Genomic DNA, 71,073 nt, shown 5'->3' with positions numbered 1-71,073 from the left:
GACGAGGCTGCGAAAAAACCCAAGGAGCAAATCCAGGTAAAATTTCTCAATCCCATATTTGTCCAGTTTCCGATGTTTTTGGACATCATAAAATGACTTTTTTTATCTTTCTTAATTAAGGTGGAGATCATAAATTTGAAGGAAGAAATTAGGAAAAAGAATGATCAAATAGCTTCATTGGAAAAGCAAATATCAGATTCCATCATTCCCCATGGCAAGGAGGACAAATTAGAAGAATCACTAGTAATTTTAGACTTTCTCAACTTCATCAATGCCATTGGTACTTGATTTAAACCCTTCTTTCTAATGCAATGGTTATTTCATACTGCAGCCCCTCAGTGAACTAATGGCACAGTTAAATGAGAAGTCTTTTGAACTTGAGGTATTGTACCTTGTACATCTTGACCATAATTTTTATTTTTGCAATATATCTGATATTCATGTGTTGAATACTAAGATAAAGTTCATATCTGAAGGCTTGTCACAAATTTTGGAATTGAATATCGCTTCCTTACTCTAGTGGCCCATGTGATAACTAGAATACATTGCCGATTGTGTCCTTGGGTTTTTGCAAGCTCTGTGCTCAATCTATCCTCAGTTCCTGGTTTGCCATCATGTAGATCATGAGGCCGGAGTGACTATGAGTTAAAATTCCTAATTAGATCGTTTCATTTTTCTTGTTTCCAGGTCAAATCTGCCGATAATCGAATAATCCAAGAGGAGCTGAACCAAAAGGTGCCATCTTGTTTCGTCTGTATTTGCAAGAATTTGTTTCATCATTTTGGTTAAATATATTAGAGTACTCATTGTTATCAGACTTTGGAATGTGAAGAATTGCGAGAAACAGTTGTATCCTTAAAACAACAGTTGTCCAGTGCTTTATATCAGGGGGGCTTGAGTTCATTGACAGATGATCAATGCTTTTCTGAAACTACTCGCATACAGCAGATGGGCAAAGAAAATGCAGCGAGAAAGGATTCAAATGATATGTTGCTTCTACAAGCTCAGGTTTAAATCACATCATAACTCCTTTCGTGATTGGTCTTTCATTGTTGAGTTAGTACGTTCTGTTTTGAGAGAAATTTCCTATTTTTCTGCTGAATATGCGAAATGAAAGGGGGGATTGACCACCTGCTGCCATGAAATAGTCCCCGTCATTTAGTAACTAGCGAAGATTGCCTATTGTATTGAGTAACAGCTAATGTTTGATCTATGTTTCTGCAATGCTGATCTTATGCTTTTGCCCCTCTTAGGTAAGTGAAATTGTAGAACTAAAGAAGAAACTGGCCGAGTTAACCGATTCAAAGAATGAACTAGAGCTGCAGAATAATAAACTTGCGGACGAGAGTTCATATGCAAAGGGATTAGCATCTGCTGCTGCTGTTGAATTGAAGGCACTAACAGAAGAGGTTACGAAGCTAATGAATCAAAACGAAAGATTAAATGCTGAGCTTGAAGTCCAAAAAAAGTTGCCAACCCAACGCCGAACTGCCATATTCACCAGCAGGAATGGTCGGAGAGATAGTTATGTCAAACCCCAAGGTGTTGTCTTAGCCTCTGATATCGAGAGAGAATTGGCCGTCCGCCGCAAAAGAGAGCAATCATATGAAGCTGCCTTGACCGAAAAGGTCGAAAGAGAATCCGAATTGCTGAAGAGTCTCGAAGAATCCAAACAGAAAGAAGCATACCTGGAGAATGAACTTGCAAACATGTGGATACTCACTGCAAAACTAAAAAAATCTCAAGGCCTTGACTGTGATGAACTAACTACAGAAAACCAGAAGCATGATGAATTTGATATTCAGAATAATCAATTATTTTAATAATTATTATGTGTTTGTAAATGGTAGGAGAAGATTTTTTGGACTTTTTTAATGCTTGCTAGTTGGTGTGTTTCTGGTACTCAATCGTGAGTGTAATTAAATTTCTAACTTGTATTTGCCTATGCTAAGCTCTAGACAAAGGTTGATTAAGCACGATGATGTCTTGAGGTGAAGTACCTTAACATCAGTGCTTACTTCTTCACAAGTTAATCGTTTGTAAACAGGACAGTAATGTTAAGGTCATGGCTTTATTTCGTGAGGATTCAATCTTCTATTTCAACTTTTACGCAAAGTTGATGTAAAGAAACTGGATTTCTATATATATTTGGCCCCAAACCAAGTAGGTGTTTCCGCTCTCGTTTTCGATCTGTTCACTACCATAAATTTCAATATGATTCTTGATTTCTTTCCCGTGCCTCACGTTGATCCCATTCCCAGTTTCAAAATCCGCGAGGAATACTGCGAAAGCCCCTGTCTTAAAAAAAGGCTGTTAAATATAATTTAAAAATTCACTCTTTTATTTTTTGAGAAATAAATTTTGCCCATTAGATTTAACGATGATTTGAAAACCAAGATAGTCTTGTTACGACATTTGCCATTTGTAAGGTGATAATTATTTTTTCTTAGCTGGGGACGTAATTGTTGGACAAATCGATCTCGAGTTACGTTCATAGTGCAATTTTGTGTCGGACAATCTTCAATACAAACTACAGTAGTTATAAAATTAATCCCGCTTTCAATTATTGTATTAAAGTCGCCACTTATAATTGGAAAAAAAAAATACAATTTTGATCTTATATATACTTTATTCATTTTATTTTTAGTCCTATATCTTTCATTTTATTTTATAGTTTTATTCATTTTTTTATGAAAAAGTGCACACATTATCATGTTATGTTGGAATCGTAAATGCATAATCGCATTATGCCACATTAACGCTACGTTTGAAAAAAAAAATTAAATTACAAAAATCACATAGATAAGAGATTTAGACTGAAATTCGATACTAAAATTACCGAGTGACAAATATACATTGCTAATATTGCAATTTTCCCAAAAACACATTTATGAAAATATTACACGACAGATACTGTAAAAATAAGTAGTTTGAGGATTGGTCATAATAATCCATCTGAAATATCTGCCATTCTTATTGCTTAAAAAGTACTAATTTTTTTTAAACATGACACGACCGAACCCTCAATAATAAATGAAAATATTTTGCACCATTTTAAATAAAACAACCAACTAGTATTTGAAAATACAAAAGAAATAGTCAAAACATGAAATCGACTCATTTTTTACCAAACCTAAAAAGCAATAAACGTGAAAAGTATCATCCTCTCAAAAACCACTCAAAAGCATAAAGAAATAGTCGTAAAAATCTTTAACGTAAATCGTAATCATAAATCATAAGTGCGAAAAAGTAGAAGCGCTGGTCCTCGGGTTATGTGCACCTTCAGTCCAGTCAGGTCACCCACCAAGACCTCCCTCAAACTCACATGCACCCATCACACCTAGTGAGTATAAAGACTCAACACACCATAATCTTGATAACAAGTAATACGTATAAAATCATATTTTACGTAAAAATAACATTTTCATGACATACAAAAAATAAACCTCAACATTTTTCCTTTACCTCATTCATAACATGTATCTTTTTATCATGATCATAAACATTTTCTTTTTTTATTAAATTCAGATCGTTAATTGTGACTTTCATTATCCTCAAAAAGTCGATGGATCCTTCTACATATAACCATAGTACTGGACGGCGGGGACATTATTGACAATCTCTCGTCAACTGAGCCTTGGCCTATCCTCATCGAATGGAAATACGTTCATCGGGCTCCCTCTGGGGCCTTCTCCCATAAATGGGCTCCCTCTGAAGCCTTTTCCTTCACGACATCCCCATTCTTATCCTCATATCCTCAATAGTCACAATTACTTCACTTCTTTCAACGTTTTACATTTTCATCACTTTATAAAAATCATGCATTTAATATCCTTTTTTCTTTAAAAGCAAGCATGCAACATAACCTTATTAGCTTTATCGTTTCATCGTATATTCCATAAATGAATCATAAAATTTTCATAAACTTTAAACATAAAAATTTTAGCATATAAAAATCCTTAAACATTTAAAATCATCATAAAAGCGTATAAAACAGACTTCAGAGCACTACCATGACGTTTACTAATTTTCGGGTGTGAAATGACCGTTTTACCCCTAGACGTAAAATTTCACATTTTTGACTTTTTCTTAATTTCCTTGACTCTAACATGTCCCAAATAATTATTTAAGCATAATTTAATTTTCCCATAATTTTATTTAGCTTAAATAATAGACTTTTTAATTAATCTTTAATTATTCGTCTTTAAGGCGTTTTAATCACGAATAATTTCAAAATTTAATATAAAATTCCTAAATTCAAACTTAGACTTTTTATATTATTTTAGCCCTCGTGAACCACGACTCGACCCCCGCCGTGTTTCGAATTATTAAGCAAATAGAAACCCTAACTTGACCTATGTTTGGAACCCCCGAGCCATCTTTAATTTTCCTCGAGCCCGGCTCGAACCACCATGAGCCAAACGCGAGCCAACCCTTGTCTAGACCCTACTGGACCCTAAGCACTCTTAGGAACCAACCCAAAGTTGAAAACCGAAGCCCCCAACCCGAACACATTCTGGTCGAGACTCCTTATTGCCGAGGAGTCCTTGTTTCGAGCTTAGGACCTAGCCCCTGAACCAGCCTCTCAAGCACTCACCTAGGACCCCAAGGAGTCGCCCTAGCCAGCCCGTTGTCCCCCAGACTGAGCCCTCATCCCTGCGCAAGCCCTGAACCTTGTACGTAAATTTCTTGGCTCTCGGGTGGGAGTCCTAGCAAGCTAGGACTCTTTCCCCAGCCCATGACTCGAGTCCTACTTGATCATAACCCAACATCATGGCAGCCCTTAACAAGTATAGGACAAGATTTCGGATCAAAATTCATGAATTTAATGCATGTATGTGCAATATTACGAAAATAATCATAAGAACTTCATGCTTTTCATGCACACGATATTTAAAACGATAATACGATTTGATAGATGAGAAAAGGAGATGTATGGCGTGCCTTTTGCGTTTTAAACGCACGATTATACGTTTACGACGAAGAACGACGACGAAGAGGCCTAGGCTTGACAAACCCCTGAAAGCTTTGAATTTTTCTCTCAACTTTGGTGTGTGTGTGTGCCCTGGATATTGAAGAGTTTTGGTTGTGTGCAATAATCAGAAAGTGGCGTGACTTTTTTTTTGTAGGGTTTGGGGTGAGTTTAACATATTATACAGTAATTAAATCCTTAATTAAACTTAGGCCTATTAAGCATATCAATTGGGCCCATTAGTGCTTAATTAGAATTTAATTAAAATATTAAAATAGTTTTGTAAAAAATAAGTTTGTGAATTTATTAGCCGGGTTGCCAAAAAGTTCGTATTTTTGTTGAAAAACTAACACCGATAAAATTTACGTCCCGGCACATAAAATCATCTCGAAACCCCTTATTTTCAAAAATATGAAAAACCGTCAATCATATTTTAAATAATTAAAAGCAATTATTTAATAAAAATATTTTACATTTTTCAGCGCTCGGTCTCCGTTCCTCGATCGCAACTCGAATAATCCTAAAACTAAATTTTTATGCATAATGACAATAAAATCATATTTAACATATAACCATGCATGTCACATAATCAATTAAGCAATTAAAATAAATTAATTAACCATTTTTCATATTTCTTAGATTTGCATGAGGTTGAACTACGTCGTCTTAATTTTGGACCTTACACCATCCCTCTTGTTAATCTAGAAAAAGATTTCCTTAATGGGATACACAGTACTTTCTGTTGCACGCCACTTTTTGATAGCATGTTGTAAATTTCCTGCTTAAAAAAACAGATTGACAATAAATATTTGTAATAATTTATTCTAAAGCTTTAGAGTCAAATCCGGCTTCTCTGATTCATTACCGAACTGAATGCCTTTCTCACATTCCTCTGCATGGATCCCAACACTGTCCACAAGACTAAGTTCCATTGGTGGCGCCAAGAAATTCATCACAACACAAGGACATGTTTTTATATTATTTTTATTACCATTTTCAACCTTAGATGGCAAAAGCAATGGTTTTGGAATATGCTGGCCTTTCTTGGGTTGAATATTAACGTTGGAAAGCTCGTGTTTCACCATTTTCGTTGCTGCATGCAGATTAAGATTACTGGGATTTGGAGAAGCATCGAGTATGATTTTCGGGGAATCGGGATTCAAAGCTTTCAGGGCTCGAACATACGCACGCTTTCTGTACCCAATTGGATCCCTCACGAACAGCCTCTTCTCTTCCAAACGCTCGTTCCTGTGTGCATTCTGGTGCCCTCCCATGGCTTGGGCGGATGCAAATTTCTTGAAGCAGAATGAACAAGTGAACTCCCACGATTTAACCATTTGCGTTAGCTTCATTATTTCTTCTATGTCACCACACACCAAACCATCGCCTTCTTTCCGTTTCTTCGCCATTTCGTTCGGCAGATGAGGGGCCATGCATATATTTATTTCCGATGTTTTTACATAGTGAGTGAGGTAGGAGAATAAGAACAAAAGAATTAAAAGAGGGTATTCATGAGGAAAACAAATGAAGAGGAGGTGGTTGCGAAGCAGGCAGGTGAAAATATATGGTTTTCCGTTTTATTTACAACAAAATTTTGGCTCGTTTCTTTAGATATAATATATGCTTGTATATATACATATAAAAAAATTTCTACAGTGTCATCAGATATGTTACTTTTTGATCATCTGGGGTTTCTTCCCTTTTCATCTTTTGATTTTCTCCCCCCCTTCCTCCGTAAGAAAAGCAGCAAAAGCAAAAGAGATTATTTCTTGTATCCTGTAATTTCATGGAATTAATGAGATGAGATTTTGTTCAATCTGCATGCGGTGTAGGCTTTTCTTTACCAGACACGTAATAAGTTGAGACGAATAAACCAGTTGGGTCAGATGGAAAAGGAAAAAAAAATCGAATATTATATGTAATTTTTCCATTTGAAATTCTTTTATATATATTGCTAATCAGTGTGAATTACATAAAATCAGCATTTGTAATCAGCAGAGCTAGATGCATACAATTTCACTCATACATTTTCTTGACTTATGGCAACCACTTTAATTTGATCATATTTCACAAAGAAGCTTTTGTAAATCGATCCCACCTCACAATAATTAAATAATGATTTTTTAAAAAAATTCATAAGATCTCTTAATTAATCAAGCTGCAAAATCTGTAATTTTGATGAGTCTTGATTTATGAATGAGGGAAATTTATTTTATTATTACATAATAATTTTTCCTTTTATTGTTTTTCTTTAGAAAAACCACATGATATTAGCTAGATTCGGAAAATCAGATTACGGGAAACTTGTTTGGGTTTGCATAATTGCATCTTTCTTAGATTCTAATAACTTCTATTATGGGTTCACTTTATGATCCCCTTAATATAAACCAAATTAAGAAAATTATATGTATATATCTCTTTGTGTGTGTATATATATAATGATATTGTGTCTAACTGCCTCGACCTTGTTGGGATCGACATCAACTCCATCTCGAGAAATAATGTGGCCTAAAGACACCATTCTCTCGAGCCAAAACTCGCATTTGTTGAACTTAGCAAACATCTTTCTGTCTTGCAATAATTGTAGGGCCGTTATCAAGTGATTACTGTGCTCTTCTCTGCTCCTCGAATAAATCAGAATATCATCTATAAAGACTATGATAAACTGATCCAGATATGGCTGAAATATGCTATTCATGAGATCCATGAAGATCGTTGGCACATTGGTCAACCCGAATGGCATCAGCATAAAATCGTAGTGCCCATATCGAGTCCTGAAAGTCGTCTTATGAACATCTGACTCTTTCACCTTCAGCTGATGGTATCCCGAACGAATATCTATATTCGATAAAATAGAAGCTCCCTGCAAATGATCAAACAAGTCTTCGATTCTAGGCAAGGATACTTATTCTTGATGGTGACTCTGTTAAGCTCTCTATAGTCAATGCAGAGTCGCATACTACCATCTTTCTTCTTTACAAATAATACCGGTGCGCCCAACCGAGAACAGCTCGTGCGAATAAAACCCTTTTCCAGCTACTCCTGAATCTGATTCTTCATCTCTTTCATCTCGGCTGGTGCGAGACGACAGGGTGCCTTAGAAATTGACACTGTACCCGACGTCAACTCAATAGAAAATTCTACTTCTCGATCTAGTGGAATGCCAGAAATGTCCTCGAGAATGACGTTATGAGAGTCTCTAACAACCTCAACATCCTCTAGCTTCTGACTGTCCGGAACAGATACTGAAATAACATGCTAGAAAAGCTTAGCAGTCTCGTCTTATAAGCTTCCTTGCACAGATGCAAGAGATAATGCTCGTCATTTGCTTGTTTCTTGCTGCCTTAAAGATAAAAGATTTATTGCTGGGTGATCGAATAGATACTGACCTCTGTCGGAAATTTATCGAATCTCCATTCAAATATAGCCAATCCATACCAAGAATGATGTCGAATTCAAGTATCGGGAGTACGATGAGATCTGTCTAAACCGCATTTTTCTGCAAATGAAGCTCCAGATTTCTCACAATGCTCGTGATTATCATCTGATCAACATAATGAATAGAAACTCTAAAGCCCAAATCAAATCCTCGGGTATAATATTCAGCCGCTTGACAAATGTCTCGGATATAAATGAGTGTGTGGCTCCTGAATCTAGCAACGCATAGGTGACTACACCTGAAATAAATATCCTTCTTGCGACAACAAATCCATTTGAGTCAAAAACTTAAAGAATTTTTTTAATCATTAATCACCCAAAATTCTCGAAAATTGCCACACTTAACCCTTAGTAAACCTCAAAATAACACAATCTGCAAACGAATAATTTTCAAAAATTTCATTTCAGTCCCTTAAAGTTTCGAAATTCTTACATTTTGCCCTTAAAGTTTCGAAATTTGCACCTTTGCCCCAATTTCTTTCTTTCGAATTTAATCAATTCAAGCCCTAACTTCTCTAAATTCCTTGTTTTGATCCTTGAAATTCCAGAAATACGAAAATAGCCCCTGGTTTTCTAGAATTCACAAAACAGCCCCTAAAATTCTCAAACTTCGCAATTTAGTCCCTGGATTTTCAGAAATTCCAGATTTCAACTTGGAACTTTCGGTCATCTCAATTTCAGTCCATGGACTTCTTAAAATTACAGATTAGCCCTTGAATTATCGTCCTTGTGCAATTAAACCCTTGAACTCTCGATTTTTGCACTTTAGCCCCTTATAGTTTTCGATTTATGTGATATACGTCCCATAATTCTTAAATTGGTTCAATTTATTCCTTTACATTCTCGAGGTTTTATATTTATGCCCAATTTCTATAATTCTCAATGTCATCCCTAAAATCCAACTAAAGTAGAGCATGCAATCTAGCTTCATGAAGTGATAATACATATCATGATGTGGCCTCGGAGCCTGCTGCTCAAAGAAACCTGCCATACCTTCCAGTACTCGAGTCACAACACCCCCATTGGGAGGTGGTTGCGTATTATCTCTACGGTCCTCATGAGTATCAGTATGTCTATCTGTACTTGGTGCTCATCTAGTGGGCATTATATCTGATCATAGTCCAAATTCTAAACGTAACCAACATGCAATTAAATCTAAGCTTTCAACCATTTGCCTTATAAATCATAAATACCGATTAATTTCAAAAAACATTTAAACATGTAACTTAAGCATATAAAACATATAAACATGCAGGTGACATCATTAAACTCATTTAAACTTACAAACTTGAGGCTTGACGACTAAGCTTTCTGGAACTGGAGGTGGCACACCAATTTACAAGAACGTTGCTCTGATACCAACTTAAACGTCTCTAACTCACTTTTCTTTCAAAATATACTAGAAAGTATTTTTATTTTTTACCCACCATGCTTCGACCAAATACACATATATATAAATATACTTTTTGCACCATTAAAATAAAATAACCATCAAATTTACTCAAAACTCAGTAACAACTATCATTTCTCAAAATTAGCATAAACGTCATAAATCCTCTAAAAAACCACTCTTATTTCCAAAAGTCTTCAAAGTATTTAAAGTACTGTAAAAGCATAACTGTGTGGAATAACTAGCAAGGTCCTTGGGTTAGTGCACCATCAGTCCAGCCAATTCAATCATCCAACCCTCCTGTCTTCACATAAATATCCTCATTTATATTATTCACACATAGTGAGTTTAATGACTCAGAAAGCCTTAACCGTTATAACAAGTAATATGTATACATCCATATGCAACCGTGAAATTACTTTTGGTAAAATAGCTTTAACATGAACATACATAATCTTAAACATTTTCGTTCTTCATATACTTTTTCTTTCAACATAAAATATACATATAAATTTCCTCTATGGTGCATTCCGTTAATTAATTGTGACCATCCTTTCATCATTCGGTCAATTGGTCAATCTCAGCTGTAACCATTGTACCAGACGTCGAGATAACAGTAACCACTTTTCCGTTATGTGTCTTCGCCAATAATTGGCGGAGACACCAGCAACCATTTTTCCGTTATGTGTCTTGGCCAATAATTGGCGGAGACACCAGCAACCACTTTCTCGTTATTGGGCCTTGGCCTATAGAAATTTGGTGTTGGGTTCCCACGGGGTTTGTCCCGTAAACGAGTTCCACTGGGGCTTTGTCCCCCGCGAATCCCCATTTTCTTATCGTCACAATCAAGTCACTTCATTCAAAACATTTTCATCACTTCCATCACTTTATAAAAATACATGCATAAATATCATTTTTTTTTAAAAAAGCATGCAACACGTCTTTTAGCATTTATCATTTTCCATCATAAAATTCCATAACTTTCAAAATAAATATTTTAATATTCATTATAGCATTCATGATACTACCATGACTTCTAACATTTTTCAGGTGTAAAATGATTGAAACCCCTGAAACCCTATTTTTCCCATTTTACCCTTGGACCTCAAAACTTCGACCCGAATCTCTCCAAACTTACCATAACACCTTAAACACACCCATAAACTTTTCTTAGACGTAAACTTAAGCCACTCGACTAAATTTTTAATTAGTTTTAAAACTCGACCCGATGACATGTTTTTAACCCGAATCAACCCGAATCTTAACCAAACTTCACTAAACTTTAATCATAGATTACTAACACCTAACCAACCCATTTTCGACCCAATTCAAGCCATTTAGAACCCTTGAAAATGCCTAAAAGCCGCTGAAATTTTTCTGCACCTCATGAACGAAACCCTGGCCCCTACAACCTCTCTCTCATTCGATCCTAGCCCCAATCCAACGAGACCAGACCCCAACCAGCCCTCCATGGACCAATACCGAACCCTTAGGATCATATTGGACCAACCCTAGCGAGCCATGCATGAGGACGTGCATTGTTCATCAAGTCTTGTGCGCAGATCATGGTTGCGCCTCATGATCGCGAATCTACATCCCCTACCATCAAACCAGCACGGCTCTGTCCCCCTCTAGGACCACCACATAGTGCTCCTAGGTCACCTGGATGCAGCCCACTCCATCACACACGCCTGCCCCCTTCAAGAACCAAAAACCGAACCCTAGTTTCCCTTAGAACCCCATTTTTGTTCAGCCCTTGCTTTCCAGCCTTGTGCAGCCCCATCTAGGACCCCTTAACAGCCCCTAAATCGAGCCCCTAACATCCCTAACCTGTCAGCCCCTTCCCTACCTCATGAACCATCAAAACATGGAAGAAAAATCAAGATTTTTCCATGTAAAATGCATAAAAACGAAAATAAATAAGAGGGTATCAGATTTTTCATGAAAACATGTATATTCACACATAATATGGTATGAACAATGATCAAAAAAGGAATAAGGCATTCTTTTGCGTGATTCACCCACGAAAATTCAAGTCTTGACGCGTAGGAACTTGTCTGAGAGATGGGGAAGCCTTTGCTTCATTTTTACCCTTCAAATTCGACATGTAGAAGCCTTAGACGTGTGGACGTGTGTGTTTGGATGCTAGGGAGAGAAACCCTATGACTCTTTGTGGTGTGCGTGAGTTGTGTAGGAAATTAGGGCTTGGAAATTCAAGTTTTAGGAATTTAATAATAAGTTAAACAATTGGGCCCAATAACCTTAGTAGAATAGGCCCATTAGAATGTAGAAAAATTATTTCGTTTAGGAAAGTTTTCGAAAATATTAATTGAACATCCAAAAAATCCTTGTTTTTGTCAAAAATCGATTACCGGTTTAAAATACGACTCGACATGTAAAAATATCTAAAAAATACACCATTTTCGAAAATTACACTTTAAATATACCATATATTAAATAATTAAAAATAATCATTTAATAAAAATATTTTTACTTTAAGATCCTCGGTCTCCGTTCCTCGATCGCGTCTCGAATAACCTTTGAAAACACTATTTTATGCATTTTAATAGAAATTCATATTTTAACATGTAAGCATGCCTACCACATTTAATTAATGTAATTAAAATAATTTAATTAGGTATTTTTCATTTTTACGAGATTTACATGTAGTTGGATTATGGTATCACATTTTAGACCTTGCGTTTCTATTTCAAAACTCTTCGTGTTTTCCCTTGTTCTTAGAAATTCTTAAACAGCTCCAATTTGTAGATCCTAAAGATTTATCTCGCAATCAACTTAAAGTTATCCAATCCCTGAAGAACGAGTCAATTGTCTCGGAGATTCTTGAGGCTTCTGGTCTCGGGAAGTCCATACTTGCGGTTCTGTTCTAAATCTTTATGTGGTTAAACAGTTTTTTGCTTCTACAAGGATGGAGGCATCATCTACACCAACGGTGGATCGACCTACATCATCTCCCAAAAATTCTTCAGAGATGCCCTGGAACTACCTACTACTGGTTTGACGAAAGTTTCAGATCTTCCAAGTGAGAACGCTGATATCTGGAGTATTGGGTTCTCTCTGACTGGAATCCCTATCTCTATTACAGCAGAGAAGCATGATCTGAAGGTGGAATTCCATTTTCTGGCCACCATCGTCGATGAAAAGATCACCCAGAAGAAGTTCCAATACATGGCGGTGATCACATCAAAGATCGATGTCAACTGGTCTGACATATTGTTTGAGAATCTTGGTCATTTTGAAGAGTTCACTCTAATTGTTGAAGATGACGTTTGACATTAGTGAAACGTTACATCCTAAGAAATGGTTCGATGTTGTGATCGTTGCGGAATTTTTGAAGAGGAATACAACCACTGCTGTTGATTTGCTGAAGATCAAGGTGGTGAAGGTGATGAACAAGAAGCTGAGAAGCAGAAGAAGGCACCGGCTAAGGAACCAGTGAAGAGAAAGATGGTCTATTCTGATAACTATGAAGAGAAAATAAGGAAAATGTCCATTTAAAACAAGTCTTCACCAAGTCCAAAACTCCGACCGCTACATCCAAATTGTCGGATGCTGCTGACCCATAGTAGTTGAAGTCAATAAGAAGAGCCCAAGAAGAAGAATCTCAAGTTGGTGTTTGAGGTGACTCAACCTGAGCCAGTCGCACAAGTCTAACCTAGTCGAACGGTGGATGGAATTCGCATTTTAAAAGAGCTGTTCCTTCAACTACCTCTGTTGTTCCCCCAATGGACCCCAAGGATAAGGGAAATGGGAAGATAAAACCTCCATCCAATACCCCTACAGTCGTTCAGACAGATGTCTCTCTGCTGCCTTGGGTGTTGAAGGTTGTGACCAAGAAAATGAATATGTTCAACAGATGGTTTGAATATCACAACTTTGTCATGTTCAAGATCATCCTGGAGAAGGATCTACTGGAGAAGTTGTACATTCTTGAAGGCTAGTTGCTGGACTGAGCAGAGAATGATGAAACTGAGTTAGCTCTCGCTCGGCAGTCCTTCATTAATTTCCAATTGTGGGAGAGTCTCCTGCTGCTGATAATTATTTAGAGGTAGAAATATTTTGATATCACAAGCCGCACATCTCCTGGTGATGCTGTAATCATCTCACAACTGGATTTTGATGTTCTGTCTATCGCCTCATAGATTCATAAAGGAGTTTGAGATGCCCAAATAACTGCTTGCCAAGACAATTGAAGTATATGCCAGTGAAGCCCTTGTCATGCTCAATGAAATGGGCGTGGAAGAGGATGAAGAAGAAGAGACTGGGAAAGAAGAGAAAGTAAAAAAAAAATGAAACGGTTGTCCCAGAAATCACTCGCATCAACCAGTCGCCTACCAACGGTGGCCTTCCTACTGTCTCTGGAGCTGAAAAACCAGTGGTTGAAGAACCTGTTCAACCACTGCAAACGATACAACTGTTGATCTTGCTACAATCGTTGAGGAAACCCAATCTGAGGTACTTTTATCTTCCTCAAATTTTACTAATCCCGAAACATGTTCTTCCACGGTTACTGAGATGGATGTACCACTACCTGAGGTCCTCTGACTTCAGTGGATGATATTGTGAAGTCTATGGTGGACTTTGAGCTCTTTTGTGATCGGTCCACTCAAATTGACTTTTATCAAGACACTAGTCCCAAGAGTACATCTTCTGAGACTATATTTGAAGAAGAACTTTTGAAGTCCCCACACTCTCAGAAGATAGCTGAACATGTAGAATCTCAGGTTCATTTTCCTCCACCGGTCGAGTCCGACATAACAAAAGATGACTCTCCCATTCTTCTCAATCGTGAAAGCACCTCTGTAGTTTATAAGATGGAGAATTTTGAGATGAGTACTGATAATGAAGATGATCGGTCGGAACCTTGTCACAATGAGGTTGACCCTTTGCACATAACTGATCAGATTCCGACCGATGCACACTTTGCGGAGGTCAATTTCCATCTTGAAAATGTTCGACACCTCATGGTTGACTTTGATGCTTGTCTGATGGCCTTCGATGTCAGTATCTATAATCTTCATCAAGCTATAATGCGAAATTTGTCTGAACTCAAATCGGATATCAAAATTTGTGTGAATGAGAAGATCAAGAAGATAATCTCGTCATTGAAAAGCTTCAGTTATGACCACAATCTTGTCTAATAATTTCATTCACATCATTGGGTCAAATTTTTTCATATTTATTAGTTGTGAAACACATATCAATATTATCGAACATGTTCTTATCAAGAATTTTGTGAAAAATATTATTAACCGCATTATCGAGGTTGGCCTTTTTATTTTCCTCAGCAATCCATTCGGACCAATGCTTTTCCACCATTTGATGTGCACCCCAGAGACAACTATAGAAGTGTAGCCTTTAGGATCTTCATTAGATCATATATGATATCATCATGGGCATCGAAATGTGTATGTACACAATTTTTCAGCCGTCAAATTCTTTTTTAGAGAACCTTTATTTTTTAAAAAAACGCCATTGAATATATGTAGTTCAAAGGTCGAGAAAACCCTCTTTGATACCATTTGTTATGATCGAAAAAAGTATATAAGAGAGTTGAATAAAATCTTTAAAATTTCTTGTAAACTCGAGTTGACTTTAGTAGTTGTTAATATTTGATTCTCGACCAGCTAGACAAATCTTGATCACTAAAAAGAGCGAAAAGGTCTGGCCGGTACTAGTGAGTTACAATATATTAATGTGGTTGATCTTTTAACAAGTTAAATAGATAGATGAACTAAGCAAACATATATTAAAATGAATAAAAACAAAACAAAATTTTCTACGTCTACCCTTCTCTCACTCAAGGAAAGAATTCACTTGAAGACTTCGTTTGTTAAACAATCGTGCAAGAACTCATTCAATTAGGACTTATCCAATATCTACACTGAAACTTCCAGTACCTTCTTCAACAGATACAAACAGAATCACTATCTATTGAACCCTAAGTTGAGACAGATAATAAACGCAACATTCTAAACAAATAGCTGGAGCAGCTTGAGTGAATGTGAAGTATCAGATTATCTTTAATGATCGGATAAAAAAATATGTGGTGCTTGTTTAAGAAGCTTGATGATTGAAAGATAAAAGTAATCGAGATCTTATTAAGGTAGATTGTGAATGTTTCAGTAGTCTTTTTAGTCTTGAATCATGCCTTTAAATAGTTGAAATTCTTTTAACGTAAACTTTGCTACAACGTTCAACTTGTACTGGTAGCCGACACAAAATCAATATGTCTTTCGTTTCATTTCCCTTCATAGTATGACACAATTAATGCTCATTGGCATGTATCCAAAAATGATAAATAACGACTTTAGAAAAGTTGATTCATTAGAGGAAAATATGCATTGATTGGTCTAAAGGTCTTCTGAAAAGTCTGGTTGGTATAAATACGGAATAGCTTGATGCACAAACATACCAGAGACCAAAATGCGGCTTGACCTTCATTGAGCAGTCCAACTTGAGTCTTGCAGCTTGAGCTTTCAGAGAATTATTCAGTCTGATGTAAAATATCTAGCTGAAAGAACGTGCATTCCAACAAATTTCGATCTATAAAATGTAAGGAAAACTATCCTAACCCATTGAATGCCTACAGCTGGTTGTCCTAGTCCGAGGTACTAAAAATTAGGTCACAATCTAAATAACTTATATAATTTATTTAAATTCAATATCTCAAATTTGAAACGAATTTTGAAACTTCAAAATTCAATTGTAATAAATCTCTCTCCCAACTCTTCTCATTCAACAAAAATATTTACTTTTAGTCAGCTAGAAACTCTCTTAAAATAAATTTGAATTGACAGATAAATCAAAATATTTATTTTTTAATTTTTTTAAATACAATTATTTGTCACATCCTTTTCTTATATATTAAAATCATTAATCCAAATTTCATTCCAACCTTGAGCCTACCGCGTTGAAAATCAGGCTGTCTCCCAATAATTTAACGACAAGATTACATCGTTGCATTTATTAGCTTATTTAATAAATAAATAAATAATAGCAAAAATTTGTGTGAAACGCTCTCACGGATCATATTTTGTAAGACAGATCTCTTATTTGAGTCATCCATGAAAAATTATTACTTTTTATGTTAAGAATATTACTTTTTATTGTGAATATCGATAAGATTTGACATATCTCACAGATAAAGATTTTGAGACTGTCTCACAAATAATCTACTAATAAATAATAATAATCATTTTCTTATGCTCATAAATTTTCACTGTAACAGTGACAATGTTGTGATTATTATTTGAAAATGTAAAAATTATTTAAATAATTTGTAATCGATTAAAGTTTACTACTTTTATATTAAACATATTACACATATTTAAAAGTGTTTCTTAGAATTTAATTGCTGATACAAGGACCTTTCTGAATACAGATGGAACTTAGCCTTTCAATATCCAAAACCTAATTGTCAATTACTTCATGTGTAAGGTTCTTGGATTGTCGACGAATATTACAACGCTTACATAAGCGACTGGTGTTGTACACAAACTATATATTTTTAATGCTATTTAAATCATAATTTTTAAGTGAATCTGAAATGTTTATCCTCTCATGATATTGTGATATTTTAGTTCTTAGATCATCAACGTATTATATCCGTCAATATATTTGAGACATATATCATCTAATGACGTTGAGACTTAGAAATCCGGTGTAACAAAGACCAACTCAAATTAGTTCACATATCTTCCAATGTGCCACAAAATTACTTAACGTCAAAATGGAAATTTAAATAGAATCACATTTCACCTATGATCAAAACCAATAATAGCACCAAAGAAAGAGACAAATAAAGGCACTCTAGCACACGAGACTTTCCACATTAACATTGTTAACTTGCCTACTGCTCTCTTATAACGAGTAGATCTCTTGTGATACGATCTCACGAATCTTTATTTGTTAGACATATCAACTCTACCGATATTCACAATAAAAAATAATATTCTTAGAATAAAAAAGTAATACTTTTTCATGGATGACCCAAATAAGAGATTCGTCTCACAAAATACGACCCGTGATACCATCTCACACAAATTTTTGCGTATACGCTAACGGAAAGTTGTAACATATATATCTGACATTGCCTTTCAATGCATCAACAGAACAGAAGATAAAGGGCAAGGGGGATTGTTCTTCCTTCCTTTTGGCTATGAATAAAGTTTGGCCCTATTCCCCCCATCTATTCAAAGAATTAAATATATCTCACAGAGCTTAAAAGATCATAGAGACATATAACAGCTCAAGAGAATTAATTAACACATCATATATCAAAATCTAATAACATCTCTTGTCACAAACCAATTTAGTTACCAAGGAAGGGAAATCCCGTTGGATAGTCCAATGGTGATAGAGCAACATTACATATTATATTTTCCTCATCCAGACCCACGTGCTGCAACGACCGGGCCGAGGACTGGTTCGATCGTTTGGTTCGTGGGACGAGATGACCAAAGGTGAGATACTAAATTGAAATACAAGTATAACATAAAGCTACTTTTTGAGTCAAAGTGGGTTATGTACCAAACAGTGTCCAAAGTATAAGATAGTCCCAACAACTCTACGCATCAGTGCTGCATTTTACGCGTGGATTAATCTATCCATTACTCAGCTCGATTTGGAATCGGGTATTGGGAAGAGTCCAGCGCCGGCAGCCCCTCGCGGCGGAGAAAAGCCCAAAAACTTCTGCAGATTCGTCCTTATGCTGATCGAACACAACAGATACAAAAACGCCATCGAACAATCCGTCATATCATCCCCCAACAATCCCCTGTGGCTCATCTTCTGAACCAATTTTATCGGAACGAAGGGGATTTTGGCCACAACTTTGCCCTCGAACAAACTGTTCAGCAACCCGAAAACCATGAACAAGACCAGGGCCACGACCGCGCCCGATTTGAACTTAAACAAGGACAAATCGCGGCTCGATTCCTTCAATGACGTCTCGACTCGATCGATTTTTTTGGTTCTGGGTGATTTTTTTATGAGATTTGAGGAGACCGAAGAAGTGGCGTCGGATGTTTTCATAGTCTCGAGTTTCTTGGACGCTTTGTCGATCGTGGATTTGAGGGATTTGTAGGAGGAAGTACGGTAGATGAGTAGCCATGAGATGGCTTCGCATACAAGTGCGGTGCAGATCGAGATCCCGACCACCGTGAGGCTGTCAGAGTATCTGAAGGTGGAGAATAGGGTTGACGCCATTGGGGAATATCCGAAGATCAGATAATCTAGTTGGGTTGTGAAGTTAAAATCTATTTCTATTTATTAACGTTTTGGGTCTCCTTGTTTGAGTGGGAATTAAATTACTGTCGTCGTCTCATCTGGTGCATAATTTTGACTAGTGACCGTGATAAATTTTGATAATCGTCATTAACAATAATAAATAATAAATAGAATACGAATCTTTATCTGTGATACGGGTCAATCCTACTGATATTCACAATAAAAAATAATACTCTTACCATAAAAAGTAATAATTTTTCATTGATTACCCAAATAAGATATTTGTCTCACAAAATACGACCTGTGAGACCTTCTCACACAAGTTTTTGTCTAATAATTATGGTCTAATCCAACAATAAACCATATTTTAGTAATAATCTTTTTGATTGCGTAAGTAATAATAACATTATAAAAGAATAAAAACAAAAGAAAAACAACCTTACGATATTTTATCACAAGTTAATGTTGTAAAACGGATTTCCAGCTCAACCAAATTCATTAAAAAATATTGTCTTTTGTGCAAAAAATATCAATTTTTTTTGTAAATATATATCATGAAATCGTCTCACAAGATACTTTTCAAACATCAACGGAGATGTGGGGACAGATTGAGGATGGGGCAAACTAGAAAGCAAGGACATGGGGAAGAGAAAGAGAATTATAGGAAGTTGAGATTGGCCAAATTTTTGTTTTCCCTTCTTATTTTAGATTAAGAATTAACGAAATATTATATATATATACACACACATATAAAAGCAAAGATAGTAAAGTTTGTCATAGAAGTCACTATTTCATCCACTGAAGTAAGAGGGGTCTCAGGTAGTGGTGCATCCATCTTAGCAATTGTGGAAGTACCTGTTTCAGGGTTAGAAAAATTAGAGGAAAAGAAAAGTGCTTTCAGTTGGATCTCTCCAATGGTTGAAGCAGGATCAACAGTTGAATGACTATAGTGGTTCAAGAGGGTTATTCAGCCGTCGCTTGTTCAGCATTAGAAATAGCGGAAGGGCCACCATCGGTATATGACTAGGTGATGTCTGAGACAACATTTTCATCCTATTTTGCTTTCTCTTCATTCTCAGGATCTTCTTCTTCTACGCTCATTTCATTTAGCATGGCAAAGGCTTCGGTGGCATATATTTTGTTTGTCTTGGAGAGTAGTTGAAGAGAGAGCAGTTGAAGAGGAATTTCAAACTCTCTCCACTTATTCTGAATCTCGGAGTCGATGGACAAAATATGCAACTCCAGCCGTGAGATGACGACAACATCATTGAGAGTTGTGCGGCTCGTGACATCAAAATTTTTCTGCCACTGGATGATTATCAGCCATAGAAGGCATTCCCTCAGTTGGAAGTCAATAAATTTCCATCGACCAAGAGTTACTTCAATTTCATCAGTTTCGGCCCAATCCAACATCTGGTCTTTCAGAGTGACCAACTTCTTTAGTAGATCTTCCTCCAGGATGATCTTGAACAATACAGAGGTGCAATGTTCAAACCATATGTCAAACATCTTCATTTTCTTTGTTGCCATCTTCAATACTTGAGATAGTGTCAGAGCGACATTTTTTTGAACACGAGTAAGAATCTTGGATGGTGGTTGCATCTTACCCTTGCCCTTGTCCTTAGGGCCCGCTAAAGGAACAACAAAAGTAGTTGAAGGAACAGCTTCTTCAAAAATGCAAATGCCAGCTACCGGTCGAGTGGGCTGGACTTGTGGAACATCCGCAGGTTGAGTCGCTTCGGATACCAACTTGATTTTCTTCAAGCTACTGAAGTTGTGTCACTTAATCTGATTGGTTAGGTGGACCATAAAATATTGAGGTCAGATCTTATCGGATAATACTGTTGCTGGGGACAGTGCCAGCTGTAGAGAATGAGTAAGACTAGTCTTTAAGCGATGTGAAACAACACCAGTAGATAGACACTTCTTTGGACTCAAGGGCCCAATAGCCCAACCGATTAAGCACCCAAGTAGGTGCAATCTCCGCTTCCACGAGTATAAGAAAATATAGTTATACATTAGCTAACAATTATAGTTTTCGGCCTATTGGTAAGTGCTTGATCCTAAAAATTGTCATCAAAGCGAGTTCATGGGTTCAAGTCTCCCAAGAAGCATATATATATATTTCTTGATGGGATGTTGGGTTAAGCATGCATGAATAAAAGTATTACTGGGACGAACGACCTCCTTGGAATTTCTCGTGCATCAAGATGTTAATGTTGTGTCACTTAATTTTTTGGTTGGTTAAGAGAGCTGTAAAAGAATGACATCAGATCTTAATGAGTAATAAGGTATCTGCTGAGGACAGTGTCAGTGATAGGAAAAGTAAGACCGATATCTAGGAGATATGATACAACACCAACAGTCACACACACACCTCCTTAGACTCATGAGCCTAACATCACGACTCATTAGCACCCAAGTAGATCCACTATGCGCTACCAAAAGTATAAGGAAATAAAGTTGCACATTGACTAATAACTATAATTTTTGGCTTAGTGGTAAGCGTTTGATCCTGACAGTCATATTTTAATAATCTAGTTTTATTTTTTAAAGAAACATTTAAGTTAAATTTTCATCATTTTTTAGAAATATATATAATGAAAAACAAAATTGACGATTCATAATAACCCATTAGTACCCAAGTAGGTTCACTCTATACTACCAAAAGTATAAGGAAATAAAGTCACATTGACTAATAGTTATAATTTTTAGTTTAATGGTAAGCGTTTAATCTTGACAATCATATCTTAATAATTTAGTTTTATTTTTTAAAGAAACATTTAAGTCAATTTTTCATCATTTTTTTTAAAAATATATATAATGAAAGACAAAATTGATGATTCATAATGAAAATCTATCTCCTACACTTATATTACATAATATAATTATAACTCTTATAATTTAATTTTGATTATTTCATAAAATTTATTTAATAGATGACTTAACATGAAATTTAATTTTAATTATTTCATAAAATTTATTTAATAGATGACTTGATATGAAATATATTTTATGGAGTATTTATTTTTATTTTAAATAATTTTAATAATTTATACTTCAAATTATGATACATTTAATTTTTAGCTTTTCAAAATTCAAATGCGATTCACGGTACAATTTAAAATTTAAAAATTGGAAAATTAACGAAACTTTTTATGATTTTAAGTTAAATAATATATTGTTTTTAATTTTATTTACTGCATAAACCTATTTTGTAGATGTTAGAGTAGACTATTTTTATTAATATGAGACATATATATTATGTCTTTCTATTTTGATTTTGTCATAATAATTTATTTACAAAACATCCCTACCTAGTTTTTAGGGCTCTTTTGTAAACTAAAAACAAAGTTGATAATTTATAGTGTAAAACATAACACATGATCCACAATTTTATAATATCCATGATTGATATATTAGAAAAAAAATTATTACATGCCTTGTATTTTTATAAAAAACTTGATTCATTCATTTTATAAATATTTGTAAGTTTGTCAAAAAAAATATCGATTATTTTCGTTAATTAGTAAAATTCAGTATTTCATTTTACAAGAGATATCGATCATTTTAACAGTATTTAATATATATATATATATATATACACACACATTGTCAAGTACATAAATGATACAAAACAAGACTAATATAAATTATCTTACTGTTAATCTGTTATACCTGAATTGATATGTGCATTGTCAAGTACATTAATGTAACAAACAAGCACAAGGTATCATGAAACAACTCAAATAAAACACTTCAAAAAAAGGAGTCTGACATCACTTTTATTATTTACAATGACACTCAAAACAAACCAAAAAATATGTAACTCATTTTTTTTATTTTAATAACTAATTTCTAATGGTTAAATTTTATTTTTTTTGTACATGGATTTTTCTGTGTTGCAATTTATACATCACTTAGGATCAAATATGCACCATGGTGATACCCCATGAATGGATCTATCAAGATCAAGTCCAAACCGGACTTTGGATCCTCGTCTCATTTCTAACCGAGGTAGGTGGCCCATGAGATGCGCAGATACTTTCCTATAAATATCAGGTTTGAGTGTTTAATTCATTCATTCATTGTATTGATTCTTAGCAGTGTCTCTAGCTTCTCTCTCATTTTATTCTTGATATCTGACTTGAGCGTCGGAGGGATTACGTCGGGACACCCTTCCGGCCCCTTCTAACGAGCTCCTATGTGATTTCAGGCCCAGATTAAATTCGATGTCTGCATTCGAGATAGTATCACCTGCTGGAACAGAACCTATATTTCTAATAAGTATCTTGGCGCCGTCTGTGGGAAACTTGAGCTGAGACGTAGAGATGGTAGGCCAGAGAGAGACAAAAAGAACTAACTCAGGTACCTCAGTATCAATCCATAATGGTAGACCCAAACAACCTCGCCTTGAGACGGGACCTGAACAACCTCGTCCCAATGAGAATGTGGGGAGCTTGACCCCGAAATAGTTAGGCCAATTAATTACCAGGACAGTAGACGAAGCCATAAATAAGAATCAAGAGTCATGTTTGCCGAAGAACAAGCTCTTCGTCAGGAACGAGAGGAGAATGCTGATATGGAGAAGATGTGAAAGGAGATAAGAATGTTGATGCAGCAATTGGGAAATAGAGCTCCAGCACCCAAGAGAGTGAATACTTTGTATCCCGTCATTTTGGAAGAAGGGCTTCCCCCAAGTTTTCGAGAATCAAGCGTGAGAGAGTACGACGGGCGTACTGACCCAGAAGAACACTTGGGAATATTTGAGATTTCGGCTCTGTTGCATCAGTATTTGGATGGGGTTAGGTGCAGGGTGTTTCTGGGCATGTTGGTGAGATCAGCCTAGCAGTTGTTTAACACGTTGCAACCTAACTCCATACGGTTTTTGAGGATTTTTTTCAGAGCTTTCTTGCATCGATTTTCTAGCAGCAAGAGGTACTAGAAGAGATACCTAAGCTTGTTTGTGATGAAGCAACAAGAGACAGAGGATTTGCAAGAGTTTATATAGCGCTTCAACAATGCAGCACTGGAGATACCAGCGGCTACCCCTGACATCATGATAAGTTCCTTTACCCAAGGACTGAGAGGAGGAGAATTATTCAAATCGCTGGTCAAGAAACCTCCATTGAGCTATGATGATCTTTTGGGTCGGGCATAGGGTTGAGAGTAATGATAGACTGCTTCTATTTAATAAACAAGAGGGATCCTCATCTGGGAGTCGCCCAAGGTCTCGCTTTTCCCATAGACGAGGTCAAGACCCTCCATGGATAAATCAGAGGGTGGGAGAGCCAAGAAAGGAGGGACAAAGTCAAGATGTCCCTCGAGAGCCTGTCGATCCGAGAAAAAGAATGGATGAAGACAACCCTCCTACAAGAGGGATGATTCATATGATATCGGGGATGCTACTGATGGAGACTCCGGACGAACTCGGAAAGAACTGTGGCTCCACATAATGATGCCTTGGTTGTGATGGCCAGCATTGCCAATTACGATGTGGTAAGGATCTGTATTAATAATAGAAGCTCCGTGAATAATTTGTTCAAGAGAACGTTGGATCAGATGAAAGTGGAATAATTTGAGTTTGAGCCGGTCTCTACCCTTCTGTTGGGTTTGCGGGACATGTCATTCCGCCATTGGATCATATTGTTCTTCCCATATCCTTAGGGAATGATCCTCAGCGGGTAACAAAGATAATGACCTTCACCGTGGTGGATACCTCGTCAGTGTATAATGGAATTCTGGGCGATTAATCCTAAAGGATTTCAGAGCTGTAGTTTCCACCTATCATCAAAAGCTTAATTTTCCTGTGGAAAAAGGAGCTGGAGTTTTATGCGGGGACCAAAAATTCGCGCTTCCATGTTATGAAGGAGTAGTGAAGGAAAAATGAAAGAGAGCGTGTGTGGAGGTTAACATGATTAGGAAATGAAAAAGTGAGTTACCCATAGTGAAGAGAGAGGTTCAGGAGGTAGCGGATGAAGAGCCTGAGATTGTAGAGTTGGGGTCCGCGAAGAAGACACTCAAAATACCTCCTGATCTTGAACTAGGGTTAAGAAAGAACTCATTACTTGTTTACAAGCCAAACTCAACATATTCGCTTTGTTAGCTCAAAAACTCAAGGCACAACCCCAGATGTTGCAAAGCATCGGCTGAACATCTTGTCGAATGCTCGCCTTGTGAAATAGAAGAAGAGACACTTCGGGCCCGAGAAAGACAAAGTTATAAAAAAAGAAGTGGAATAGTTTCTTAGTGTTGGGCATATTCGAGACGATCAATTTCCTACTTGGCTATCAAATGTCGTCCTAGCACCGAAGAGTTCAAGGAAGTGGAGGGTGTATGTTGACTTCAGAGATCTCAATAAAGTGTGCCCTTAAGATTGCTATCATTTGCCTTGGATTGATCAGTTTTTGGATTCCACGGCCGGTCATCAATACTTGTGTCTGCTGGATGCTTATCAGGGGTATCATCAAATCTCCTTAGCCGTGAGAGATCAAGATAAAGTGGGTTTCATTATCTCAGAAGGGACTTTTTGTTACATAGTCATACTTTTCGGACTCAAAAATGTCGGAGCCACGTACCAGTGATTAATGGATAAAGTATTTTCTGAGCAGGTAGAAAGGAATGTCAAAATATACGTGGATTATATCATGGTGAAGTTGAAGGATTCAATCTAGTTCGTACTTGACTTAGTGGAGATATTTTCCACCCTCATGTCCTACAGGCTGAAGTTGAACCCTCAGAAATGTATTTTGAGGTGATGAGTGGGATGTTTCTGGGATATACGGTGACAGAGAGAGGGATCGAAGCTAACCCCGAGAAGGTCCGAGCTATTCAATATATGGTTTCCCCCCGAGGACCTAAGGACGTCCAACAGCTGACGGGGAGGATTGCTGAGCTGGCGTGGTTTATCTCGAGGTCCGCTCACATAAGCTTACCATTCTTCCGAATTTTGCGTAATGCAAAAAAATTTTAATAGGGTCCGGACTGTGAGAAGGCTCTTGAAGAATTGAAAAATTATCAAGCTGAACTACTTGTCCTAGCCAAACCAAAAACGTGTGAGCGTTTGTGGATATATTTATATGCCACCGAAGGAGCTGTGAGTTCGGTTCTTATCAAGCAAGAAGGATCAACTCAACAGCCTGTCTACTATGTTTCACATGCGCTCAAAAGGACAGAGATAAGGTACTCAGTGCTGGATAATTTGGCTTTGGTAATGACTGTGTGGTGCTTGAGACCATATTTTTTGTCTAATCCAATTGCAGTGCTCACAAACAGTCTGTTGGGTAGTATCGTAACTCATTCGGATATGTCTGATCGTTTGGTTAAATGAACTACTGAGCTAGGAGATTAGGAGATCTAGTATGAACCAAGAACAACTATTAAAGCACAAGCCTTGATCGACTTTCTAGCTGAAACTGTACATCAGGAAAATGAGGACACTTGGAAGGTGCATGTAGATGGTTCCTCTTCGAATGGTGGAAGTGGGGTGGGGGTGCTGTTGATTTTGCAAGCTGGAGATGAAGTGAAGCTAGCTATAAAGTTGGATTTTCTGGCATCCAACAATGAGGTGGAGTATGAAGCTGTGTTGGCAGGGCTCTGGGCATCCAAGAATGTGGGAGCTGCTCGAGTGCTTATTTTCTGGCTCACAATTGATGGCGCAGCAGATGAAAGGAGTGTGTCATGTGAAAAATTTAAAACTTATCGAATATGCTCGAGAAGTGGACAGGGTTAGAGAGAGGTTCACATAAGTCATGTTTGACCAGATCTCCAGGAAAGAGAATGAGAAGACAGTCACTCTAGCCAAAATGGCTGGGGCAATGAGAAATTGGAAGACTAGGGAAGTGGTATTTCAAGTCGAACTCACACCTCACATGAAAGCTTCCTGATAATTCTAGGGAAGCTCGTAAATTGAAGATAAAGTGTTCGCTCTATGTGTTAATCGAAGAAGTGTTGTATCGTAGATCCTTTGCTGGGCCGCTCCTTCGATGCTTGAGTTATCAAGAAGCTGATTATGTGCTCCGAGAAGTTTACGAGGAATGTTTTGGAAATCATTTTGGAGCCTATGCTTTGGCAATAAAAGTGTTGCTAGCAGGTTATTGTTGGCCCTTGGTGCTGCATGATGCCCAGGAGTTAGTGACATATTGTGAAAGTTGTCAACGTCATGCTCGGTTGCATCACATGCCAGCTGAGCTGATGAGGACTATCATAGCTGCTTGTCCTTTTGACCAGTGAAGAATTGAAATTGTGATACCTTTTCCTATAGCGCCCGCTCAAAAGAAATTTTTGTTGGTAGCAGTGAACTAATTTTCGAAATGGGTGGAGGTAGAGCCTTTGGCTAGGATTACTGAGAGTGAGGTCTTTAAATTCTTATGGAAGAATATAGTGTACAGATATGGGGTGCCTAGGAGATTGATATCCGATAATGGAAGACAGTTCCAGGTAACTAAGATCCAAGCCTGCTGTAAAGAAATGAAAATTCAACAAGTCTTTACTTTCATAGCTTACCCACATAGTAATGGACAGGTGGAGGTGACTGATAGGACACTAGTGCAAGGTCTAAAATCTTGACTTGGCAATGCTACGGGCAACTGGGTGGATAAACTACCAAGCTTCTTGTGGGCATACCGAACCACTCCAAGAGAAGGGACAAAAGAAACTCCTTTAAGTTTATTCTATGATAATGAGGCGACTTTCCCAACTGAAATCGGATTGGTATGAGACAGGCCACTGACCTTGAGCTGTTGGAAGAGAAGAGAGAGGTCGCGCGCATTTGCATGGAAGCTTATAAAAATTGTATGGCTCATTCTTACATTCGTAGGATCATTCAGAGAAGCTTCCAAGTGGGTGACTTGGTCCTGGGGAAGGTACAAGAAGAGTAGAGAGGAAATATGGACCCAAAGTGGAAAAGTCCTTTCAGAGTGATCGAGAAGCTTAATTCTATAGCCTATTACTTGGTGCGGAAAGGCTTTAAAGAGGCCCTGGAATGCTTATCACCTTAGGAAATATCATTTTTGATTTTATTGTTGATGTATTTCATTTTTGATTGAATTTGTCATATGTAATCAGTTCAAACTCAATAAAACCAAGTTTTTCTATTTAGTTCATGAATGTTTTTGTATTATGGGGATGATATGAGTTAAATTTTACCTACGTGGGCTATGCCTAGTAGAGGATAAGAGTCGAGGAGGTTGAAAATTAAATTGTACCTACTTGGATTGCACCTAGTAGAGGAGAAGGGGTGATGATATTGAAAATTAAATTCTACCTATGTGGGCTATGCCCAGTAGAGGATAAGATTTGGGGAGAATGAAAATTAAATTTACCTGCTTGGGCTATGCCTAATAGATGAGAAGATGTGAGGAGATTGAAATTAAATTCTACATACGTGGGCTATGCCCGGTAGAGGAGAAGAGTTGAGGAGAAGGAAAATTAAATTTTATCTATGTGGGCTATGTCCAATAGAGGAGAAGAGTCGAGTATATTGAAAATTAAATTTTACCTACTTGAGCTGTGCCTAATAGAGGAAAAAAGTTGAGGGGATTGAAAATTAAATTTTACCTACTTGGGATGCATATAGTAGAGGAGAAAAAAATTTATATTTTACCTATTTGAGCTGCGCCTAGTAGAGGAGAAGAATTGAGAAGATTGAAAATTAAATTTTACATACTTGGGCTGGGCCTAGTAGAGGAGAAAAGTTGAGGAGAAGAAAAATTAAATTTTATCTACTTGGGATGCGTCTAGTGTAGGAGAAGAGTTGAGGATACTGAAAATTAAATTTTACATACTTGGGCTGCGCCTAGTAGAGAAGAAGAGTTGAGAAGATTGAAAATTAAATTTTACCTACTTGTGCTACGTCTAGTATGTGAGAAGAGTTGAGGAGATTGAAATTAAATTTTACCTACTTGGGCTATGCCTTGTAGAGGAGAAGAGTTTGGGGAGATTAAAAATTAAATTTTTACTTACTTAGGCTATGCCTAGTAATGAGAAGACCAAGTCGAGCATGACAGAAGAGAAGACATAAGGAGAGGGAGAGAGCTTTGGTAAGCTCGCATTCTAGCTAATGAGCTTTGGAAAGCTCGTACCCCAGTAGTTCCAAAACGTCGAAGATAAACTCGGAAAAAACAGTATATTTAAACGCAAGATACTCGATGTAGCATAAAAGTGGGTGTCATACATACCAAAAGTGCACAAAAGGAGATAACAAAATATAAGCGTCACAAAATCCATAATCGCACAATAGTACGGAAAAGTAAAGCAGCACAGTGCGTGACAAAATACGGCCCGAAGGTATATATCGTCCGCGTCAATGTTAAAATTGTATAAGTAAAGGAGCATTGTCTAAAGGTTAGGAGGGAGACTCGCTTCCTAAGGCTGATGAACTCGGTGGAAGCACCTGTCAGAGGGCAGCCATGAGCCTTGAAGAGGTTGACTGCACCATCGAAACCCACCTCTAATTAATAGAAAGCTTTCGGACCACAAATCTCGTTGAATTCTTCAGACTTGAGAAATTCTTCCTTGAACGAGGAGGCTTCCTTCACATGTTGTGCCTTGGAGTCTTTGAGGTCCCCGCGGGCTTGTGCTGCTTCAACTTGGGAAATCTTTGACTCCTCTTTCAATTTCTGGATCTCTTTTATGTTCTTCTATCAGTCGCTGAAGCTCCTCCTCTTTCTCTTCTTTCTTCTTCAGAAGCTCATCACATCGAGCTAGAGACTTCGAAAGCTCTTTAGTATGTGTCTCCATCGCCTCTCGATAGTCGCCTGGAGCTGGTCGCGAAGAGCCTTAACCTCGTGTGAATCGTGGCAGGCATTTGACCTGAGAACGTCGGCACGCTCAACCAACTCTCCTAGATACGTGATGCCCTGAATAAAGAAGACGAGAATGAGAAAATGAGAAGAAAATTAACCGTATATTGAACATCAAGTTAAGGTTTCAAGAGAGAAATGTACCTCAGTGAGACTGCTGCATGTCCGGCGGGCAAGATCAGACCATCCCAGTAAATTCAAGAACGTTGCTTCTGCATGGGAAGGGATCTTAAATAATATCTTATTTGCTATGTGAGTAGGACATCGCCCAACAATAATCGATTCTGGGGTATACAAAGGATGTATCCCTGACCCAGAAGGATGTTCATCATCTGAACCGGACACCTCTTGAGAAGAAGCCGATTTGATTGAGATCTCGGAAAGTTTTCGCTTACCTTTTTGTTGGACAGATGGGCCGAGATCAGGGGAAGTCTTCTTCTTGCCAGAGTGAGGGGGGACTCGGCCTGAGGAGGTGGGGAGGAAACTTACCTCTAGGTGGAGGAGGATGAGCCTGTCATTTTCTTCGTGGTGGTAGGTGAGCCAGCATGTTTCTTTGCAGCAGTGGAGCAATCTCCCTTCATGTTTGTCGTGACTGCTGGAGTAACTTGCTCTATGGGTGCTGATGATGAACCCCCAACCTTAACCTTTTTCTCAAGTTCACATAGAGATATGGCATTCATTACTTTATTACATGTGGATAAAAACAATGAACCAGATGAAAATGTTATCAAAGAGCGTAATAAGTAAAAATGAAACAAGAATATAAAAAGATAACAATATCTACCAACGTCCCCCTTCAATCTAATCTTTGTAGGACTTAACTCGGCATAGCACAGGAGATCTTCAGATAAAAGTTTGGGAATACTAAAGCATCGGTCCCCTAGTACACTCACTAAGCGTAGATATGTTTTATCCTTCTTGAAGCCCTTGGGAAGAGTAGGCTTGGTGAAAATAGGGTATCACTTCATGTTACAAGTCCACTCTTTGGGAGGCTGGATGAACAAGAAATATTTTTTCCAGTCCTTCACATGACTATGAGCCCCATTGAAAAGCTTACGGCTGGATCAAGATGTTACGTAGAAGGCCCTTCCTTCAATTTGGCCAAAACCAAAAAGTAGGAGAAAGTAGTGCAATCTAAAAAGAAGGTCTAGGGCTCGAAGTATACGATGAAGCTGCATATCGAACGAAAGGCATTGGGGTGAATTGACGTAGGTGCACCTGATAATAACTGCTCAACTTCTGGAGGAAATCACATAGAGGAAAGCGAAGACCTGCATCTAACTGATGTTTTAAAAAAATATAACAACCCTTGGGAGCTAGATGGGGTCGGTCTTCAGAGGTGAGAATGATGATCTTTTGGGAGAAGGGATATGCCACGAAGTCCTAAGGTCCGACTCACTAGCAGGGGAGATGTGGGATGATATGTGACCATACCATATATCGATGTTGGATATATTCATCTGTTGGTTCATGTAACTGATTTCCTTACCGAGACAAATATGGCTTACAATCTCCTCCTCGTGGGAGTTGGGAGAAAATTCAGGATCTTCTAAGGAAGTCCTTGATGCGATTCTTCGACCATGAAAAACCAACGCACTCAAAAACAGAGTCACGCCTTCGATGAAACAAAAAAAATTTTGTGTTGTCCCGATCTTTTTGAACAAGTAAGTTTGTAATATTCACATCTAAATTACGAAGAATTTAGCAACAAATATTAACGAAGATAACAATCGAAATTCAAACAAACCTTCAAAAAACTCGTCTTTGAAAATCCGAGTGAAGAACAATCGACAAACAACACAAAGTGTTAAACTTTGATAAGTTTGATTTGAAAAAAGCACAAAGATGTATACAAAGCCAAGCTTTGAAATTTTAGAGAAAAACTCACAAAATATGATTAAAACTCAAGAATTCATTATTTACAATGACCAATTTTCGTGTATATATTATTTACCAACCTAAAAGATTGCAAAATCTAGTTACAAACTAATTAGGACTCTAACTAGGAAACTAGGATTTCTTCACGCAGGCGGCGCGTTGGGTGGTAATGATTGGCCACCCTAGCGCGGACTCTTCTGGACATTTCACCGTCTTGGGAAGTACAAAGTGCACTGGGGCTGGAATGTTTGGCCGCCCTAGCGTGGGATCTTCTGGTCCTTTGGGGCTGGGGCGGGAATGTTTGGCCGCCCTAGTGCGGAGCTCTTGGGTATTGATTTGGCTTCATCTTCATAATTTATCACTTGAATAACATTGAAATATCTTCCAATTTCATTGTTATGCATGCGAATTCTTTGAAGCTTTGAATCGCAAGATTTATCACGTCATGTCCGGTCAGATTCATAACAGTCCTAGTCATGTCAGACTCGCTAGACCTCTCAGAATCGCTCGAGGAAGTGAACTCAGAATCAAATGAATACATGGACGTTAAGGGTAACTAAACAAACAGAGGATAAAACTTACTCGAAAAAAGATTGAGAAAACAATCGAGGAACAAGAACAAGGGGCGAGCGCGCGGGCGAGGGTGTGTGGGCGAGGGCTTGTGGCTGTGGGCGAGGTAACTGGGCAAGGTGTGAAAGCGAGGGCTTGCGGCTGTGGGCGAGTTGGCTGGGCAAGGTGTGAGGGCGAGGGCGTGCTAACGAGGGCGAGCACATGGGGCAGCTGGGCGAGGGCGTGCACCAGGGCAAGGTGTGTATGAGAGGGCGTGTTGACGGGGGCGAGCGTGTGGGGTAGCTGGGCGAGGGGCGAGCATGCAAGGCGCGCGGACAGGTCGAGGCTGCTGGGCAGGTCATGCTGACGGGGGCGAGCACGCTAAGCAGCGGGGTGAGGATGTGTGGGCGAGGGCATGTGGCTGTGGGCGAGAGGGCAAGCGCAGGGCGTACGGACAGGGCGAGGTGTGCAGGAGAGGGCACGCCGATGGGACGAGCGCGTGAGGCAGCTGGGCGAGGCGGCTGGCAGTGTGTACGGGTGAGGGCTGGCGTGGGCGTGGGCGATGTTGCAGGTGTGGCGAGAGGAGGCTGCGGGTAGGAGCGACGAGGGCAAGGGCGAGGCGGCTAAGGCTGGGCGATGGGCAAGGATGTGGCGAGGAGACTGTGTGGCTATGGTGCAAGGGCATGCCGCGAGGGCTGGTTCAGCTACTGCGGGCGAGATGGGCGAGTGTGGGTGGGGCTGTTGGCAAGGGGAGATTGGCGAGGGCGGGGGCGAGGCCACACTAGGGAAGGCTACGGGAGGATGCAGACTACATAAGCGAGGGAGAACTAGTGAATGAAGCGAGGAGCATGTATTGAGTGTAGAGATGAGACTAAGTGGGGAGTGGATGACTATTTATAGGGGAGCCCAACACAGATCTGGCATGTCAAATGGAAATGTGATCCAATTTGTTTCCAATTTTTTGGAGACTAATGAGCAGCAGGAGAAGAATACACAACTCACTTATTGTAAACCAAGGGCTACGCAATTAATCGAACTTTGAATATTTGATTCAGTTCGACTTGGGAGGGGGAGACCGGTGATACCCCATGAATGGGCCCATCAAAATCATGTCCAAACCAGACTTTGGATCCCGTCGCATTCCTAACCAAGGTAGGTGGCCCGTGACAGGCCCATGTACTCTCCTATAAATACAAGGTTTGAGTGTTCAATTCATTCATTCAATATATTGATTCTTAGCAACGTCCCTAGATGCTCACTTATTTTTAGTCATTTCGGTGGATTTCAAATTTATCCCAACTTAGAGTCGTTTCAAATCATCCCCTCAGATGCTTCCTCAAATCCATATTCTTCGATCCAAATACTTCATAAAAGTGCAATAAAATTAGTGTTGAATGATAATAATGTGTGAGTGTGTTAAATCTGTAGCACATACAAGATATTTATAGAAATAGGAATGGCCGATTACCTTATAGAAGAATGACTAATTAAGAAAATTCCTTCAAATAGGTGATTCATTGTCTCATTTATGTCGATCCGTATCGGGACGAATGTATATATGTTTATATCCCAATTTTTTTGGGATTCTTTCTTTTATCATTATAGATTTATACACATATTTCATATTTGTGGGGATCTTCGTAGATTTCCTAATCATAATAGGATTTTCTTTGGCTGAGCTCGGGTCGGTCTAAAAGGGCTAAAAAGGCACAAATAGCCAATTATTTACAGCTTACCTGATGGTGAAGTGATTCATGAGCCGAAGCGGCTCGGTCCTAGCTTTGAGCTCTCTTTATCATTCTTGTCACTTAAATAGAAGATGAGCATGGTACCAAATATCCAATAGGCTCGGCCCTATGATCGGCTCGAGTCGATTTCTTGGTGGATATCAATTTTTTTTCAATCTGATGTTTCAAGTGACGAATTTCTTTGTGTAAAGAATTTACATCAATTTATATGAAATTATCACTTGTTTGGAGATATCTATTAGGCACTTAAAAAAAATCTACCATTATAATTTAGGTAAAAACTTGTATGAGACGGTCTCACGGGTCGTATTTTATGAGACGGATCTCTTATTTGGGTCATCCATGAAAAAATATTACTTTTAATGCTAAAAGTATTACTTTTTATTGTGAATATCGGTAGGATTAACTCGTTTCTAAGATAAAGATTCGTGAGACCGTCTCACAAGAGATCTACTCTATAATTTATTTACATATTTTTATTCATCTCACAATCTCACATAATTATTTTAAAATTTTATCTTATCGTAATATCAATAAATTAATTATGTTTAATCATTACTAATTATCATAATAAAAATATTTATTTAGAAATTATACACACATGCGTAGGGATGTCAGTGGGTCCGGGTTTTACCCAGACCCGCAATAGACCCGTGTGTATGGGGTGGGATTGGGCATACTAAATGGGTCATGCGGCGGGTCTCGGGTCCAATTTTTCAGACCCGTCCGGATATGGGGCGGGTCATGAGTCCTATAATACCCGCCTCATATATGTGGATATAAATACTCTAGGGTTTTTGTTTTATTAATTTTCATTTTTTTAGTAGCTCACATCAACCATAACGGTCTTAGTTATTCTTATGTCAATTGTTGCATTTGAATCTGCTTTTAGCAATAGTGGAAGAATAGTTGGTCCTCATCTTAGTAGACTTAATTCAACGACTTTGGAGGCATTGATGTGCTCGCAAAGATGGTTGTGGGGTAAAGTATAATGTAAATAAATCGCAGTTTTATTTTGTTATTGTACTTTCATTTTAATTTTTTTACTGTACATTCTCTTTTTAAATTACATTTTTTTACAATTTGAAATTACATTTTTATTTTTTCAATGTACTTTCTCTATTTAATTTTGTAGTTAATTCTTCAAGTAGTTTACCAACTTGTGAAGAGGAAAATGATCCCCAAAAATGTGTTTGAAATATTGACCACTCGCTGATTTTATATTGATATGTTTAAATTAAGTTATGACTTATTTTTGGGGATGTCAAGATTTTTTTGGAGAGCTAGTTACTCTTTTTTTTTATGTAATTCTTTATGTCGTGAAAATAGTTTGTTTGTTATTATTAAATGTGGTCGAAGACATGAATTAATTTTTCACAATGTTGTATTTAGAGGCTTGTTTGTTTCATAATTCAGTGATGTGAGAAGAAAGATTACTTATTTATTTTAAAAAAATTCGGGTCTCACGGATCTATCCGGTCCCGTTACGTATTCAAGGTGGGGTGGGTCCGAAAAATATTTAACCGAAATGGAACGGATAATAGGTCAAAATTTTTTTCATGGAAAGAATCTTGGGTTTAGTCATATGCGCCCCAATTGACATCACTGCACACACGAGGTATGTGTATATTGTATATATTCACCGCAAGCATTCGAGAATCAAATCTCATCTGCGCAACACCTCTCTCTCCCCCTCAACCCCAATTGCCAATCCATCTCGATGTCTCCTCAGACTTCACCTTCAAATTTTGATATCATTTCAACCACTAAATCTGATTCACACGTGCGCTTACACGTATAGATGTTCTATTATTTTTTTATTGATGTATATTCCAATTTTGCGATATTATTTTCGATCATTTGTTGTTTTTGATCTGCAATTTAGCTTGTTTTCGATCTATGGATGACGATTAATCAAGCGATGAAGTATCATTTAATCCGTGTAATTGATTCTTTGGATAATTTTGATTCGGATGGGTGTGAGCGGAGGCGAGTTCTTCTGAGCTGATGAAGAACTGAAATTGGGGGAAAATGCCAGGAATATCGCAGAGGATTGATAATTTCAGTGAAGATAGTATCGATATTGATCATGGGAATCCATTGGTGGGGAATGGAGTGGTTCCATTTCATTCATGCAATGGATCGTCGGGTTCTAATGATGGATTCTGGTTGAAGCATCGCGATGACGTGAGCTACAACCAACTACAGAAGGTATATGTGTTTGCTTTTATTTTTACTTTTGCTGGCATTTCAGAAATACTGAAGTAACGTGGGTTTATGGGTGGTTTTTTAAATTGATTCGATTGGATCTTTTGCTTTGAATTGTAGAGTTGATTTCTCAGGATGGAAGTTTGCTCTAAGTGTATTGGTAGTGTTGGTATGAATCCATATTATGTTTGGGATTAGTAGTTCACAATTTAAAAAAAAAAACATTTTAGATTGATTGTGCATTATAGCAAAGCAACAAACGGCAGTATTCAGTGGGTCGACATCTGGATTGTATCCACTTTTGTTACTAAATATATCTTTGGTTCCTGCGAAATAATCTAATAAGCTCCATAGGTCTCCGGAAATGCCCATATTTGTTATTATGTTTTTCTTTTTATCTGCACTATTATTGGTTAATTCATTCATGTGCTTGATTACCACTTCGTATCTCAGTAATGTTGTAGGGTGAGGGTGTGACCTGCGTATAAATAAACTATCAAGTTTCGTGATTCTGGAATTATTTTGTGTACACCTTTGTCCTTTTACTATTATTATTATTATTATTGCTCTTCGTTAGCTAAGTAACAAGTAACTCAAATAGTCACGGACAATATTCTTTGTTGTGTTGCAGTTTTGGTGTGAGCTGACGCTACAAGCTCGTCAGAAACTTATGAGGATAGACAAGCAGACATTATTTGAGCATGCCCGTAAGAAAATGTATTGCTCCAGATGCAACGGGATGCTGCTTGAAGGTTTTCTTCAGATTGTCATGTATGGAAAGTCTCTACAGCAGGTTGCATCTGGTGGCCAGTGCTGTGTAGAATTCACGGGCAATCAAACTGATGACGAATTACACATTGCCAATCGCTGCCACGATGATTCGATAGATCCATCCGTCCATCCATGGGGTGGATTAACCACAGCTAAGGATGGAACACTCACACTGTTGAATTGTTATCTTTGTTCAAAATCTTTCAAGGGGCTCCAAAATGTAAATTTCATTTCCATGCTGTTATTGTATGTATTTTTCCTTCAGGGAATATCATTAAATTGCTTTGATTTGCATCAGGTGTTTGACAGCGCTTGTGCAAGGGAAAGGGAACGTGAATTGCTCTATCCTGATGCATGTGGGGGTAGTGGTAGAGGATGGATAAGTCAAGGAGTTGCAGGATATGGTAGAGTGCATGGAATAAGAGAGACATGTGCTCTTCACACTGCCAGATTGTCTGTGGAAACATTGGCAGATTTCTGGGCTGCCCTTGGTAAAGAGACTCAACAATCTCTTCTAAGGATGAAAGAAGATGATTTTGTTGAAAGACTTATGTATAGGTGTGCCATTCTGTAACAATTTGATAATTTTGCTATCTCGAGATGTCTGTCTGTAGCCCATGCAGAGTACATAGGAGTTATCTACATTCCATGAACTTTAAAGCCATTCACTTACCTTGGGCTCTCTTTTTTTTATTAGATCTACAATCCATTTACCCTAATTGGTTGATTTTTTTTAAAAAATAACTAGAAGTAATTATTTGAATACAGGCATAGTGCATGCATTCATGCAGGGTATTCGTTTCATTGGTGAGACCCTATACATTGGAAAACATAGCAAATAGTTAGCTTTTGTTTGACAGAGAAGTACTTATCTTGTCAACTGGTGGCCTGTTTACTATTAAAACGTTGGTATATAGTAGATGATAGAGTCCGTATATTCTGATTTTCATGATCACAAAGATAGAATGCATTTTTGGTGATCACTTTTTATGAGGTTTATGAAGTTCCTGTTTGCAGGTTTTACCGCAAAAGGTTTTGCAGAGATTGCAGGAGAAATGTTATACGAGAGTTCAAGGAGCTGAAGGAACTCAAGCGCATGCGAATGGAACCTCGTTGCACAAGTTGGTTTTGTGCCGCAGACACAGCCTTCCAATATGAGGTGTACAATTTGGACAGTGTTGCTGTTGTATATTCCCTCTTTGTATTTACAGTTCTTGTGTCATGAGAACTGCATTGATTATTCAAATCAAGTGTAATTTTCAACTCAAGTTATGGTTGCGACTATATTTCTAGAATCATGATGCATATGCTGTCTCAATCATCAGGTATCGTTTGATACAATTCAAGCTGATTGGCATCAAACATTTTTAGATTCTTTTGGGGCATTTCATCACTTTGAATGGGCTATTGGAACTGGAGAAGGGAAATCTGATATTTTGGAGTTTGAAAATGTTGGCTTGAGTGGAAAAGTTCAAGTGACCGGTCTAGATTTGAGTGGTTTGAATGCCTGCTACATAACCCTGCGTGCTTGGAAGAAGGATGGACGCTACAACGAATTATGTGTAAAAGCTCATGCTTTGCATGGGCAACAATGCGTTCATTGCAGGCTTGTGGTTGGCGATGGATTTGTCACAATTAAAAGAGGGGAAAGCATCAGAAGGTTCTTTGAACATGCAGAGGAGGCTGAGGAAGAAGAGGTCAGTGTCAGATATGTTCTTTTAGAAATATATGCTCCAAATGTCTGTTGCATTTTTGGTTCCTTTCCTGTTGTCTGTTTGTTTTCTTTATATCTGTATTTTATTTTTGTGACTTCCAGGATGATGATTCAGAGGACAAGGATGGAAATGAGCTTGATAGTGATTGTTCCCGTCCCCAAAAACACGCGAAGAGTCCTGAGCTAGCTCGAGAATTTCTCTTAGATGCTGCAACTGTCATTTTCAAGGAACAGGCATGTCTTCCTTCTTCCCTTCCTAGCTAGCGGTAGATTTTAAGTTCGCTAGCGGTGGCCCACTTATTCTAAATTCTACTGTTATTTATTGTTTTCACCAAATTTATGTTTTTTAAAAATAGTTTTTCGTTTCTGGATAATCAATGTTTAGTTTTGTATGATGATTTGATGTGTTATTATTATACACATCATTCTCTTGAGACTGAGGCAAGTTTTTTTGTAGATGTGCATCCCTCGAAATCTCCATTTTTTATGGTCGGTTAAAAAAAATTATGTACAAGAAAGTCCATAAGCAGAGGAATCAGTGATTCTATTTAAAAATTGAATAAGTATATTTGACGAACTAGCACAATTTCTCCAATTAATGAACTTTAGTTGTTGTGGAGTCCTTAGTTTGCTGATTTATTGTTTTTATCATCCAGTTAAGTTGTTCGTTATTGAGAGTTTGCTAACTTGGCAATGCACTATCTGTAGGTTGAAAAAGCTTTTAGAGAAGGTACAGCCCGACAAAATGCACATGGCATTTTTGTGTGTCTTGCTTTAAAGCTGCTAGAGGAGCGTGTGCACGTGGCGTGCAAGGAAATCATAACTTTAGAGAAGCAGGTGTTTAATCTATCGTATTGTCACAGTTGTATCTATCTATTGGCCTATTAGAATCGAACTTCTTAATTTGGATTCATAACTGATCCCTTTCAATTTTTGATTGCACAGATGAAACTTCTTGAAGAAGAAGAAATGGAAAAGCGGGAAGAAGAAGAGCGCAAGGAACGCAGGAAAATTAAAGAAAAGGAAAAGAAACTCCGAAGAAAGGAAAGGTTAAGAAATAAAGAAAAGTGGGAAAATAAATGTGGTACTGAATCAAGTATAGATTCACAGGCTCCTGATATTTCAGAGGAATCAGCGCTATGTGTTGATGAGGAAGCCAATGTTGTTTGCAGCAGTGACACAGTCTGTGAAACACCTGTCAGTCCTTTGTCCCCTGATATTCGAGATAACCTGCTTTTTACGGACTACATTTATTCAAATATGGTCAATCACTCTGGAGATAGTTTGACTGGGGAGGAGTTTGGAAAGAGGAGAGACTGGAACTCATGTCTCCTAACTGATCGTGTTAAATACACTCGCAGGAAGCTGAGGTTCCGTAAAGATTCCCAGCCAGAAGCAAGTTTGAAATGGTCTGATAGGAAAAAAGGTTCTTCAGTATCAGAAACTGGAGCGATCATGAGCAGTTTTGCATCTAGAAATCATGCAGATGGTTTTGATTCTGCAAGAAGCATTAATGGTTTCATTAGGCCAGAGTCTCACGTGATAAAAGTAACCCAAGAACCTAAATATGGAATTAAGTCGGTGTCTCCATCAGATTTATTGAAACCATATCACCGCAGCAACAAGTATCCTCAACAGGAGTCCGTACCTGAGAATATTGGGCGACATAAAAGCAAGTTCATTGCTCGCCACCTGCACCCTCCTAATATTAAGAAAGTTTGGGAACCATTGGATTCGCGAAAGAAATGCCTGCAAGGAAACTCAGACCCTGATGTTACCTTGAGATCCACACTGAAAGTTGAAGCCCCTGAATCATCAGGTGCCTCTGGTTCTTATGAAGCGATATTTCTTCCAGCTCGAAACAATCATCTGGATAATGATGTAAGAGGGTCAACGGTATCCACAGCTGATAATTGCATAGAAACAGAAAATGTGTTCCATGTAATAGACAAACCTTTACAATATTCAAAGGAGGTAGTAGCAGAGGATCCCAAGCCACACTCTATGACCGGATCTCCACATGGAACACCAGAGTCATCAGTTATCAGTTCTTCCAACTCTGATAACTACTCATTCCTCAGTGAGGGAGACAGTAACACATCCTTGTCAAACTCTCAAAATCCAGAAACAATATCCATATCAGATGCAAAGGAGGCATCACGAAACGCCGATGGAAGAGAAACTCCATGCTGCTTGAAAAATGAGTTCACTGCTTGCCACAGTGTTGTGATAGACCACAGCACAGAGAGAGGGCAGGACACTAAGATCCAGGGATCTGATTCCTCGAGGACCATTTCTTTGGAAAATTTTCCTTCAGAAGCAACCTCGTATAATGACAACATGAGATTAAATGTCAGTTTAGGAGTTGCTCATCCTCCGAGCGTGCTTCCACATTATGCATTCTTTCATGCCCCACCTGTCAACTGTTACCATCCGAGTTCACTAAATTGGCCAGCTGGTTCTACAAATGGATTGATGTCCTTACCTCACACCAACCATTATTTATTCCCCAACACTTTTGGTTATGGTTTGAATGGCAATGCAGGGCTAATTCAGTATGGAACCTTACAGCATCTGCCACCCCCATTGCTGAACCCTGCACACATACCATTTTTCCAGCCAGTTACACATGTCAAGGGTGTTAGCGCAAAGGCACATACTGCCAATCTAAGTGGGCAGAAAGAATTGCAACCGAACGTGGAGAATATGGCTGAAACTGACCAGATTCCTGCAAAACCACCAATGGTGGTGGATCCAACACAGAATGAGAAATCTAACAAGTTGGATGCGGGGGATAATCAGGGTTTCTCTCTTTTCCATTTTGGTGGCCCTGTAGCTCTTTCAACAGGGTTTAATGTTGATCCTGCTTCATTAAGAGAAGGAATTACATGGGATTCTTCTGCAAAGTGTCCTGATGGTGATCATTTCATCAATAAGAAAGATGCCATCGAAGAATACAACTTGTTTGCTGCCAGTAATGGCATAAAATTTTCACTTTCCTGAAGTGTTGGTACTTATGATTTTACTCTGAAGTGAGCAATTCGAGTGGCTTCCGGTTGGTATATTTCTGATTTCATATCGAATGGTGGAAACTGAGCACTTCGATGTAAAGCATTACCTTCATACCTGAGTGCTGAATGATGGAAGATTTGAATACTCTACTTTTGATTTGGTGCTCGATAATCATCTTCTTGCGATTGCCATTTTTTCTTTTTTCTTCTCTGTGGAAAGTAGGCCGAGGGAGAGTTTTAGAGACCCATTTATGTTTGGTGGTGATTTTACTTCAATTTCTTTTGTTTGGCCATCTGCAAAATTTTTGTTGAAACATAATATTTGATCATTACTTGAAACAATTTTATCGTTTTTTGGCTGGTGGTTCTTTGTGCGGACAGTGGCTTTATGCTTGATTTGACGTGGTTTGGCGTAATATTTTCTGACATAAATCGTTAGTAAAAACTAATGCAAATTCACTGTTCAAATGCCAAGGAACAAACTTGTTCTTGATCAAATGAAATAACAATGGTACACACGTTTACATTCCCTGCAATGTGTTCACTCTCAGAACGGCTAGGTAGAATCCAGCGGGTTCATCCACAAATTCAACCACTTCAAATGAACGCTCAGATGCAACACTTCGCAACATCGTTTCCTCTGGCAAATTGGAAACCACGACATCCGGATACTTTAGCCGTTGCTCTTCAACCGCTCGCCTTCCTTGCGGATGGCTCATCACAACTCGTGCACCTTCAAGTCATCCAACCATAAACAGCAAAGAAAAAATTCGCCAACCCAATATCTCAAAAAGCAAACAAGACTTGGTTTTACAACATACTACGATTAGGAGTAAAACAGTGACAAGGATATAAATAAGCCCCGAGAATTACAACTCAAAGAATCATGCTAAAACATGGCATTGTTTAGTCTTCCATCCATTGCTATAGTTCGAGATTTGAACAATCAACTCAACCAGCATATTGAAACATTCAACCAAAACTAGAAAAGGTGTAAAACAAGAGGACGGAAATTTAAAGATGAGAAGTACCAGAATGATCGAAGAAGATCGCTATATAAATTCAATGTTACCTGGCGAACAAAGCTTGGCAAGAGCTCCAAGAACCTCATCGAGTTCAAAGGGTAGACCAGGGAGGAAGTGGTGTCCACTTCTCAGGTACATTGACCAGTTCACCTTGCCAGCATTTGACCTTGTCATGTTTCTCCTTGATGCAAGCCAAAGTTAAAGAGAGTCATGTACGATAAGTAACTATTCGACAGGTGATGTATCAACAACTCTATCCACAAATGCTTCAGAACCAATGGAAACCAAAACACTCGAGGTTTCTGAAATGCCTCCAGCTAGGAATGTAAACGATCCAAACCAAAACAACAATATCAAGCTTAAGCTTGGCTCGTTTAAGATTGTTTGAGCTCGAGCTCGATTCGAACTTCTATTATTAGGATCGAGCTTGATTTGTATTGAAATTACTAAGCTCGAGCTCGGCTCGTTAAAAGCTTGTTTATCATGTTAATCAAGTCGGGCTCGAGCTTGATTCATTAAAAGCTCGTTTATCATGTTTAACAAGTTTGGCTTGAGCTCGGCTCGTTTTTGAGCTCGTAAAGCATAGAATTGAGCTCGAGTTTGAGCTTGATCATTCGAGCTTGTTAAAAATTAAATTTATATATGAACTAATTTTAAATCAGACATAAAAATATAAATTCATTCATAAATAACCAAAACGACAAAAATAACAGTTTAAAAAACATAAACTCGTTATATTATTGAACATCCCAAAATAATACATCTAGCATCCAGATAACAAATATTCGTCATACACTGATATCACTATATAAATAACATTGCAATAACTTCACTCCTTTAATACTTCATTCGTTGGGTTCCAAATAAATTTTTTTTTAATCAATATAAATTCATTATATTCAATTTAACATAATATTTTAGGATAATAATTTGTAAAGTTACTCAACGTGTATATGACTTTGTGATGTAAATTTTTCGAGGAAAAAAGAATAAGTTAGTGTATTTCTATTAATTTATTATGTTTTAAAGAATATTTTAGTATAATGATATGCAAATAAGATAAAAAAAATGTAATTGTGACTATGTGGTGTAAGTTCATCTTTTTGTCAACTATGTTTTGTGTTCAATTCCTTCCATTGACATTAGTATTAATATTTTTATTTGTCAACTCATCAAAATTTGGAAAGTCCGTGTCAAGAAATGACCAATCCTTCTCTACAAAATCTTCAAATTGCACTAGGGAAACTGTCCCCCTCGTTTGAAAAAATTGTCCCACAAATGAACCGTCGTATGTGAGCGTGCAGAATTGAGGGGAACGAGAGGAGATCAAATTTCATGGGAAGGCCGGTGATGAAGGTGGGAGTACTGATATGATCCAAACTACAAAAAGGCTGTATTTGGTGATAAGAAGTCACAACATGGGAAGATGGCTTAAGTGGAAGAAATGAAGAGATTCAAAACATAGAGCACATAAAAGATCAAATCTTTCAAAACTATGTAAATTTCTTTTTTGAAATTACGTAGGAGGGAACGAGAACCAGAGATGTTGAATCAATTTTACTTATATGGTCTTATATGTGGATAATTATGCGTTGTGGATTGTCTATTAAGTTTAGTCCAAAATAAAGTGATCAACTAAAGTTTCGAGTTATTGGGCTTTAATGTATCTAATAGGTTGTGGGCTTTTAATGTATAGAGACACAAGTGTAATTTCTGTTTTTATGATGGACTAAAACAGAAATATCAGAAGATAATGATAAACATTACATATATATATATGAGGCACGTTCCCCAGATCACGCTCTATCACGTTCTTTATTCTCTTCCACATCTAAAAAATAATTTAGAAGAGAAAGCTAAAGGATTCTCTCAAGAAAAGAGCGCGTAGATCTGGAAGATCAAGACACGTTCTAAAAAATTCAGAATTATGGCTTCAGGTACGCTTCCGCTTAAGTTTTCAGTCAAATTATTAATGATTTAGCATGATGGATTCTGCGGTTTATGGGTTTTCTCCAACGAGTGGTATCAGAGCCAATAATGCTTGAATCGTTGAGATTTGTTTAAAGTTTTGGATATTATTTGGATCCAGATCTAGAAAATAAAACTTTGTTTAAAAAAAATTTTGATATGGTTTCATATCTGGAAAATATTTTGATATGGTTTCAGATCTGGAAAATATTTTGATTGAAAATCAAATCTTTTAAAGTTTCAGTTTTAGTAAAACGATTTGGTTCAAAATTTTAAGGATTTGGTATAAGATTTCAATTTTCTTTCTAGTTTTGTTCAATAAAAAAATTTCGGGGAAAAATTTGAATAAAAAAAAGTACGGATTCAGGTCAACTCATACGGATTCGGGTCGACCATACATAATTTCAACTTTTTTTCGGTTCAGATTTATTCGGTTCAAGGTTAAATATTCAATTATTCAAATAATGATAAGGTTATATAAATTTTAAAATAGATCAATCGAATTAAATGTCACCAAAGTGACATCTTTTATGGAAATTAATTTTATTTTGAAATACAAAAGGATTTTGGTATATGTGATCTGTATGAATATTAATTGGTCCAAAGGAAGGTTAATATTTAATATAATTATATATTTACTTGTGGTGATAAACATGTCATAGTTGTTCGGTTTTTCATGTGAGTAATAAATCGACCCAAAGGAAGGTTTATTTGACATGATAGTTACTATCAGTGTTTGACTGTTGCACCAGGATATAACCTACAAGTCAATCTTTTATCCAAAGATGAAACATTAATGGTGTGCCCGATATTCTATTTATGGGGTTTACATTATTTGAATTTATTGATTATTTTATTTGGATATTTGGTTGAGCATTTATATTTGGTTTTTTTCTCTGTTCAGATTTGACTCCTGCAAATATTCATTCCAACATTAATTATATTCCTATGTTAAATGGCTCTAATTTAAAATCATGGCAAGAGAATTTATTGATAGTTCTCATAGTCATGGATTTGGACCTTGCGATAAGTGTTGACTCTCCTCTTGTCGTTACGGATAAGAGTACCTCTGATCAAAAGAGGGAGTTTGAAAGGTGGGAGAGATCGAATCGCATGTGTATGATGATCATGAAGAGGGCCATTCCAGAAATATTCAGGGGCACAATGTCTAGCGACATTGCTACACTAAGGCTTTCCTTCAGGACCTTGAAAAGAAGTTTACTAAAAGTGAAAAGTCTGAAATTTGTACACTTTTGGCAAGCCTTGTTTCAATGAGGTACATGGGTAAGGGCAACATCAAGGAGTACATTATGGAAATGTCTCATCTTGCTTCAAGGTTGAAAGCACTAAAGCTTGACCTCTCTGAAGACTTGCTGGTGCATCTAGTTTTGATATCTCTTCTTCCTCACTTTAACCAGTTCAAGGTGAGCTATAACTGTCAGAAAGAGACTTGGTCTCCGAATGAGCTTATCTCGCACTGTGTCCAGGAAGAGGAAAGGTTGAAGCAAAACTAGCCAGAAAGTGCACATTATGTCTCTACCTCGAAGGATAAAGGAAAGAAAATGAAGGATAAGGAAGCTGAGGATACACAGCCTCCGAAGAACAACAGAAGAATCCTAGTGATTCTCAAAGTTCCAGTTGTTTTTTATGTGGCAGTTATGGGAATATAAAGAAACAATGCAGTAATTACCACGTTTGGCATGCTAAGAAATGTATGCTTCTGAATATGGTTTGTTCTGAGGTTAATTTAACTTCAGTGCCTAGACAGACGTGGTAATTTAACTACTTAAATCGAGTTTGGTTTCTAAACCAAACGGAAGACACTCAAAATAATCCTTCGTAGAAACCGATTAAATATTTTTGTAAAGAATTTAAAATATATGCAATTTGAATGAGTAAAAATATTTTGGTTGAAACATTTTATCAAACACTTGGTATGCAATATTTTGGTATTTGAAGAACACATAAAATGCTTAAACAATGCATCTTTAAAAGCAATAAAAATAATAATTAAATACAATAAATAAATAGATACGAAATTTTTTATGGATGTTCAAAGATTAACAACTCCTACGTCACCCCTTCTTCCCTTTCCCTTAGGAAAAATCCACTAGAAGACTTTGATTTATACAACACCTTGTACAAATCCATTGCAACTTAGGACTTATCTATTGCCTAATTGAAACTCCTAGCACATTCTCGATTGTAGGCCGCAACCTCACAATCCACATAATGTTTAACATCTCTTATGCCAACACTACAAGCACAATCTTTAATGTCTTTGTGTGAAGACTCACTCAACTAAACTTTGAAGTTCAACTCTCTTGTATATGTGTGAGTGATTGTGTACGAGGAATTTATCCTTTACAGTGTCATCTCAAATGTATGATCACACAAGGACTTGTGCACTCAACTAGCGGATTTCTTCATGCTAACTGCACATGCTTTTTAATGTCTTTCAAAAGCTCTTGTTTGATCTTCAAGATGTTGTATTTATAGGCCTCAATAATGATATATACGTTAGACACAAGAATATGATCGTTTGGAAAGTTTTTGTACTGTTTCTGAAATTGCAACGGTCAAATTCGCATTGCTGGACATTTTCCCGAGCTTAAACTAGTCGTTCAGTGGTTGGTCAATGGTTGAACTAGTGAGCGGCTGAAACTGATCAGCGATTGATTCAACGGTTTAAACTGAACTGGTCAGCAGCTCAATCTGGTGTGGTGAAATTGCTGATTTCAGTTTTTGCAGAACCAGTAGCTTCATCGCCATTCATCATCATCTTAAGCTTCGATTCAGACTTTGACTTCTGAAGATTATTTGTAGATCATCGTCTTACTTTCCAACGCATATTGAATCGTGTCATTCCATTAATCGAGCTGAGAGATATTGCCAAAATACCAAAACTTCTCATACCCAACTGATTGTTGTTTTCGTGCAATCAATTTGGTCATTTAGCAAACGGTTTGGCCTAGATAACATCCGATTTTTCTCAACTGACGTAAAATACGAATTGTTCCAAATTGAGTTTTCTGTTCGGTCAAGTTAGCGGATTGTCATATGAATCATCCAGCTGAGAGATATCATTAAAATACAGAAACTCGCCATAAATTCAGTTTGGCTAAACTCGGTTTCAGTTTTCTTCTTGTGTTAATAACTTCACACTTGAGTAAATATGTTAGAAACACAATAACAAGTTTTGTTAACATCAAAATTACGATTGTAAACATGAAATGTTCCTACAATTACACAGATTTTAATAATTTTGTTAATTGTATAAAAGGAAAACAAACTTAAAAAATGAGATTTGAAGCCAACAGCTTTTCAGACGTCTTAAAACTTATACATACTAATATTTGTGGATCATTTCCTTCGGCTTCTTGGAATAGTCAATAGTATTTTATAACGTTCAAGAACAATTTTTCAAGATATGGCTTCATTTATCTCATTCATGAAAAGGCACAATCATTAGATGAAACATCTACGTTTCTTAATGTTTAAAAAATACTAGAATTTTTTTTTAAAACCTAACATGAAACTGCCGACCACTCACATATTTTGCACCATTTTAAATGTAAAGCATCAACCAACTAATATTTGAAAATCCAAAGAAAATAGTCAAAACAATGAAATCGTCAAATGTTTTACCAAACCTAAAAAGCAATAAACGTGAAAAGTATCATCCTCTCAAAAACCACTCAAAATCATAAATAAATGATCTTAAAAATCTTTTAACGTAAATCGTGTTAATAAATCATAAGTGTGGAAAAAGTAGAAGCACTGGTCCTCGGGTTATGTGCACCTTCAGTCTAGTCAGGTCAACCATCAAGACCTCCCTAAAACTCACATGCATCCATCACACCCTAGTGAGTCTAAAGACTCAACACACCATAATTTTTATAACAAATAATACGTATAAAATTACAAGCAACAGTGAAAATACTTTTACATAAAAATAGCATTTTCATGACATGCATAACATAAACCTCAACCTTTTTCCTTTACCTCAATCATAACATGTATCATTTTATCATGATCATAAACATATTTTCTTTTTATTGAATTCAGATTTTTAATTGTGAGTTTTCTCAATCCTCAAAAAGTCTATGGATCCATCTATATGTAACTACAGTACTGGGCGGCGGGGACATCAACGATATATACTCGTCAACTGAGCATTGGCCTATCCTCAATCATATCCTCATATCCTCATTAGTCACAATTACTTCACTTCCTTCAACATTTCATATTTTAATCACTTTATAAAACCATGCTAAACATATCTTTTTTGTTTTCTTTTGAAACCAAGCATGCAACATATCTTTTAAATGTCAACATTAAATCATAAAAATACATGGACATTTAAAAACCATAATTTAACATGTAAAAATTCATAAACATTTGAAATAATCATATTAGCATTTAAAACAGCATTCAGAGCACTGCCATGACGTTTACTAATTCCCGGGTGTAAAATGACAGTTTTATCCCTAGACGTAAAATTCCACGTTTTTTACTTTTTCATGATTTCATTGACTCTAACATGTCCCAAATAATTATTTAAGCCTAAGTTAAGATTCCCATAATTTTACTTAGCTTAAATACTAGACTTTTAATTAATCGTTTTGAAGGCGTTTTAATCCCGAAAAATCACAAACCTTAGAATAAAATTCCTAAATTTAAAATTTAGCCCATATTATTTTACCCCTTATTAACCACGACTCGACCCCCGTGAGCCGTGTTTCGATTATTTTTAACTTTAAAAAAACCTAACTTGACCTATGTTTGAACCCCTCGAGCCATGGTGCGAATTTCTCGAGCCACCCTCGAGCCATGGTGGACCAAACCTTGAACAACCCCCTAAGGCACCCTATTGGACCCTTGGAACCCTTAGGAACCTTCCCAAAGCAAAACTCAAAGCCCCCCAACCAACCAACAGCTTGGCCGAGAACTCCCCACAAGAATGGACTCCATGTTGCTGCTGCTAGGAGTTAGTCAACGAGCCCAGCCCCTGAACCAACCTCTAGTACCTCTCCCTAGGACCCTAAAGACTCGCCCTAGACTAGCCCCTGAGCCCCGAACCGAGCCCACCTCTCTGCACAAGCTGCGCGATTTGCGCGCTGCACAAGAGCTTCTCGGGTAGGAGTCCTAGTTGATTAGGACTCCTCCCAGCCCTCTTGATTCGAACCCTAACGTGGTTCGGGGCCCTTCTATGACCCCTCACAAGCCCCTAGCCCAGTATTGGTCCAACCGAACCAAGCCAAGCTACCAAGGCATGAAGACCGAACCCCATGAACCCCAAGACAGCAAAATCGATTCCAGCTTGTTTCTTTTGTGATTGCCGTGAGTTTGGTGTGTGTCTAGGACTCTAATTCATCTAAAAACTTTGCTTGATCATAACTTAACATCATGACAGCCCCTTAACATGTATAGAACATGATTATGGATTAAAATTCATAAGTTTATGACATGTATTAGAAATATTTCGAAAATAATAATATGAGTGTCATGCTTTTCATACTAACGATGTTTCAAACGATAATACGATGTGATAGACGAGAAAAATAGATGTATGGCGTGTCTTTGCGTTTTAAACGCACGAATATTCGATGGCGATTTGAAGAACGATGACGAGGAAGACCCTAGGCTGAATCCTTGAAGCTCCCTTCGAAATTTTCTTCAAAATCTGATGTGTGTGTTGTCGTGTGTTTGGAAGCAATTTTGGGAGAAAATTCTGATTTTTTTGAGGCGTGAGTTGTGTGATAATAGGGAGGGTTTACATATAATATAGTTAAATATTATAATAAGGTTTTAGGCCTAATAAGCATAAGTTTAGGCCTAATGCATGTCATATTTCGAATAAGGTGTATTTAAAAAGTGGTTCAACCATGAAATCTTATGACATAATCATGGGAAAGAAGCATAACATTAAATATTTTCATGTTTTTTGTTGTGTTTGTTATAATTTAAATGACATGGATCAACTTGTAAAATTTGATTCGAAAAATGATAAGTGTCTGTTTGTGGGATATGCTACGAATAATCGTGCATATCGTATGTTCAACCTAAAAACAAAGACTATCATTGAATCAATTAATGTTGTTTTTGATGACTGTGCATATCTTAAAAAAACAGCTGAAGATGATGTGGAAGATCTTCTGGAAATTCCAATCTTACTGGAAAATGTAGGTGTTGCACCAGATGTTATAACACCTGACACTGAATTCATTGAACCTGATAATGAAATACACATTGATGATGATGCAGGAGATGATGGACAGAACGTTCAAACCAAAATCCAAAAAAATCATTCATCATCTCAAATAATTGAAAATGTGCGTGGAGAAGTTCAAACTCGAAAGAAAGAAAAGATCGATTATCGCAAGATGGTTGGACTAGTGTACATGAGCTCTATGTACTCACAGGTCAGATTTTCATATTTTGTTTTAAATCTCGAACCCAAAAATGTCGATGAAGCTTTTAAAAGATACGTTTTGGACCAATGCAATGCATGATAAGCTTGAACAATTTGTTCGAAATGGTGTATGGTATTTAGTTCCACCTCCTGACTATAGAAATATAATTGGTACAAAATAGATTTTCAAAAATAAAACCGACGAGTCAGGAAACATCATTCGAAACAAATAAAGGTTGGCTCAAGGGTACACACAAGTTGAAAGGATTGATTTTGATGAGACCTTTGCTCTTGTTGCTTGTATTGAGTCAGTCCGACTATTGCTAGCAATTGCATACTATATGAAAATCAAACTTTTCCAAATGGATGTAAAAGTGTATTTTTGAATGGGATTTTGTGTGAAGAAATGTATGTAAGACGTCCTAAAGAATTTGAGGATCCACATCATTTGGATCATGTTTACAAATTGAAAAAGGCACTCTATGGTTTGAAGCAAGCACCACATGCTTGGTATAGAAGACTGACTGAGTATCTACTTGAAATGGACTTCAAACGATGTGAGGTAGACAAAACTCGTTTTATTCAAAAGTCTAAAAGTGAAGTCCTTATCTGTCATGTCTATGTTGATGACAAAATTTTTGGTGCATTCTCTAAAAAACATGCTGATAATTTTGTTAAGTGTATGTTATCTCCTTTCGAAATGAGCATGATTGGTGAGTTGAGTTTCTTTCTTGATTTGCAAATTAATCAAATGCATGATGGCATTTTTCTCTATCAAAGTAAGTATGTCAAAAATCTAGTTAAGAAATTAGCAAATGAAAACATCAAACACATGAAGACACCTATAGGCTCGAGTGAAAAATTGAACAAAGATGATATTGCCGAAAATGTTGACAACACTTTATACCGCAGCATCATAGGAAGCCTCCTTTATTTGACAGACAGTCAACATGACATCATGTTTAGTGTATGCTTGTGTGCTAGATACCAAGTCAATCCTAAAATCTCTCACTTAAAAGCTGTTAACCATATTCTACGTTATATAGCAAGAACAATTGATTTAGGATTAGATTATGGTACACTCAAGAAACTAAATCCAATTTGCTAGGTTTTTCTGATACTGATTAGGCTGGTGATTTAGATTATAGAAAGAGTACATATGGAGGTTGTGTTTATCTTGACAATAATTTAATCTCGTGGCATAGTAGGAAACAAAATTGTGTTTCACTTTCCACTGCTGAATCTGAATATGTGGCAACTGGAAGTTGTTGCTCTCAACTATTATGGATGAACCAAATGGTAGAAGACTATGGACTTAAGAGTGAAACCCTACTTGTGTATTGTGATAATTATAGTGCAATTTTTATTTCAAAAATCCAGTACAATACTCTTGAACAAAATACATTGACATCCGACATCATTTTATTCGAGATCTAGTAGAAAAAGGGTTGATTCGAATGGAATTTGTTGGTACAAATAACCAACTGGCCGACATATCCACAAAAGCATTGGATTTTGACAATCTTAGGAAGTCTCTCAGCATGTGTTCTTTCTAAACCATCATAATGTTGTCTTAGATGTTACAACATATCGGACAACACCTGACACGCATGTGCATTTCTAGGACTTAGGCATTCTGCGTTTCATTCATATTGTGATATGATGTATTGGAATATTGTTGCATAATCTTCTGGTGCACTTACAATTTCTTGTTATATTTAACTAAACACACTCGGACATGATTAGTAATCTGATTAAATCACAAAGTAGTTGAAGTATGATCATGTACTCCATAACCTCGACCCTTGTCAAAGGTGAATTAAGAAGATTGAGTAAAAAGAAAAATGAATTAAAAATATGTTCTGTATCAGAAGAAAATATTGGAAAAAACTACCTAAAAGAGTCAAATGATCTGTGCTTTTAGTGTGGGAGCTACCTCTTCTGAATTTATTACAGAAGTTAAAATAGAAGAAATTGGAAAAAAATCTATCTAGAGGAGTACTAAAAAAGACTGTTCTTCTAGTGTGGGAGCTACCACTTCTAAGATCAGAAAGTTGATAAGCCTCTAAGTGTGCAAAAAAATCAAAATAAATGTTTGGAATTGGACGTGTTGTCAGGAGATGTTGTCAACATTTGTGAAAACATTTCGTCTGTGAACATATCTCATACTTGTTTTCATGTTTTTATTTCAGTTACACTCTATTTCTAGACGTCATTAGGTCATGCATAAACATAAATATTGTGAATATTGTTGCGTCATGAGGAGTTGAGTATTTCAACAGAGAAAATTCGATGAAATTCTATATTTGACTATAAATCCAATATTTGTGAATATTTTATGGTTCAATGGTGTTAAATCGATGTGGGCTTGAAATCTGGAAATTATTTTGAAATGAAATTGGACGCGATTATCTATGTAATTTTGGAAATTGATCACGGTTAAAAATCTTTTGGTCGTTATTTTTTTTACCGTTAGGATCAAATCAATTGATTTATTGAATCTTGATTTTATTTTTTTTACCGTTGTACTGAGAGTATATGCTTATCTCTTTAATCCACATTGTTCCACTTCACATTAACTGCAAAATTCTTTCCGCAAGATTTTGTAACTTTTTTTGTGTTATTTCTCCCAATTCTCTGAAAGTTCCTTGTTTTTCCTCCTTACTCGCAACTCGGTTTGAATCAATGACATAAAGTGGATATGACCCACTCAACATTAGAAGTGAAATGAGACACAGAGACGGTGTTACCCCTTCTCCCACGACATCTCCTACAACATCTATTGTTGAACCCTCTCTGGAGATGATACCCACCATTGAAGAGCATGTGCCACTGGAAGTAATCGCCCCAGGCGAGCCGGGGAATGAAATTAACATTGATGATCTGCCTGATTTTACTGCTGTCAATATGGCATGTCCACCTCCACCGCAATTCAGAAGATCAAAAAGAGAGAGAGGGTACCACCCTGATCTGACTACATCCAAGCGATTTTGCCACAAAGGAGAAGGGCCAGCCAACCATCCCTTGCTGATCTAGAGAACACTTCGGGGGATGACTCGGAAGATGTGGATTATGAGTTTGTGGCTCGAAAGAATGTTGCATCGGCAAAGACGAGTAGCTCTTTGTCTAATGAAGCTACAGAATCCAATGAGAATGCCACCACTGTTCCTCCAGCAGAGACTACCCAACCTGATGAAGGTTAAATCTCTTTGGCCCAGTTCATGGCCACTTTGAAGATGGACAAGTGTTATGTCCCTTCTAGTATTGCGCCTACCCAGAAAAAATTCCAATGATGAACCCGATGCTAAAATTATGCAAGAATTTGAGGAAAACCGTCCCGAGGTTTCTGACTTTTCCTCATCTTCTCACATCTCTTATGAAGCCCTTTATGAGGCTACTATTATTGTTGATGCAAGCAGTGAAGATTCCCCTGCTGCTGCAGATGCTGCCGAAGATGTTGAGGACACTGGAGAAAACACCGATCTCAGTTGTTATGATCTGACTATGGCCTTCAGTGACAAGTTCTACACTGAAAAATCAATTGCTCAATGGCACCTGTATGCACATCGAGACTTTCTGGAAAAAAAGAATGTGGATGGTGATGCCTTTGCAAGGCAAAATTTGATAGCATTTCTTACAGATTGCCAGCTTTATTCAATTGTTTCAGTGAAAAGTTCTACACTGAAAAATCAATTGCTCAATGGCACCTGTATGCACATCGAGACTTTCTGGAAAAAAAGAATGTGGATGGTGATGCCTTTGCAAGGCAAAATTTGATAGCATTTCTTACAGATTGCCAGCTTTATTCAATTGTTTCAGCCGTCACACCATTTTGTCGCAAACTGGTGCTGAAATTCTATGCCAATCTATCACCAGGAGTCAGTGATGAAAGATCAGCTAAATATGGGAAATTATTTGTTCGAGACCAAAATTTCTGAGTTCAATCTCGCTGCGATCAATCTACACTACCATACACCAACTGATTCTGAAGATGGATTCCCTTCTGACATTCACGATGTCACTTCCACACTCACCGGGGTTCTTATCACCAAATTTCCAGCACATCCACAATGGCTCTCAGCTACAAACTTGACCTCTTTTTATTTGGTGTTACACAAACTGGCCATTCGAAATTAGACACATTCTACAAATTCCACCATCTTGACCCGACGCCAAGCTTTGGTTCTATACTCCATTGGGGCTAAAAGAGTGTTTAACTTTGGTAAGCTAGTCTTTAAGATTGTGCTTCAATATGCTGAAGGAGGCCTCAAAGCATCAAAGCTCTTGTTCCCGTCACTGATCTATGGAATTCTTATATCTCAAGGATTTTTTCGGGACATTGGTGAGCAACTCTCTGACACCAATCTTCCATGGTCGGATTATCATACTTCTCCTACTGCGGATGATATCCCTCAAAGTACTCACGATACTACCAGATCTACGGCATATGTAACGCTCTCAACGACTGACATCCAAGCCCAGATAGACCATGCTCTGGCCAAGATAATTCAGGGCAAAGCTGATCTGGCCTACTATGAGAACTTAGTTGCTGACTATCGACTGGCTATGTAGGTAGTTGTCCATTCTGGACAAAAAAAAAGAGGAGATGCAACTCAAACTCAAACCCAAGCTGATGCTGATGCTGATGCTGAAGCTGTTGGACCATCTAGCACCAAGGATGGTGAAAATACTGATGAAGGGACTGCGAATTGAAAGGATCAAATGACTTTTATCTGATAATTTTTATGTTTTCTCTTTTAATGTTTTTCTCTTATAGTATGGTAGTTTATATCTGATTTGATTGACAAAAGTTTTTGCTTTCCCTGATATGTTTATGTTTACTATACTTTAATGAATTGTTAATGATATTTTTCAGGTATTGATTTTTTTCAGGGGGAGAAAAATTCTCATATTAAGAGGGAGTTAACTGGAGTTTAACTGAGAAATTGAGTTTGATATCATTTTGTCCATAAAGGCAAAAAGGGGATATTGAAAGGAAATATAATTTTCGTATTAAATTTATTTCACAAGATTAATTTTTCCTTGTTGATATGATTTTGAATATTTAAATATGGTTTTGTCTTTCTAGATAATGTGATAACTAATGTGATAATTATGTTAAGATTTTTATGATATGATATCTTTGTTTAAAAAGAGTGTTTCCAATAAAACTCTTACTTTTCATATTGTGTAGGTTTCTTTGTTGATAAACTTTATGGCTATAAATAAGAGGATTCATCTCATCCAAAAAAGGGTGATTTACACATAAGCACATACATACTCTTGCACCTTTGCACTCCATAAAATTTAGAAGAAAACAATCTACAAGGTTGATACTGATCGAAGAATGATGTATCCACGTGTTGCTGTGATTGTTGAAGACATCTGCAGAGAACAACTGTGAAGGCGTTGGCTGTAGATTTTTTTTGTTGCTCCAGTTTTGACATCATATTTTGCTTCCTTATATATTGTTTTAATATGATTCTTTGTTTTAGGAAGCATTTGATTTTCTTAATGTGTTGAGGAAATTGGTTTTTGATTAAAATCAATAGTGATAGTTTTTGTATAAACTCATTGGTTTTCTAGTGATTATTTTTACCCTGAGTCACCACGCAAATATTGATACTTGTGCAAAATTTATTTTGTTCCATCGTATTTACTTAAAGACAATTTGTGTTACAAACTTATATATTTCGCTACATGTTGTCTGAAATGTTGTAACATTTAACATTTAATTCTGATAAACACATATAATATTCATTTATGGGAGCAAGAAAAAAAATGCTACGAGGACAAAGATATGCTGCCTGCTATCGTGATCATTAAAAAAATTGATTTATTCATTGTTGTATTTAAGTATTTCCAATCTTAAAAATTCGATTCTAAAATTTATTTGTTAGAAATCTGATCAAATTGACCGATACAGGGAGAAATTATATTGATTTTGGATAAATGGTGTTAACAATGAAAAATTTTGGTTCAATTTATACGAGGTTTGAACAGTAATGGAATTTCTACCCGAATAAAATACTCCTAGAAGAAGTCTGTGGTTTGGGCATGTATAATTGTATTGGTCTGAAAATCAAGTTTTTCAAAGAAATTTTGGGAAAAAAAATACTATATTTCAAGAAATTGATCTTCTTGGTATACAAATATTAGAACGAGTTTTTCTGAAGAGAAAATAAAACCTTTCTATCAACATTTTTTTACGAGGAAGACAATCCGTTTATGACACCAGCAAACGGCAGTTAACAATGAAATAGCTTCAGTGTGGCAATAGCCTACAGGTCGGGCAGAACCACTTTCCTTTAAACCTCGTCTCTGGTGTGAGGCCGACGCAGGCATAATGAAACCATTCACCCCCTTGGCACTGTCAACAAAACCCAAGAGTGAAAAATGTACACATGTAAGTCCATTTCAATTTTAACAAGTAATGGCAAATATTTACACCCAAATTATTCCCACCCTTCGTTCAATATATTTAAACCATGCCTTGAGTACATTACACCAAAAGAATATATTTCGGTAATGTAGCAACGATTCATGGAAGCTGCCAACCTCTTCTAACAGGCATTCAAGAATTATTGGTCCCATTTCTAAGACTAAATGATCCAAACAGGAAAGAAAAGACTATTTTTGAACAAGTTCAGGGAAAAGAGGAGAAAAAGAAGGGAAAATAAACTTACATTTTCATTGTCACAAGCAATCATGTCACCAAAAGAAACCTGCACAACAAGTATTATTTCAGTAGTGCTTCATACAACATTGTGTTAATTCTGAAGCAGGCACTCAAACTAGAAATCGGGGATACGGAAGTCAGGACCTGATGACAAACACAGTAAGTAGGTTCATTTGGATCAATGGGTTGATCTAGCTCAACCGCAGAAGCAAATTCTTTCTTAAGGCTGCCAGGAGGCGGCATGAGATCCAAACCTCTGTTGCGCTCCCTGTCCCAATCCTTATCCCTGTAATCAATCCTTTTTGATTGAGGAGTTCCGTGGAACCTACGCTTTTCATTTTTAGGAACTAAAGGTAATGGAGGAAGCACAGCCAATTCATCTGGTGCTATTTTACCTTCTGCAAAAATTATTATGGACATGATCCATCATCAATATAATTATTTTGGCAAGCTATGCTAGAAACAGGCATGTTGGCTAACTAGCTCACACCCACCTTGTTGGGCTTAGAAACTACACACGCATAGACATAAGCTCACACAATTTGTTGGTCCATAAAGGGCTGACATTACCGTTGGGTAATAAGTACCATTCAGAATAAAAACTTCCTAGACCTTTTAGTAGAAAAGTAATATCTAGTTGTTTTCGAAGCAATACACCATGTTAAAATCCACAACAAAGAACTTGTCAAACTCAGAAATCCACAACAAAGAATATCATGTGATCTTGGAAATCCACAATAAAGAACTTGTCAAACTTTTACAAGCCATAGGGCCCCGGCTAAATTTACTAAAGAAATAACTATCAAGCTGTTTTCCAAACTAGAACACACTATATCAAAATCCCCAGGAGTACCTTGTTTCAGATCTTCCGCAAAGTTGTTCAGATCCTCATCAAGACGTCTTACGTGACTGTCAATCTGTTGGAAAGTCGCAAATAATAAAAATTTATCACCTTCCCTAATATATAGACATGGCCACAACAGATAGCAGGCTGACTCCTTCCTTAATTCACCACACAAAACCAAGAAACAAGAAGCCAACGAAAAGCTTGCCTTTTTCCAGTGTCCAAACATGGGACCAAGATAAAGAGAGAAAACACATATAGAAGTGACAAAAGGAGCCAAAGCTTGTTGAAAATGGTATTTCACTGAGCAAGCAGAAGTGACCGAAAAATGCAGTTAAACATCAAACACTTCTCAAATGTTTTCCGAGCAAGTTCAATTCATATAGAACCGACCTTGTCAAACAGACAAAACACTTAACAAGCATCATTAACTGAGTTAAAAGGTTTATTATCATCAAAACCAAAGGTGAAATATTTCATCTGACAGGGTAAAAGAATGGATTCAGACACAACTACTTTGCAAGTCAATTAAAACATTGAACGCAGAAAATAAACAAAATGAATGGCAAAGAAACCTTCCGCACGATACTAGTAATCAATGCAACAATGGCAAATATATATAGAAGGGCTTACAAGGTCATGAGCTTGTCGAGCCAGTAAAACCTTCTCAGTGCAAAGGCTGAGGGCATTGTCCTGGTTCACCTCAATCTCCTTTCGAAGCTTTTCAAAAATCTTATCCTCATCATCCTCTTCCACCTCCTTGTTTTTCCTCCACATAGAGTTCACCTGAGATGCCAACCCCAGAGAGTACTTGGTTTGTTGCCTCGTGTGAGTTATCATAGCTTAAATGAGAACACTCAGATACAGAGACAATGTTAGTCATTTTTCATATAATAGCTTTAGTGCAGCAACATCAGCAATCGATCATGCAAAAGAAGCAAACACTAACATATACTACATCAAATAATAGCAGCTAAACCTTGGGAGCGTTCATCAAGTTCTCGAATGGTGTTAAGAAGTCTCTGCAACTCCCCCGGAAGTGTGCTAGAATCTTTCATTAAATATCCAAAAAACAACAAATAATCAACATCACCCTCTATAATTTAACCAACACCGCGATTATATAGAAATGAAAAGCTCACACTCTACATAGTCGTCCACAAAAACCCCTGTCCTCGCAATAGCCATCTCTTAAAAAAGATCGTTTCGCTCGCTAACCAATCCGCTTCCTCTGCAGTTTAACAGCACACTGAATGAGGTAGAAAAATATAGAAATTGACCAAATTTTAAACTTCCCAGATGGCAATTGAGCTACACATGTTTTAAGCTTCACTTACCATAACGCTAGGACTTCCATTATTTGAAAAATACAGCAACGAATAATAAAAAATAAGACAATTATTCTCATGCATATATTACTTCAAAATGAATCCAAGATTGATATATCTACCACTTCGGGCTTCGAAATTTGAGGCGTTCGCATGGAGGTGGACGAGGAATCGACTGCCGGAGTTGCAGAATATTCGGAGGGACGATTGATTTCTAGGGCTCGGAAGCTAGAGCGAGAACGCATGTACCAAAATTGATTTGGGATTTTCGTAAAATTATTCTTCAACCCCGCTGCCTTGTAATGTTTTAAAAATATTTATTTACTTTCTTAAAAGGACTCAAATACCCTTCATTAAGAAAATGATTAAAAAAAATTTAATCTGTTTTTTAAAAAAATTAAGTTTCTTCAAGATTGAAAGTTTGTCTGGTCAGTTTGTGTGTGCTACTTGGTTTGCAATTTAAGAACAATGATGAATTGTAGTTGCATCCAACCTGCATTTGCCCCTTCATTCCCCATTCTCAGCTTACTTACTTAATCCTTAATACTTTCACAATTATCCTTTTGTATACAATCGGACTTATTGATTTGGTTAATCAGGCTTTTGTTTTCAGCTTTGACTTCTTCTAATGATTAAGAAAGCTTCGAACATTATCATGTCGTGCAATGTTTTAGTAAGATCATTTCGTGTAAATTCTTCACATTCAAAGTTAAATATCTCATATTTTGTTGTTTCCATATAAGCATCGACCATCAAGCACTGAAATTTCTCATAATCAGTTTCGTTGGATTGGATTTCTATGTTAGAAGACTCATAATCTATATCAGCACATTTTCTATTGTTTTCTTAATCAACCATTGCTTTTTTGTCCTTTTTGAACTTTGTTCTCCTTTCTTGAATATTTTATGTTTTCTCTCGGTCATCTTTCTTTGGAATGTCTTTTGATCCATGGTTAAGACAATTTGTATCATTATAGATGAATGTTTCTTTAGTTCTCATTTTTATTATGAAACTGACTTTGATTATTCTGTGTGAATCTTCCTATTTCTTTAAAACAGTGACATAGTATCATTGTTAATTTGTTCAATAGTACTTTTAGTAGACGGTTCAACAGTGACATATAAGGCTTTTGTTGGCTGATTGAATGAGGATTCTCCTTCAGTCTTTGTCTCTAGTTCAAACTCCTATGCATTCAAATCTTCAAATGTATCATGTAGTTCCACTGTGTTCAAATATTTGGATTATATTATCGCAATGGTTTTGACATCTGGGCAATTCTCTCTTAACTTTCAGAGCAATTTCCATGTTGGTGTATTTCTGTCCAACAACAAGCTAATTCAATTACCACGTTGTTAAATCTTTCATCAAAATCATTTAGAGATTGTCCTTATCTGTTGGATCTGGTTTTCTACACGCTCAAAGGCAGCGGGAGTTTTAAAAATTTTAGATCTTGACATTCAAGATGTGTTTTGCTTTGGGCGATCGTATGATTATAACTAAAACATACATAGGAGGTTAGAATCGTTATACCTTTGGTGAATTAATCACTGGACACCAACCGATCCGGTATTACAGATCTGGCTCTTGATGAATCCCTACGAACTTTCTTCAAGAGACTCCTTTCGTGTCGTCTAATCAGGTCCACGACTGAATTGTTTGATCTTCTTCCAAATTGCACTAGAAATATTGGAAGATATTTAACGTAGGAGAAGATTATTTGAGAGACGGCTCAAAAACCCTTCTCCTAAGAAGGTGGCCGATTATTTTCTTTCCTTGGGGTTGGGATTCTCGAAAATTTGGTGGTCTTGGAGGCTAGGGTTTTGACTTCTCAATCCATTTATATAATTATCCCATTACCTAATAACATAATTAACATTAATGGGCTTGATTTAATTAATTGGGCTAGTCCAACTAGTTTAATTAATTTAATCAAAGTCCATTAAAACTTTAGTTATATGGTATATTGGACTTGTACTCCTACAAGCCCATTAAACGTACTTACCACCAATTTTAATTTAATATTTAATCAACTCAACTTTTGAGCTTAATTAATTAAATATATTATAAATTCAACATTTGAATTTATTATTTAAATTATGAATTCAACTACTTGAATTTTCATCACCTTCAAAATTTAATATTTAATAAACCCAACATTTGAGTTTAATAAATTAAATTCTCAAATTTTTATAAATTCAACTCCTTGAATTTATTCTCTCAAAATTTAATTATCATAAATTCAACTCCTTGAATTTACTATAATATAAATTCAACTTCTTGAATTTATTCTCTCAACGTGAACAAACGATCCAGTGCTTGTGTGACCCTCAATGGTTCAGGGATACAGCTAGCCGTGAGTTCACAACTCTTTGTGATTCAGGATATAATTCTTTATTCGGGCTTACCCTAGTTAGCCTCATTCTTTTCATCAACACCTTGATCAAGAATGTCAGAACTCATTTCTGATTGCACCCATCGGATCATGGTAAGAGCGTCTAGTAACATCGCCCCATGATCCCCTAGGTATCACTGATAGTGCCTGCAAGAACCGGTCGATTATGATTAACGTACAGTACGGTCTCTTCATCTCATATATCCCGATCGAATCTGCAACCATTGGTTCATCGAGGGTTGCATATTAATTCGATTATAATGTGATAACTTTAATAGTGGCATCGCGTGTACTATTGGAGAACTCTTTCTCCAACGTACATCTCATACTCTGGCCAGAGATTCCATGCACTATTATTACATCATATCACATAGGATATCCACACCTGCAGGTGAGCGGTGAATCCCCGACTACAATGCACTGGCTCTTATATGTGTCGCAACTGTACCCAACCTCGCCACGTGATGACTCTCATGGAGCCGGTAAACGAGTCAAAGCACAGCCCTAGCATATAGAGCCTCAGTGTTGTCCCGAGTCGTAAGGACTAATGGTGTACAATCATAACCACGGACTTATCCTCTCGATGAATGATAACCACTTGGAAAGTCCGAGGGAGGGTTGTTCGGTATAATCATCATATGACTACCCATCTGCATGTTTGGACATCTCTATGCCCTTACCAAGAAACGCAGTATACAACATCACAGATGCTAGTCTCAAGCTCAAGCGACCTTTATCCATGTTTTAGGCGGCTGAATCGACTAGGAACGAATTTAGATTATACAATGTTTACAAACGAGTTTCAATATCGAATTACGATTCATTTGTATTAAAGTATAATCAAGGTCTTTATCTATGTTTGATAATATGTGTATACAGATAAAGAAATAACAAACCATGAAATAATGAATTATATTAAAATAAATATTGTTAATTACAACTGAGTCAATAAAATCTCTAGCCAACAGTTGGCTTGCAGAGCATCTACTCTAACAATCCTTAGAGTAACTTTTATCCGTTGAGCTCACACACCCTCTTTATCGTTCAGGTGCCGATCCTCCTTCCGTTCCATATAGGGGAAGGAAAGGCTCTCGCCCCAATTGTTAGGATCAAGCGCTTACTACTAGGTCAAAAGCTATAGTTGTTAGCCAAGACACAACTTTATTTTCTTATACTTGTGGCAGCGCAGAGTGCACCAATTGTGTACTAATGGGTACGGCTGTTAGGCCCATGAGTTCGGAGAGGTGGGTGTATATCTGCTGGTGATGTCTCATATCCATTAGACATCAGTCTTATCATTTCCCTACCATCGGCCATGTCCCCACAGAGACAATATTTTATGTTAAGATTTGGTGTCACTCTTTTACGGTCCACTTAGCCAACCAGATCAAATGACGCAATGTCAGCAGATTGATACATGATAACATCTCATACGCTTAACCCGACAAATAATATAATTGCTTTAAATATAATAATGAAGAATATTCTTTTTAGAGTTGATTTTAGAGTTGGTAGATTGGATAATAGTTTTAGATTTACTGCAAAATTATGTTATTTTGAAGTTAAAGTTATACTAAAATATTGCAACGGGTTGGAATGACCGAAGTAACCTATTTCTGTATGATATTGTGATACTCAAAAAATCCAAATGGAATGCAGAAAGAAATTATTACAATATATTATAATTAAGAAAATATTTTAAAAAATATGGATTAAAAATTAAAAGGACATGTCACATTGGGTGAGAAATCAGGTATTTAGAGATAACCGCCAAGAAAAAGGCTATACCAAGAAATTTGACATAATCTATACACTATCATCATCATTATTAAATTTGATAAATTAAGATAATTAATTTTGATGTCTAGTCTAATTTATAAAGTATAAAAAACAGTTATTTCAAGTTACACAAATTATTATATCTTATTTTTTAAAAAATATAATAAAAAGATTTCTCTAAATTTATAATTCACTTGTAAGTATCATATCTTGTAAACTTTTTTCAAAATTTTTATAATTACTAAATTATTTCTTTATTATTATCGAATTTTTAAATAATCATAACACTACAACATAAATTTTAAATAATCATATCACTACAACATAAATAATATCAAGTCATTTCTAGAATATGTTTTCGTGATATGGCTAAAGTATTCAATGTAATTTACATATATTCATAAAAATATAAAATTTTGAAATTATAGTGAGTTATTTATATGTTCATTTTAGAATATTTTTTTATCGACAATGAAAATGATGTAAGAAGTTTTCATACATTTTTTCCACATGCAATCATATTATCTGTTCTTCTAGGGGTGTAGAAAGTTTCCCTTGTGTCGATAGAACAATGACGGTGTGAGCTAGTTAATTTTTATACTTCGTCGCTGCGTTTGGTTGGGAGATAAGGTGAGTTTATGAATTTTTAATCCACTTAATCTCATGTTTGGTAGAATTTTTATTTAACCAAGTCAATCCCTCTTATGAATGATTAGGTTATATTAACTGGGATAAAATAATCACTCCTCACCCCCTAGGATTATTTATCCTACTCTTAATACATCATATTTTTCCAATTTTACCATTCTCTTAAATCCAAACTCACCACCACTTCCCTCCACCGACCGCCCTGCCGCCGGTCGACCACCGCCGGTCGTCGCCCGATGTCGCCTCCCGCTGCCGACCACCCCCTCCTCCCGCTGCCCGACCGCCGCCGCATCCGACCACCCGTTCTCCTGCCGGCCGCCCGCCTCACCGTCGGCAATCACACCGCTGGCCGACCACCACCGCCGCAAAAGTGGAAGGACAATTTCGTCAATTCATCAAAAGATTATTAATTATCACATTCTTAACAATCATATCAAATATAATATTATTTTATCATTATCTACTTCAATCATTCTTTTTATCATTTCTGTCTTAATCATTTCATAAGTTTATCCTCCAACCAAACGTAGCCACGTAAGTACACATTCACGCGGTTGGCGTGTGAATGATTAAATATTTATTGATGAGAAAGCCTCTCTCTTGTGAGAAGGTCTTACGAATCATTATCTGTGAGAAAGGTCAACCTTACCGATATTCACAATAAAAAATAATACTCTTAGTATAAAAAATAAAATTTTTTCATGGAGGACCCAAATAAGATATTCGTCTCACAAAATTCGACCCGTAAAACCATTTCACACAAGTTTTTGCTTTTATTGATTACGTGTTTTTGTTTTATCCCACATTTGATTCAAATTTTATAAAATCTTGTTTTCCGATTTCCAGATTTATTATCTTCCAACATTCACATCGTGTTAATATAATTTGAAATTGGCCGCCACATAAAGAAACATAATTTAGTTTCTTTGGTAAACAATTTTTTTTTCTAGTCGGCCCCACAAACCGGTCCCAATGACATGCATGTTCATTTCAGCCCATTTTCAGAACGCTGTATGTTTCCAGGAAGATGAAGTGCAAATATTGCAAGTTAGGAATCATTATTTGGGAGTTTACAGAGTATTGTATGTTCAGGCTTATGATCACATTCGTAATCCAAATGGACAAAAGCCCTTTCGACTTCGGTAAGTTCTTCGATCTTTATCTGAAGTGATTCTCCGATCGCGTGAGCTTCCTTTAATGGCAGATCCTCTGGAAGCTCAATGTCCACCTGCTCCCCATTCGAATGCATATGAGTAAGCCGTAATTTCACATTAACATCTATGATATTTGACGGAGGAAGCCATACAGAACAAACTGCTCAACTTACCTCCACAAAGTAAAGAACACCAAAGGTGTAAGCACGGACAGTGTCGACACGTTTTATTTGAGGATCATGTCTCAGAACAAGATAGGTAAGTTTCTGCAGCACTTCAGGAGGAGCTGATTTTCCCACCAATGAAACTACAGAAAATGATCCAACCATAATGAAGTAGCCAAAAGTGAGCACCATGCTTAAAGAATTTTTAAAAGAACCAAAATCTTTAGTGTACAAGTCCGGTTATGAATTTTCTAGGCACTCAATCAGCCTTGTACTTATTTGGCAGAGATTCTTAATGTGAATCATTAAGAAGCTTGTTAAATGTATAAAGCTATCATTGACCATTTCCCATTAGCTCGATCTTTTAGGATAGACTAGTTTCAATAGTGCCAGGGCCAAAAGCTCACAAGTTCGAAATATCGGACTAAGTTGGTCTTGATAAGTAATTTCAGAGTCTCTGTAGCTCAATACCTGACCAAAATTCAGGTATGCGCCTCATATGTTATTCTGGGCAAATATTCCAAGTCTTACACTTATATATAAGATGCCATATTAGAATGTAAAAACTATTATTGGTCCAACTCTCATGAGCTCAAACTTTTTTAAAAACGGCCTCTAACAAACTTCTGTATTTGCACCACGAAAACTTGAATGAAACCTGCCATGTATATCAAGAAACTTGCCATGAATACCAAAAACCTTGAATGGAATTTTTCTTGTCAGAAGGAAAGACAGTAACAGTAATATGGTCAAGTAATTCCTCTGCAAACAGAACAATGTGTGTGATATATATATGTATATAAAGAAGAAACCTGCATTTTCCAGAACAGTTCCTGACCAATTGAAGATTGTGTAAAGAGCCAGAAAAATAGCACCAGTAGGATCAATCCACCAATAAAACTTATCTCCAAAAACCGCAGCAATCAACCCCACCACATTTGTCACAACATCAAAGTAATGGTCCTAAAATAGTCATGTAGAGTAATCATTTAGTGAAATAATTTTCATCCTTAAAACCATTAATCGGTTTGAGAGTAGACCTTGGCATAGGCTCTAACAATATTGTTTTTAGACCTTCTGCAGTAAATCCAAAGAACAAGTTTAACTCCAGTAGCAGTAAGCATGATGACATACAACCAGATCAGTTGATCTGAACTCATCTTTTCTGTAGGCTTATCTTGAATTAGCTGTTCTAAAGCCTGCACTAACACCTGAAATCCTGAAAAATTATCAAAAATCTTAACCCTCGATACATATGTTCCTCTGCAGAATTTAATACCATAAATGCTTAAAAGAACACCTCTGTTTATACCCACCAAGAGTTGCCATTATAGCAGCAAAAATGATAATGCCGACTGGTTGAACCCTCAATTTCCCAATGGGATATTTGTAGATGTTGATGTTTTTCATTGACAAGTGGGTGATCCAAAGTATTCCTCCAGCCATAAGATCAAGCAAAGAATCCAGTGTTGAAGCTTCAATGGCCAAAGACCCACTTTTTACGGTAGCAAAAATCTGTGAAAAAAAGGTCGAATATGTCATATAACATATACTCAGTGGTGAAAAGGCAATATGACAAAATCAATTAGCATCATCAATTAGTTACTTTAAACCCAAGGAGGAAAACGTTGGCCCAATTAGAAACATTCATCGCCCTTTCATGTTCCGCCAGTTCTTGAAGTTCCAGCCGTTCATCGATGGCATTGGATGAATGTAGGGAGTCAACTTCCTCGAAGGACTTCAAGGTCGCGAATTGCCTTTCGTAGTACTCTCTCTCGCCTGAAACACACAGAACATATACAGATCCATACAGATTAATTGATCTATAAATAACTTCACCATGAATATGTTCCTTCTCAGCAGAAAATCTACCGGCTACATAGCTCAATATTGTTCCAGAAAGAAAGAACCTTTATTTTTCTACGAATTCAGAAGAACCCAAAAAAGAAACGAGATTATCAATCTAAAGAAAGAAATTAAGACACAAGCGTGGCGTGGGTACCTTGAGCTAAGGCGGGTGTTTTGGAGAAGTCAATATGAAACGGGGATTCAGGATCAAGGCCCGACTTCACCTTGTCAGGCAATTTGGACAAGAAATCACATCTCAGGGTGTTGATAGAATACCTGCTTTTCTGATGGTTCAACAAAGTTTCTGCGGGTTCTTGCTTACTCGACAACAATGGCGTCTCCGAATCCATTGTATACATCACTCAAGGCCTCAGATTCTGAAGTAGCTGTATCTATCTGAACATGGTCTCAGAATTCAGACCGCCCATTTACGGTGAACAAGAAGAAGGTCGACTTGCAAAAATCTTGGACAACTATCAATTCAATTTCCCATTCTACGTACCCGCCGAAACATGTATTTTGCTCCTCTTAATTTTTGTTATTATATGTTATAATAATCATCATTGAATAAATATATATCGATTTAAATGTTACAAGTACCCCATTGCGGACCGGTTATCAGTAGTTCAAACAAAATTAGTTCCATACAAAAAATAAATAAATAAATAAACCAGTTGTAGTCATTAAATCTACTACTATAAACGTGCAGCAGGAACTCAGCCAGATAGATATCTTTTATTTACGGATTCAATTTATATCACGTCGATTAGAAGATTCATCTCAAAAAATTTAGATCGAGAGAAGGATGTCATGGAATTTCGGGTTGATTTGAATTTTGGTTTTGTTGGCAGAAGTGGATGTGCATGAAAAGCTGAGACTTTATTGCGATTAAGGCATGGTATAGATACATTAAATGGGAGTAGGTGGGGTTTGTCTTTCACCACTCAGCGGTATCAGGATTCATTAACGAGGTACCTGACCCAGATTCCAGAATTATATATATATATATATATATATATAGTAGGTTTTTGTGAGACGGTCTTACGAATTTTTATCGATGAGACGAGTCAACTCTACCGATATTCACAATAAAAAAGTAATACTCTTAACATAAAACGTGATAATTTTTCATGGATGACCCAAATAAGAGATATGTCTCACAAAATACGACTCGTGAAACCGTCTCATATAAGTTACACACTATCTCTTTTATTTATGAATATATATATATATATATTGGTCTCTTGTGAGACGATCTCTCGAATCTTTATCTATGAGACGGGTCAACCCTATCGATATTCACAATAAAACGTAATAATTTTTCATGGATGACCCAAATAAGATATCTATCTCACAAAATACGACTCGTGAGACCGTCGCATACAAGTTTTTGCCATACAATTTAATTTAATGAAAATTTATGAAACCACGAAACGAAATTCATTAAGCATGAGTGAAAAAAAAAAATTAATTTATTCATCAAAGGGAAAATTGGTTGATCGTGTGAATATGAAGGAAAATAGAGGCGAAATTTATGTAGAAATTTAATCAGAAAAAACTAGTTATCAATTAATTTAAAGAAAATATAATTTTTATTAAACTTGATGAAGTTTTTGAATGAAGATGATTTGAAACATTTAAGTAATTTAAAATGGAGGCACCATTAAAAAGTGTGAGAGATTTGGGAAGAAAAAAAAACTGAGAAAGATTATTAACTAAAATTTGTTTTGAATCTTAAATTTTTCCAGAGATATATAATCTTCAAATCACTAACAAAATTCTTATATACTTTTACACAAAAAAAATTTAAATTATTATTTTATTTTTCATTTATCTTTATTTATTATATTTTCTTTATATTTTTATTGTTCCAGTGAAATTTTGTTTGGACTTTCCAAGCAATAGATTCTAAATTGTTAAAAATATTTCATCAATTGAATTTTTTTATTTCCCTAACAATCTCTTTTAAATTATTGATACTTCCAAGGTATAATTTTTTTTACGGAAATATTTTTTTATGACGTGAGAACCTATCGCCGCTATTTTTTAATTTGCACTGAATAAATTTTTGAACTAACGCAATAGTCTGGATGTACTGAAACAATTTTGTAATGTAAGGAATCTAGTGAAACAATTTAGCTACAAAAAGGTTTGATGAAAATGAAAAAATAAATTATGGTTTATTTTCTCATACAATAATTCGCTTTTTATTCACAAGATCAAGTACGTGAATATCATTATGTGAATATTAATAAATCATATAGTTTATTTTAAAATATTTTCTTCTAATATTCCATCGATTAAAAAAGTAATTTTGTTGTAAAGAACAAATAACAATAGTTTGTACTTAATATAATTTTGTAAAATGGAGCTTTAAGAAACAATTGAAGAAGATTAGTGTTCGGAATATATATATATTTATTATATAATTTGGGGAAAATATCAAGAATAATTTTACCTCTTCGTAATCCACAGCGCCCGGGCTTCCAAATGCTATCATTGCCGACAAATACGCTTACCTAATCTTTCAACGCGACATTTGTTCATGCCAATACGAAAGGACACATAGCTTAGTATTAATAACATAATAATTAATCGATGCCGATGAGGATATTAATTCAAAAATAGATTTTTTGTGAGACGATCTCACGAATCTTTATATATAAATGAGTCAATCATGGTCATATTTGTGGGGACCCGGACGCTAATCATCTTCTTAATCATCTTTGGGATTTAATTATCAATTAAGATAAACAGGGTCTAAATTTTTTTTTTTTTAAATGCGGAAGGTAATGGAATCAATCTATTATACAAACCAGTATAATAATACAAATCTTGTACAACATGCTTCTAGTTCAAACTAGTCTAAGGTTTAACTACTAAATTTCAAGTATTAAATCAAGTCTACAATAAATCTGGAGTCACCACTCTAAACTCGTCTTCTCTCATCATCTTCTTGACCCCGATCTTGTCCCACCTGTTGTCATGCACACATACAAACAAGACAACAGCCGGATACTCCGGTGAGAATAAATCCCAGTATAAATAATGTGTACATGCAGTTAACTGAATTAACATAAAAGTATGAATTATATC

At 36.7% G+C, this 71,073-nt stretch overlaps 7 protein-coding genes across 12 annotated transcripts in view; 3 read left to right on the top strand and 4 right to left on the bottom strand.

Moving 5' to 3' along the window:
- Nucleotides 1-1,982, top strand: part of LOC142547139 (kinesin-like protein KIN-7K, chloroplastic) — a 12,828-nt gene extending 10,846 nt beyond the window's left edge. For all 3 annotated transcript variants that reach the window (XM_075655253.1, XM_075655252.1, XM_075655255.1), the window contains exons 19-24: nucleotides 1-36; nucleotides 121-243; nucleotides 332-382; nucleotides 688-735; nucleotides 817-1,008; nucleotides 1,254-1,982. The exon at nucleotides 1-36 is cut by the window's left edge and continues 102 nt beyond it. In XM_075655253.1, the coding sequence (XP_075511368.1) occupies nucleotides 1-36; nucleotides 121-243; nucleotides 332-382; nucleotides 688-735; nucleotides 817-1,008; nucleotides 1,254-1,823 (1,020 nt within the window). In that variant the 3' untranslated portion in view covers nucleotides 1,824-1,982. The remainder of the gene's footprint in view (nucleotides 37-120; nucleotides 244-331; nucleotides 383-687; nucleotides 736-816; nucleotides 1,009-1,253) is intronic.
- A 16,096-nt stretch (nucleotides 1,983-18,078) lies between these two features.
- Nucleotides 18,079-19,089, bottom strand: LOC142547138 (uncharacterized). Its single transcript, XM_075655251.1, has one exon. The coding sequence runs from the start codon at nucleotides 19,029-19,031 to the stop codon at nucleotides 18,438-18,440; it is 594 nt and encodes a 197-aa protein (XP_075511366.1). The 5' UTR covers nucleotides 19,032-19,089; the 3' UTR covers nucleotides 18,079-18,437.
- A 6,550-nt stretch (nucleotides 19,090-25,639) lies between these two features.
- LOC142544194 (uncharacterized) lies at nucleotides 25,640-27,284 on the top strand. Its single transcript, XM_075651257.1, has 5 exons — nucleotides 25,640-25,663; nucleotides 25,774-25,872; nucleotides 26,029-26,373; nucleotides 26,479-26,729; nucleotides 26,948-27,284. The coding sequence occupies exons 1-5, from the start codon at nucleotides 25,640-25,642 to the stop codon at nucleotides 27,282-27,284; spliced, it is 1,056 nt and encodes a 351-aa protein (XP_075507372.1).
- An 8,384-nt stretch (nucleotides 27,285-35,668) lies between these two features.
- LOC142547135 (uncharacterized) lies at nucleotides 35,669-42,090 on the top strand. The gene is made up of 8 exons (XM_075655249.1): nucleotides 35,669-36,240; nucleotides 36,869-37,228; nucleotides 37,307-37,566; nucleotides 38,026-38,167; nucleotides 38,334-38,705; nucleotides 38,825-38,956; nucleotides 39,431-39,559; nucleotides 39,668-42,090. The coding sequence occupies exons 1-8, from the start codon at nucleotides 36,061-36,063 to the stop codon at nucleotides 41,723-41,725; spliced, it is 3,633 nt and encodes a 1,210-aa protein (XP_075511364.1). The 5' UTR covers nucleotides 35,669-36,060; the 3' UTR covers nucleotides 41,726-42,090.
- A 40-nt stretch (nucleotides 42,091-42,130) lies between these two features.
- Nucleotides 42,131-43,095, bottom strand: LOC142547136 (uncharacterized). The gene is made up of 2 exons (XM_075655250.1): nucleotides 42,806-43,095; nucleotides 42,131-42,466 (listed from the first exon to the last, which is right to left on the bottom strand). The coding sequence occupies exons 1-2, from the start codon at nucleotides 42,930-42,932 to the stop codon at nucleotides 42,255-42,257; spliced, it is 339 nt and encodes a 112-aa protein (XP_075511365.1). The 5' UTR covers nucleotides 42,933-43,095; the 3' UTR covers nucleotides 42,131-42,254.
- A 14,117-nt stretch (nucleotides 43,096-57,212) lies between these two features.
- Nucleotides 57,213-60,279, bottom strand: LOC142547134 (PHD finger protein ING2-like). 4 transcript variants are annotated; one of them, XM_075655247.1, is made up of 8 exons: nucleotides 60,084-60,279; nucleotides 59,807-59,895; nucleotides 59,644-59,715; nucleotides 59,298-59,506; nucleotides 58,674-58,737; nucleotides 57,965-58,218; nucleotides 57,828-57,866; nucleotides 57,213-57,511 (listed from the first exon to the last, which is right to left on the bottom strand). In XM_075655247.1, the coding sequence occupies exons 2-8, from the start codon at nucleotides 59,850-59,852 to the stop codon at nucleotides 57,407-57,409; spliced, it is 789 nt and encodes a 262-aa protein (XP_075511362.1). In that variant the 5' UTR covers nucleotides 59,853-59,895; nucleotides 60,084-60,279; the 3' UTR covers nucleotides 57,213-57,406. The 4 variants fall into 4 exon arrangements, with proteins under 4 accessions (XP_075511362.1, XP_075511363.1, XP_075511361.1 ...); XM_075655248.1 differs by having other exon boundaries at nucleotides 60,109-60,279; XM_075655246.1 differs by having other exon boundaries at nucleotides 59,807-59,913; nucleotides 60,115-60,279.
- Nucleotides 60,280-65,795: 5,516 nt separating this feature from the next.
- Nucleotides 65,796-68,551, bottom strand: LOC142547133 (metal tolerance protein 4-like). The gene is made up of 7 exons (XM_075655244.1): nucleotides 68,132-68,551; nucleotides 67,736-67,908; nucleotides 67,446-67,644; nucleotides 67,170-67,348; nucleotides 66,942-67,092; nucleotides 66,139-66,272; nucleotides 65,796-66,039 (listed from the first exon to the last, which is right to left on the bottom strand). Exons 1-7 carry the CDS (start codon nucleotides 68,334-68,336, stop codon nucleotides 65,860-65,862), a joined length of 1,221 nt encoding a protein of 406 aa, XP_075511359.1. The 5' UTR covers nucleotides 68,337-68,551; the 3' UTR covers nucleotides 65,796-65,859.
- Between the last annotated feature and the right edge of the window lie 2,522 nt (nucleotides 68,552-71,073).

The sequence above is a fragment of the Primulina tabacum genome, chromosome 5, assembly GCF_025594145.1.
Source record: "Primulina tabacum isolate GXHZ01 chromosome 5, ASM2559414v2, whole genome shotgun sequence".
NCBI lineage: Eukaryota > Viridiplantae > Streptophyta > Magnoliopsida > Lamiales > Gesneriaceae > Primulina > Primulina tabacum.
This window is presented reverse-complemented; position numbering and strand designations above follow the sequence as displayed.

Excerpts from the sequence above, each read along its gene's own strand:
- LOC142547135 (XM_075655249.1), top strand. The coding sequence starts at position 36,061 with ATGCCAGGAATATCGCAGAGGATTGATAATTTCAGTGAAGATAGTATC. Across the intron at positions 38,168-38,333 it reads ACACAGCCTTCCAATATGAG|GTATCGTTTGATACAATTCA; the intron begins GTGTACAATTTG and ends CTCAATCATCAG. Across the intron at positions 39,560-39,667 it reads TCATAACTTTAGAGAAGCAG|ATGAAACTTCTTGAAGAAGA; the intron begins GTGTTTAATCTA and ends TTGATTGCACAG.
- LOC142547134 (XM_075655247.1), bottom strand. The coding sequence starts at position 59,852 with ATGGCTATTGCGAGGACAGGGGTTTTTGTGGACGACTATGTAGAGT. Across the intron at positions 59,507-59,643 it reads ACTTGATGAACGCTCCCAAG|CTATGATAACTCACACGAGG; the intron begins GTTTAGCTGCTA and ends TTCTCATTTAAG. Across the intron at positions 58,219-58,673 it reads TGCGGAAGATCTGAAACAAG|AAGGTAAAATAGCACCAGAT; the intron begins GTACTCCTGGGG and ends TAATTTTTGCAG.
- LOC142547138 (XM_075655251.1), bottom strand. The coding sequence starts at position 19,031 with ATGGCGTCAACCCTATTCTCCACCTTCAGATACTCTGACAGCCTCACG.
- LOC142547133 (XM_075655244.1), bottom strand. The coding sequence starts at position 68,336 with ATGTATACAATGGATTCGGAGACGCCATTGTTGTCGAGTAAGCAAGAA. Across the intron at positions 67,645-67,735 it reads TTTTCCTCCTTGGGTTTAAA|ATTTTTGCTACCGTAAAAAG; the intron begins GTAACTAATTGA and ends TTTTTTTCACAG. Across the intron at positions 66,273-66,941 it reads AACTGTTCTGGAAAATGCAG|TTTCATTGGTGGGAAAATCA; the intron begins GTTTCTTCTTTA and ends CATTTTCTGTAG.
- LOC142547136 (XM_075655250.1), bottom strand. The coding sequence starts at position 42,932 with ATGACAAGGTCAAATGCTGGCAAGGTGAACTGGTCAATGTACCTGAGA. Across the intron at positions 42,467-42,805 it reads TGCCAAGCTTTGTTCGCCAG|GTGCACGAGTTGTGATGAGC; the intron begins GTAACATTGAAT and ends GATGACTTGAAG.
- LOC142544194 (XM_075651257.1), top strand. The coding sequence starts at position 25,640 with ATGGATAAAGTATTTTCTGAGCAG. Across the intron at positions 25,873-26,028 it reads TCGAAGCTAACCCCGAGAAG|GGTCCGGACTGTGAGAAGGC; the intron begins GTCCGAGCTATT and ends AAATTTTAATAG. Across the intron at positions 26,730-26,947 it reads GCAGCAGATGAAAGGAGTGT|GGAAGCTCGTAAATTGAAGA; the intron begins GTCATGTGAAAA and ends TGATAATTCTAG.